General features: G+C 35.3%; 4 protein-coding genes across 5 annotated transcripts in view; 3 read left to right on the top strand and 1 right to left on the bottom strand.

Moving 5' to 3' along the window:
- Window positions 1-2,376, top strand: part of LOC133298134 (dihydroflavonol 4-reductase-like) — a 3,921-nt gene extending 1,545 nt beyond the window's left edge. Inside the window, exons 3-6 of the mRNA XM_061497372.1 lie at window positions 966-1,160; window positions 1,307-1,466; window positions 1,572-1,764; window positions 2,049-2,376. Coding sequence (XP_061353356.1) covers window positions 966-1,160; window positions 1,307-1,466; window positions 1,572-1,764; window positions 2,049-2,232 — 732 coding nt within the window. The 3' untranslated portion in view covers window positions 2,233-2,376. The remainder of the gene's footprint in view (window positions 1-965; window positions 1,161-1,306; window positions 1,467-1,571; window positions 1,765-2,048) is intronic.
- A 23,558-nt stretch (window positions 2,377-25,934) lies between these two features.
- LOC133298136 (dihydroflavonol 4-reductase-like) lies at window positions 25,935-44,898 on the top strand. The gene is made up of 6 exons (XM_061497374.1): window positions 25,935-26,070; window positions 26,226-26,392; window positions 43,505-43,699; window positions 43,847-44,006; window positions 44,113-44,305; window positions 44,562-44,898. The coding sequence occupies exons 1-6, from the start codon at window positions 25,953-25,955 to the stop codon at window positions 44,743-44,745; spliced, it is 1,017 nt and encodes a 338-aa protein (XP_061353358.1). The 5' UTR covers window positions 25,935-25,952; the 3' UTR covers window positions 44,746-44,898.
- Window positions 44,899-55,024: 10,126 nt separating this feature from the next.
- Window positions 55,025-58,024, top strand: LOC133298135 (dihydroflavonol 4-reductase-like). Its single transcript, XM_061497373.1, has 6 exons — window positions 55,025-55,155; window positions 55,450-55,619; window positions 56,478-56,672; window positions 56,871-57,030; window positions 57,481-57,673; window positions 57,794-58,024. The coding sequence occupies exons 1-6, from the start codon at window positions 55,038-55,040 to the stop codon at window positions 57,975-57,977; spliced, it is 1,020 nt and encodes a 339-aa protein (XP_061353357.1). The 5' UTR covers window positions 55,025-55,037; the 3' UTR covers window positions 57,978-58,024.
- Window positions 58,025-67,225: 9,201 nt separating this feature from the next.
- The window catches only part of LOC133298125 (auxilin-like protein 1), a 7,314-nt gene continuing 2,450 nt past the window's right edge, over window positions 67,226-72,089 (bottom strand). The window contains exons 2-7 of one of the 2 annotated variants that reach the window (XM_061497360.1): window positions 69,684-72,089; window positions 69,452-69,552; window positions 69,312-69,377; window positions 69,150-69,239; window positions 68,396-68,572; window positions 67,226-67,467 (exon numbers count right to left, since the gene is read on the bottom strand). The exon at window positions 69,684-72,089 is cut by the window's right edge and continues 782 nt beyond it. In XM_061497360.1, coding sequence (XP_061353344.1) covers window positions 67,432-67,467; window positions 68,396-68,572; window positions 69,150-69,239; window positions 69,312-69,377; window positions 69,452-69,552; window positions 69,684-72,089 — 2,876 coding nt within the window. In that variant the 3' untranslated portion in view covers window positions 67,226-67,431. The remainder of the gene's footprint in view (window positions 67,468-68,395; window positions 68,573-69,149; window positions 69,240-69,311; window positions 69,378-69,451; window positions 69,553-69,683) is intronic. The other variant, XM_061497361.1, reaches the window with a different exon arrangement.

The following is a 72,089-nucleotide window of genomic DNA, read 5'->3' as shown; positions in this document are numbered from 1 at the left end:
TACCATTGTCGCTAAAAGCATCTCCTAAATAAATATACTATGGCCCTTGTGGGATACATACCCGGTTCTCTTGACCAGTTCAGAAATTATTTTCTTTACATTGCTATTTCCTGCACGCATTCATTATATAACACAATCGGGTTATGCTTGAATCATTATAATTAAATGAGGTAATTACTTGGTGAAAGTGAGTAGCCCTTTTATGCGAGAATAAGTTGATGAGTTACAAGATTAATTTAATTAAAAAAACCACTGACAAAGACCACTGCCCCGCCAGGGAAAGGTACTATATTTACTCCTTAAGATTTAAAATGACTTTATGTATCAAATGAAAAAAAAAAAAAAAAAGTTGATAGTTGATCCACTAACACCAGAATAAATTTCTTTTGTTTCATTTTTTTATTTAAAAAATGTCAGAACAAACTAGGAATATCCTGGGACAACTTTTAATTTGTCCCCTAACAAGAACTACAGAAAAATAAAAAATATGCACTGCCACCAAAGTCTAAGGAGATTCTCTATCAAATCCTGGTTATTCGTATTCCATTTTCTTCTCCCTCATCTGGCTATCCCTATTTATTTATTTATTATTTCACACTCTGGTTGAACCTTTTGTTATGCAAAAGCATATGCTAACATGTGATGTCAACATTTTGTACTACAAAAGTTTAAAAGGACGAATAATATACGGATCCACTTATTAATTGTTAACAAATTTTATAATTTAATATTTACTAAAAAATGAGGGGATAAGATCGAATTTATTTGACTATTTGATCGGAAGCTCCGATATCATATAATATAACCCATTTAACCCAATAATTTAAGTTAATTAACAATGTCTTCTTAATAATTTTATATTAAGTTTCTCTAACAAGTTTATTATGAAAATCTTGAAATGATCATGCAATATTTATGGAGATTAAGTCTAGTATATATGGTTGGAAATTTGATTGGAAGTGCAGAATGAAGTGATCAAGCCAACGATAAACGGAGTACTAGACATCATGAAAGCATGCATGAAGGCCAAAACTGTCCGAAGGCTTGTATTCACATCCTCAGCGGGAACTCTCAATGTTACAGAGGAGCAAAAGCTTTTCATCGACGAGTCCTGTTGGAGTGACCTTGAGTTCTGCCGAAGAGTAAAGATGACTGGCTGGGTTAGGACTTTATTTCACTATTTATTTCTTCATTTTTTTCTTTAATTTTATAATTTCATATTCCAATTAATTCAGCAAATTACAATTAAAACAACAATTAACCAAGAGAATAAATAATCTCCTTAGACTTGGTTCCATTTTTGTAGATGTATTTCGTTTCTAAGACACTGGCGGAGCAAGAAGCATGGAAATTTGCCAAAGAGCATAACATTGACTTCGTCACAGTCATACCACCTCTTGTTGTGGGTCCATTTCTTATGCCAACAATGCCACCTAGCCTAATCACTGCTCTTTCACCCATCACCGGTACATTATATATAAATATATCAGGACCATATTATTATTCTTTTGTGAACTAATAAATTAAATTTTTTAATATATATGTTGAATGTTATACTCATAAATTTGCAGGAAATGAGGCACATTACTCGATCATAAAGCAAGGCCAATTCGTCCACTTAGATGATCTTTGTCTTGCTCATATATACCTGTTTGAACAGCCAATAGTGGAAGGGAGATACATATGCTCTGCATGCGAGGCTAATATCCATGACATTGCAAAATTGATTAACCAAAAATACCCAGAGTACAATGTCCCCACAAAGTAAATCTTCCGAGCTACTTTAAATATCGTTGACTGCATTGCATGCACAGTATTACAGCAATTAACCAAATTTAATGGCTTAGATGAGACGCAAATTTAAATTTAGTAACTAAGTTGAGAGAAAAAAGCTTATGGGAAAGGAAATTTTAAATCGTGAATAAAAATTAGTTTCACACTTAAAATGTGTAACATAATGCTGAAAAGGAAAGTATATTACAGTAACGACATGGATATATATTAGATAAAACTCTATGTTGTGTTAATTGTACATATTGGATTTTTAGGTTCAAGAATATTCCAGATCAATTGGAGCTTGTCAGATTTTCGTCCAAGAAGATCAAAGACTTGGGATTTCAATTTAAATACAGCTTGGAGGATATGTATACTGGAGCAGTTGACACGTGCAGGAAAAAAGGGCTTCTTCCTAGTACTGCAGAAACTCCCGAGAATGGCACCATCAAGAAATAAATATGCTTCCATGTCTGTATGTTCAATAATTACCAGGTTGTCTTTGTGTTTAAACATACCTGTTTTAAGAATTCGTAGCGAGAATGTCCCCGGTTTTTGGGACCAGGTTGTCTTTCAATAAGTTAACAACTATCTTCTAATTCAGTGGGATTATGATCTCTGATTATGCTCATTTCCAAACAAATGATGTCTGTTATGCATGTTTATACGTATAAATTAAGGAATTGATGTTTTTCATATTGTATGAGATAAATTTATCTTCCTTCTCCTACAGTGGCAGACTCATGAATTTTATTAAGAGGGAGCGAAAAATAAAAATACCTCTTCATAAATAAAAGTACTTCAAATACAATACAGACCTAATATGCAAAAAATTGAAAGAAATATATTATAGAAATTAAGATCACTTCAGTTGACTCTTACTCTACGTGTTTTCATATTGTTAAACTCATCTATAATTGAATCAGTGCTAAAACTCAAAACAATTTCTTTTTCAATGTATGTAATCAAAGAATCATTAAGAAATTGGTCTTCCATTCTATTTCGAAACCTGGTTTTGATTATCTTCATAGCTGAGAAAGATCTTTCAGTAGTTGCTGTAAAAACTGAAAGAGTGAGTACAAGTCTAATCATTCTATCAATAAGAGGATAAATGATGGACTTTCCAGTTCTTGCTAGCCCTTGACATAATTCTGATGTAGTTGATTTTTTTGGAAAAACAATGTGACATGTGTCAACACTTGATGAGTGACGCCTAAATTAGACGAGATTGCCTCTTGAGTGACGCCCAATTTAGGCGTGATTGGTGATGCCCAAATTGGGCGTGATATTGTGCAATAAATATGTAATTATTTCCAAAACTGTCGTAAATTCATAATTTTTTATTTAAAAAACAATATATCAATTTTTTTGCCGTTTTTTCACATCAATAATGGAATAGGAATAGAAATAAAAAAAGGTTGAGTGTTACATGATATGGAGAGGAATTTTATATTATAAAAAATAAAATTTAATAATATTACTCAAATTTTATTTTATATATATATATATAAAAATTTCTTTAAATTTTGGGGGGCGGCGGTGTCCCACCCTAGCCCCCCTATGCCTGCCCCTTATCTCCTACATATACATAAAAGTATGAGGGAGCAGCCATTTGAGATGAATAGAGAAAAATAAAAAATATGAACCCCACATATTTTTATATGTATATAGGAGATAATTTTATCTCTTATAAAATGGAAAACATTAATGATATAAATTAAAGTTGTTCCCATTTTGGGTTGATTTTTTTTCTCCCACTTATTAATCTCTTTCGTTATCTATATTATTTAGTAAGACGAAACTCAATGATATCATTAAATATATATTAAATTCAAAGAAAAAGAAATAAAAAATTAAAAAGAAGAGACAAAGTGAGTACATTAGAACAAAAAAAAATGTTTACCAAAATGATAAGATAAGAGCAAAAATAATCATATAGTAATAAAATAATAATTTATTAAAAATAATAATTGTTTGGAATTATTAAATTAAAATTATAAAATACCATAAAATTTTAAAAGAGAATTAATAAAGTGCAAGAGTTAGTAAAAAGTAATTACAAAACAAAACAATAACATAATAACAAGGATTTATGCAATCAAGAAAGGTATAGGTATAACTAAGGATTCAATTTTCCCCAATCTCCCCTTTATGTTTTAAATTAAAATCTTATTTAATCATCATTTTTATATCGCCAATCAATTCCCCTAATTTAGTTAAATCTCAATTAATTGGTATTTTAACCCTTTACTCCTTTAAGAAAATCCTAATTCCTTAGTGCTTCTCAAAATGATTTAAGCATTAAAAATAAGAATCATAAAGTTTACATATGTATCCTAGATTTATACAAATCAAAGATGAATTTACCAACTCGATTCATATACCAATGTTCCTATAGTTACACATGAACCATAGATCAAATTTGTGGTGGCCGGTGATGATGTTGTTGTGGTTGGTTATGGAAGAATAAGAGGGGGAGGGCTATGTGGAGTCCGGTGATGGGGTTTTGGTCAGAGTGATGTGGATCGAAGGTGGATTGTGGGAAATGTTGAGCAAAAAAAGGCTTTGGATATGGTGGATCTGAGATCCTTGATGGTGGCTGGGTTTTGTGGTAGTTTTATGGTTTTGGTTGAAGAAGATGGTGGGAGAGAGGAGGTGGTGACCGGTGGCTCTGGTTGTGGGCTGGTGAAGGTGGGTTCGGTCAAGGATGTGGGTGTGAGGAGGATGGGGGCTCGGTGGACTTGGTAAGGTCTTGAAGGAGATGAGTTATGCTTTGTTGTGGCGTATCATATGCCAAATCAGGGTGTGATAGTAGTATCTTACTCACACACACACGGAAATCCCTTCCAAGTGGTGTTTCATACGCCACTTTGGCGTACGAGCCCCGAGCGTCTTTTCTTTCTCTCATGTTTACAGAGTTTGGCGTATCATACGCAAAGTTGGCTTATGAGGTGCCAACGAGAATTAATTTTGCTCACAGAAACTACTCTCAAGTGGCGTATGATACGCCAAATTGGCGTATGGGACGCCAATTTTTCACTCATTCACAACTACTTTAAAATACACCATCTCATAATCAAATTTTAAAAAATAAAATAAAAGAAATTTTTTTTTCAAAAATAAAATAAAAAATAAATAAAAATAAAAATAACCAACAAAATAAAAATAATATAAAATAAATAAAATAAAAATTGAAAAACTTATTAGGTTGCCTCTCAATTAGCGCTTGTTTTACGTCACGAGTCTGACGTACCCCTTGTGATTATGGTGGTCGAAAGCACGCTACCATTGATGACCCAGTCTTTTTGGTCCAGTATTATGTCCTTCCATGATCGTATGCATGTGGATGAGGAGGAGAGTTCTCAAGAACTTTAAACTTAGTTTTCACACGTTTTTCCTTACTTTTGGGCTTTTCCATCTTAACCTTTGGCTTGCGTTCTTCATGCCGCTGATGGACTTCCTTCTTGTTTCCTTCCTCAACCTTTTTCCTTGCAATGTAGTTAATTTGATCTTTAGGTTGAGATGCAGGCAATGGAGCTTCATTTGTAAGTACCTTGAATGTTGCTTGCTTTCCATCCACGCGCAATATCAACTCACCCTTAGGTACATCGATTAGCGCTCCTGAGGTTGCTAGGAATGGCATCCCAAAGATCATAGGCACACTGACATCTTCATCAATGTCAAGAATAACAAAATCAATAAGAATTAGAAATTTGTTTACCTTGACGTGCACATCTTCCACAATACCATGTGCTTGCTTTGTTGAGCGGTCAACCAGTTAAACATTCATCCTCGTTGGTTTTACTTCATCAATTCCCAGCTACTTCATCAGGGTGAGGGGCATCACATTTATGTTGGCACCAAGATCGCATAAGACTTTCTCTATAGTCATCTTGCCGATGATGCATGGAATACTGAAGCTCCCTAGATCCTTCAACTATGGAGGCAAGTTTTTCTGTATGATTGCACTGCACCCCTCTGTTAGTGTAACATGTTCATCCTCTGTGAGCTTCCGCTTCTTAGATAATGTCTCCTTCAAGAACTTGGCATACGAAGGAATTTTCTCCAAAGCTTTTACAAAAGGAATGTTAATTTGCAATTTCTTAAAATATCTAAAAATTTAAACAATTGCTTCCTTTGCTCATGTTGCTTGCTCCTCATAGGATAAGGAGGTTTCTCAAAACGTGAGAAATTTCATTGCTTCTTTTGAACTACAGGAGGTTGCTCCTTTGCTTCTTCTTTGTCTTCTTGTGTGTGCTCATTCTTGCTTGTAGGAGCTTCCACTTTTTCTAGATCTCGCTTTTAGCAGTGATGGCATTGCAGTGCTCCCTTGGGTTGATTATGGTGCCACTGGGGAATATTCCTGGATTTCTCTCAGCTAGCTGCCTAGACAATTAGCCTATCTAATTCTCCAAGTTCCGAATGGAAGCATCTTGATTCTTATGATAGGCTCTTGTCTCATTTATGAAAGCATCAGTGGTCTGGATATGGTCAATGGCGGTTTTAGAAAGTTGCAGCATTGCTTTCTCCAATTCAGACGGCTCCTTATGTGGAATGGAAGGAGGTTATAAGTAATTGTTGGATTTATAATCCAAACCTCCCCCTTGAACTCTCCTTTGGAAGTTATTCCCTGGAGCGTTGTTCTGGTTCCTCTGGAAGTTCTGCGGTGGTCTTGGATCATACCAGACTCCATTAACTTGGAGTGCATCGAATCCTACCAATGTGGGGCACTCGATGGTCTCATGCTCTCCTTTGCAATACTCACAGTTAACTGAATTAACTTGAGCTGTGGAAATTTTCATCTTGTCCAACTTAGCATTCAAATTAGCGAGCTGTTGAGATATAATCTTCTGTTCAGCTAAAGCCGCATCATCATTCCCCAATTGCAGAAGTCCCCTCCTTGGTTGAACTGCCATTGATGTGTTCTCGTTTCTTGCCATGTAGTCAATCAGCTCTAAAGTTTGAGTTGTTGTCTTCTTCCTATGGTTCCACCATCTGCACCATTGACGACATTCTGGAGTCTAGTGTCATTCCATTGTAAAAGACTCTAACTTTCTTTCCGTTTGGCAAATCGTACTGGGGGCACTTTTTGATCAGTTCTTGGAATCTGGTCTAAGCTGCGCATAGAGTCTCTCCTGGCTGTTGAGTGAAGTTGGTAATTTCATTATCCAACTTGATGTATTTCTCCATGGAAAAGTGCTCTGCGAAGAACTTGGACGCCAGTTCATCCCATGTTCTTATACTATTGGGGGCTTGTCTATCCAACCATCTGGGAGTTTTCCCTGTTACAGCAAAATGGAATAACCTCAGTCTAATGGCATCACCTGATAACCTGTGTTTCTTAGTAGTATCACAGATTCTTAGAAATCTGTCCATGAAATCATGGGGGTCTTCATAATCTTTCCCGCCAAACTGAGTTTTCTCCACCAATCCTATCAGTGACAGATGGATTCAAAGTTGTTGGCATCGATTTGAAGACTGACGATGCTTGAATTTGGCCTCGTGAAAAGAGGAGCAAGGATTGACTCTGTCAATTCATTCTCCGGTGGCGGCGGATTACGAGCTACCATCTCGGGTTCTGCTTTTGGCTCTGAACTCGAGGACTCCTCTTGCTTCCTTAGCTTGGTTAGTTTTCGATTCTTCTTTGCAGTCTTTTCGATTTCTGGATCAAACTGTAAAGTTTCTCGGTCTACTTTACCTCGCATAAAACAGAGAAATCAAATAAGTAACAAAATAAAAATAAAAATTCCAATCTCAAAGATCGAAAGTTAAAATTAATATTGGCGTAGTTAATCCCCGGCAACGGCGCCAAAAACTTGTTGCAAAATCGGCAAGTAAACCGTTCAATTCAAGTAATAAAGTGATAAGTAAGATATCGTTCCCTCGAGGATTAATGCACCACTTACTAATTTAACTATTCCCTTTGAGTTTGATTGTGAAAATATTTGTGATCGTAATTTAAAAACAGAAATTTAAAAACACTAAAATTCTAAAGCATTCAAGAATATCAAGAACGTCAAGAAAATATGAGAGTGATTAAAAATTGTAAAAGAGTTGCAGTCAGGATGCACTTCACCTCCGATCCTCCTTTATATTCCTAAATTGTATTTTGTAATTAACTAATTTATTAGCTCAGACAATTTATAATTAACCTAATTAGAATCCTAGTGCCCTAGTAATTCCTCTTGAATTAAGTATTACACAAATGAATTAAAAGTCTGCAATATATGTAAGCCTATGTCTAGGTCATGCACAAATTGTTATTCTACCCTTGTCTGAATTAAAACCCTAATATGTCTATTGTGAGCTCTAACCCTAAAAACCTTATAATAGAGCGATCAATTCTATCAAGGATATGGAAGAACCAACACAGGTAGAATAAAGCTACATAAATTACATTAATCATAAAAAGAATTTAAAACATATAAAGGATTCACATTGGATCCGTCATCCTAACTACAAAAAGAAAACTAGCCAGACATATCTGGCTTTAACAAATCAAAATAGTAAAAAGAATTCATAAGAAAGAAAAGAAAAAGATGAAGAAGAAAGATCAATGGTCTTCAATCTTCAAGTTCTCTGAAATCCTGATCTCCAGCGTGAGTCTCCTCCTCTGAATATTGGTTTCTCTATCGAATTGTTTCTTTTAATTTTCAAGAGATTCCTTTTTATAGGGATGAAAACCATATCTTTTAATTTTCCATCATATCTTCAATGAAATCTTTACTAAAATCTCTAATCATATCTTTGATCCAATCTTTCAAATCTTTCCCTTTAATGGAAAGCTTTCCTTAAAAATATTCAAAGGAAGATTTGATAAGATCTTCAACGATTCAGAAATCTAAAGCAACTCTACTTGACCTCGCCAATTTATCTCTTTATTGAGCTAAAATTTACTGCAAAATATAAAAAATCTTATGAGAATATTATTGAAAATAAAATAACAATTTAATTATAATTCTCATAACTTTTAATTACCTTTAACACAATTTCATGCTCATATTGACCCTTAATACATAGTAAATTGGAGACTCATCATGCTACTCGCCACTCGATGCACCTGAAAATAATTTCCCACACGGGGCGAGATACAATCTCAGTAAATTCATGGTCCTTCGAGGCTTCTCTAACCCTTGAACTCACTTTTAGGATATGCAGGCATCAAAATAGCTTTATGCAATATATATTGAAGGACCTCCTACATGCTAGAGGATTATGCTAAGTATTTTGATGATGTTAAGACTTAGTGAAGATCTCAAATTAAAGCTATGAAGACTATAGGTTAGATTTTTGTAACACACTCTTACATCACAAAATGTATTATTCTAAGCTCTATTGCTTTACATGCATTTTAGATTAGAAATAATAGTTAATTAATTGAATCAATTTTAATATTAATGAAATAAATAGTTTTTAAAATAAAAACCATTTTATATTAAAAAATCAATTTGCTTAAAAAAAATAAAAATAAAAAGTAGCTTTATGGAAATTAAAAAGAAAAGCATTACATATGTATTTCAAAACTATTGTTGTGGCCTAGTCTTCTTAGGTTCCTTGAAATTTCAAGAGTACCTAACCCTAGCCCAAGGATTGGTCAAATCCACCTTCCACAACAACACCAACGATATTCCTATAATATTATCACACAAACAAGTTATCAATTTTCATCATCAAACAACCAAAACCCCAAACCTTATTCATAATCTTGAGAAATACCCATTGAAAACCAAGAGATGTGGTTCCTAAGCTTCAAGAACAAGAAAACCTCTTTCAAACTCCACCTTTCTGACATGTGCGAAAATGAGATTTTTAGAGAAAGAGGGAAAATGGGTTTTCTTTCCTTTAAAGGGTTTATGGTGGTCTAGTGAGGGAATGACGAGGGAAGAGTAGAGAAGATCATGGTTTTCAAGAGGAGCAAATAAAGCTTCCTCTTTCCTTTATCAATGGTGGAATCATGGGTCTTTCATAGGGTGAGGGAGAGAGTGACTAAGAGACGGGAGAAAGAATGAGAGGAAAAAGAGTTCCTTGAGGGTTTTAAAAATAACCCAGGGGGAAATTACCGTTTTGTCCCTTCTTAGTACTCCTTAGTACAACTCTGCCACCCACTCACATAACCCCCAGCTTAACATTAAACATAATTATTGAACTAATGGGTCATTACGAATGTATCACACACAATTAAAATTTATTTTGGGTCTCCCACACTTTGTAGAAGTTGCACTTTAACCCATTACTTATAGGGTTTTATAAGAGTTATGTTGTAGGAAAAGTGATTGTGTAATGTTATAGAGATTCGTTTTGCGTGCCGTAATTTCTTTTTTTTCTTTTTTCTTCAAAAAGTGTGGGCTCCACAAAATGTTGTGTGTGTAGGAAAGTTTATTGTGTCATGTTAAATGACAAATGCAAACCCCTTACTTATATTGTTCACACTTTTACCCTAAAAAGTATCTTGGTTTTAGATTAGGCTTTTCACCTAATTAATCCTCTAATTACACACTAATCTCATATTAATGTAATTTAATTATTAGGGTTATTATAATAAAGTACTTGCAGGTATTAGAGCGCGTTATAGCAGTGTGGATTCTCATATATTTGTGCACTAAAGTGCGCTCTTCTAGGGAAATTTAGTGTCAACTCTTCTTGGCAAAAAAATCAAGCATCCATTAGCCCTTTAAAACATGATAAACTATGAGTTTATCTAATCATTCCCAAATTTAGTATATTGTCCGCAATCAAGTTAAAATAAAATCCAGGGAAACGAGACAAGTTCATGTACAGAATGAATTTTTCAGTAGGTCAATCAATCAATATCTTAATTAATGGAGTAGTCAGGTTTAGTTTTTAAAATTATGAGGCACCAAATCAAGTAAGCATTCATACCACACATCATATAATTGTAAGAAGAGTTCTCACTAAAGAAAGTTGGAAGATTTAATCAAAGCACTCCCTCTCTAGGATTTTCAACTCACACACACTCAAGGGTCTAAGGTATAATGTTTAACTCATAATTCACTGAATCAACACTGCCATAAGTTGCTTCTCAAGTCGGCAAACCAAGTGCGCCTTGTTTTTAGGAGTCTTCTTTTGAATTATGGACTCCAACTTTGTCCAATACTCATGGACATTGGTGAATTATGACAAACGCTCAAAAAGGCTTTTGTTAATGTATTTTGATATCATGGCCACCACCTTTATGTTCAATATCTCCCATTCTTTTTCATTCCTCCCTTCTAGCCTCTCAGGACTCAAGATAGGCTCACAAAGAACTTTAAAATATACATGATTCGATCTACAATAAGTAAATTTATCTGTTGTTAGTTTGAGCATATTTCCATCGGGTGAAATATTATTTGTCTCCGTCTCATTTCTTCAAAACCCTTTGAATTTGAGCTCTTCAATCAACATGGAAGCAAGAACAAATCGTCCAGTTGAGCACTAGCTCGGCACTTGGAGGTCGGTCTTGTTTCTATAGATAAAAAAATGCAAAAATAGATATGGATAGAGAATCACACATGTTTTAATGTCGAAAACCTCTCCTAATGCTAAGTAGCAAAAACCATGTGACCTAATCCAGAAAATCTTCCACCATAATAATAATGAGATCACAAAGATTCAAATTTCCCTATTAACACTAGAAGTATACTCTCAAACTTCACCTGCGATGGTGATGATCAAGGTTTTTGTCTAAAGATATCATTCACTCAATCTTCTCTTCAGAGCAATTATCTCACAAGTCTAACCTTTTACAAGGGTTTTCATTTCTTTGTTTAGAGGTGAAGTGAGATTCTTCACCTTCTTTTAGAATCTTCTTCAATGATGGGCTAGGTAGCATTTATTGGGGTGATTATTCAGACATTGAGCCATGCAAAAATAAATGCAGTGCATGCTCAACCACCAAGCATTAAGGAGAAATACACCCCAACATTACCATGGGTGAAAGCCTCACATTAGTCACTAGTCATCACTCATTGAAGCTAAATGTTAAGAAAGTAATTTTTTTCTATAAATTTTTGTAAAAAATGATAATTTAACATAATCTTAATTATAATAAAAAATTATTTGTTTACTCTAAACTTAAAAAGAAAAAAACATATGTTAATCAATTTTTATATATATAGGTAAAATCATATCTAAAGCTGTTGTACGTGCAGTAATGTCAGGTGTATGATTATGATTTTTCTCAATTAATGCTTTCACCTTTTGTATAGTGATGATTGCCCACAATTAAATGCTTTAACATATATAAATATATATGGAAAATTTATCACTGCTGCACGTAAAACGGCTGCAAAAAAATCAAACCTATATATATATAGGTAAAATTATTTCTTCAGCCACTTGACGTTCAGTAATGACAAATGTATGGTTATGATTTTTCACATTTAATTCTGTCACCTATATATATTGTATATAATTATTGTTTGACGTCAAGCTACTGGAGAAATAAACACCTCATATATGTATATGTATGTATATATATATATATATATATATATATATATGACAAGATCTTTTGACATCAATTTTTAACTGTTGATTTCTATAATCTAACATTTATAATGTATTGGGTCACACTTATTAATTAATTATTAATTTCCAATACATTATAACCGTCAAATTGACAAAAATCAACTATTAAGATTTGGTGTCGGGTTGCGAAAGCCATCAAACATCAGACTTTGGGCATCAACGAGTAGTGAGTGACTGTCGACATGTCCGATTTTAGTTTCATACAGGTGTCAAAGGATCATGCCCATATATATATATATATATATATATATAAGGTAGGATATTTTTACACCAGTGTAAGAGTTAGAAGTCTTACACTCAATCTTGGCCATTGATCCACTTGTATCCAATGGCTCACATTGCTAAAAAAATTAGAGCCCTTGGATATAAGTGGGATCAACGAAAAAGATTGAGAGTATAACTTACACTGGTGTAAAATGATCATGACCCTATATATATATATATATATATATATATAGCAAGTATTTTCTCTTAACCCATTTTTAATGATAAATCTATTTTTTCTCTTGAACCCTATTAATATAATTTTTACTTTTTTTATTATTTTCAAAATGAATAAGTACCGATAAGAAAAAATCTTTTTGAAAGCCCATATATATTGCCATTGATTTTAATTAACAATTATTATCTTTATCTTTTCTCTTATTATTTTCAATTAAGAGTGATTTTAATTGCGAATTATCTATCATTAAAAATTATGAATGACAGTGGTGACAGAATGCTCTTTGATATATATCTTACATCCATATTCTAACATGGAAAAGAAATAATAGAGCAACTTGTGAGCCCCTAAACTAATGGTTAATCAACTAACTAATGCCAAAATTCCTTTATTGTGTTGGGCGAAGAGGTGACACATACCTAAAAGCCCGACCATAACAACGAGTTAGATATAAAAGTATTCTTATTGAAAGTTTTTTATTTATTTATGATAAACAAATTAAAAGATGGAAATGTTGCTTACCAAAAAAAAGATGGAAATGTTAAAATTAGGTAGAAATGGATCATCTCATGTGTAATTTAACATGATCATATCATGTGGGAGGATCTTAACATTAATAATTAAATCAACGGTGATGATTGTGCAACTTCCTATCCTTATATTTTTTTCTCTCTCCTCCCTTATCACCATTAACTCACCCATGTATGGTTATGATTGCCCTACATGACATGGTCATGTTAATTAGCACATGAGAGGATCCACTCCCAAATTCAGTATTAAGAATATGCTAAAAATATTAGCAATTAAGTGATTTAACTTTAACAAAGAATTAATGAATATTCAACTAAACATAGCAAAACAAGTTTAAAAATATAAATATGTTATAAAATATGGATGACGTTACCATTGGCACTAATGATTAGAGCTAGCAAAATAGGCCGAGCCCGCTGGGCCGGGCCGGCCCGCCCCGCACGCCAAACGGGGCAGGGCGGGCTGATTTTCTCAAACCTGCTGCCCGTCAAGCCCGCCCTGCCAAGCCCGCCTGGGCTAATTTTTTTTTATTAAATTTTTAGTGTAAAATGTCACGGGCTTGGCGGGCAACCCGCCCCGCCCGCCCAAACAGGGCGGGGCGGGCCAACCCGCTTTTTGATGGACTTTTGGCGGGCATCATGCTTTGCCATCTCTACTAATGATGCAATTATAAATGACATTACCGCACTAATGATGCAGTTATGGATGGCGTTACCATTGGTATTAACGGTACAATTATCTCTCATCCATGATTTTGTAACCACTACACTAATGGAGCATCAATTCCTCATTCTTGGTTGTATCTCTATACATACATGCTTGTATTGGAAAGTATTCACTTGAATGTGGATAAGAACTCTACCTATTTTGTCTCCTCGGTTCTTTGTCTTCATATCTATCCATTTTTTCCTTTATTTTATAACACGTTATCAGCATGATATCCTCTACTGTATCAACAAGATCAAAAACTGCAAAAGCGCATAATCCTAAATAAATCAAACCAATCGGTGGAACCCACCCATCTCAGCATGAGCCACCGCTGAAAACCAGCATCAACATACCAAACACAATGTTCAACCTCTCTGCACCCCTGCTGATCACCTCTTCTTTCGTATTACTACAAATACAAAGATTGTTATTTTGTTTGGTGTTTAAGTTTTAAGAAAAATCACTCTCTTTAGTTTTTTCTTTCTTTCCCTTTCTCATAACCGTAATACCCATTTTGCTAATATTGGGTTTCCATTGAAACTCTTTTGTATGTTGATTTTTATTTTTATTTTTTTCCATTTAGTTTGGATTTTACTCCTCTCTTTTTTTGTGTGCCTGTGATTAGTTCTCCTCCTGGCTCCGCCATTGGTGTCTGGTTTCGGATCGGATCTCTGTGTCGTTGCAACACCGCCACCACTGTTATCCAGCCCGTATCGTCGGCGCTCCGATATCGATTACCGTTGGCACCTATGTAGCATCGACACGACACACGACATATGACACGATACGAAACGACACTCTGACACATCAATCCTAAAAAATATAGATTTCAACATGTTGGGACACGTTTTAATAATAAATAATAATTTTAATTTAGGAAAAAATATTTCTCCAGTGAGCTCAAAACGACATCGTTTTGGTTACAAGAATAAAAAATTATAATAATAAAGACTCATATAACTCTACAATATATTAGAATTACAAAAGCACCTTGATTTTTGTCCCAAAATGACGTCATTTTGGGCTCACCGGAGATGACTTATCCTCATTGATTGGAGAAATCATTTACCTTTAAATTTATATAGTGTATATTTCATTTAATATTCAATAATTTAATAAAAAAAATGATATTAAATTAATAATACCACCAACATGTTATCTTTCAACTTTCCTTTTCAAACCAAAACCACATAAGAAAAATTCGTTCAAAGTCGGAATCCAAGATGTTACATAAAGGGAGAAAAAAAAAACAAAAATTTGATGTGACCAATGGCAACAACAACAAAAAATTCACTGATACCCAATACCAAGAATCGTAGCAATGTTCTTCACAAAAGGCAAAAACATAAACTAAAAGAAAATGAACTAAATTTAAAATTATTTACTGAATACACTGTGAACAAAAATAACATCAAGAACACAATCAAACATTACAAAGGTGGAAGCTTTAATAAAAAAAACAAAAACTGGGATGAGAGAGAGATCATATCAGAGAGAATGAGATACAACTAGAGCGTAATAGGAATGACAACGATGGTGTTGAGATGATCTATTATCTACTTAAGGGGAAAAAAAGAAAAAATTTGATATGATTAAGTGGAAGCATTATTAATATATTTTAATTTTAAAAAAAAAATTAAAAAAATATAATATCTTTACAAAAATGTCATTTGATCGTGTCGGAGCGTGTTGAAATTTATCAGACACTGTCAAATTCGCGTGTCAAAATGTTCAACGTGTTGAAAATATTGACCATATGTCGAACATCATGTCAGAACATGTCGGACACGACACTCCCTATTTTTTGGAGTGTCACTACTAGAAAATGGTTTTTTTTCGACAGAAAAATTCCGTCGAAAATGGTTAAAATTCCGTCGAAAATGATATTTTCGACGGAATTTTCGACGGAAATGAAGCCATCGAATATATCTTCGTGGGTAACGATTTTTTCGACGGAATTACAGATTACGTCGAAAAATTTCGACGGAAATTTTGATGGAATAATTTCTGTGGGAAGTTTCAACGGAAAAATAATTTCGTCAAAAATTTTCGACGGAAAATGAATGAAATTCCGTCGAAAAATTGTTGTAATGATTTTCGACGGAAAACTGATTCCGTCAAAAAATTTCGACGGAAAATGAATGAAATTCCGTCAAAAATTGTTGTAATGGTTTTCGACGGAAAACTGATTCCGTCAAAAATTTTCGACGAAAAACCAATGAAATTCTGTCGAAAATTTTTGTAATGATTTTCAACGAAAAACTGATTCCGTCGAAATTTTCTGGTAATAATTTCCGACAGAAAATAAATTCCGTCGAAAAATCTTGAAATATTTTTCGACAGAATATAAATTCTGTCGAAAATACTCGACGAAAAATGAATGAAATTCCGTCGAAAACTTTTGTCTCAATTATCGATGGAATTGCTTTTCAGTCGAATTTTTTTTATTTCTCTCTACAATTTAATACCAATTTATGTTTTACACTTAATAAACAAATATAATGAAAGTAAATAACATATCAAAATCATCCATGTCATATAATTTCGAAAGAGTCTTATATGTATAAATGTCCAAGACATATACTAATCAAAAGGGAGATAATATACAATAGTCCATCTCATATGCATCCAAACAAGATACAAAAGTCATGCTGGTGGATGACTTGCATGATTGTGGTCATCACGTAGGTCCTTAGACAGGGGTTGAGTCTCGTCATCATCCTCAATATCTAATAATGCCTCAAGAAGCCTCCGCATAAGCTTCTCTATTTTTTTCATTCGTCTATGCATCATAGCCATGAGACATTCCTCTTGTTGTGCAACTGTACCTTGAAACTGCGTAATCAATGTGCACATCCTGTCACGCTCCTGCTGGGACACTCCAAGTTGTAGCCTAGTAGAGAACCAATATTGCTTATATGCTCCTGTGTACCTAACCCTTGACTATAATAAGCTCCTGGAAGCCTCCCTGTATTCATACAAAGGGTATTAGTATTACCGTGCTTTAAAAATAAAATATTATCATAATCTCCTTGTATTTACTAATAGCAAAGAAATTAATTAGACAATAAATATTTCAATTGACATATGTCAACACTGGCGGACCCAGCCATGGGCAAATGTCCGCAAGTGCCCACATAAAATTTTGGATTTTTTTTTTTTTTTTTTTAGCTTTGTAGGTATTTATTTGTATGTTGATTCAATATTTATATTAGGAGTAAATATCATTTTAAGTTTCTAATAAAAAACATGGTCCCCACTTTAGTCTCTTATCAAAAATTAGTCTCGAGGTCCCTACGAAATTCAAAGTGAATCAATTTAGTTAAAATCGTGGTTCCTCACTAATTCAAAAAAGACCTACATTAGTTACTCAAAAAGACTAAAATGAGTTCACTTTAAATTTCATAAGGACTAGGTAACTATTTTTTTTTATAATAGACTAAAGTGAGTACCGAATTTTTTGTTGGAGACCAAAAATGATATTTATTCTTATATTAGTTAGCAACGTACGGAGATGATTAAAATAACGTAGCAACGCTCTCTTCCTCCCCTACCATGTACCCATTCTCACGCTCTCTTCATCTCCTTTGTTTCCTTTCTAGACAAGGCCTTCAGTGTGATTTTGCTTGTCTTCTGTACAAATAGTGTTGACTTTTTTATTCACCACTATAAAATAGAATAGAATGATGATGTATGGATGTACTTAAGTATATTTTCATATTTGTTTTGGAGGATTGGTAAGATTTAAGAGAAAAAATGATGGGTCAAAATATTGCCTGCAGCTTGTTATGGAAGCAACTAGATTATGAGCGAGTTTAAGCGTTAACTTAAACTTTTTTTACAAAAAAAATTTGGGAGCACCCGCCACTAAATGTGCGGACATAAACAAATTTTTCTGGGTCTGCCACTATATGTCAACACTTAATTCCATGTGTAAATAATTTGTCTTCACCAGAATCATATAATATGGAGTCAGAAATTACAGAATTACTACCCAAAAACAAAAAGAAAAACTTATCAAAAAACAGGGTTCAAAGCTTACCAAAACTTAACCCAATTATGGAAAGTCTTCCACTTCTGGATCTCTGGCTCCAGCCACAAAATAATCTACAAATAGAATAGTATTAAAACATGAATTTCAATTCAATATCCAGGTGGAACTTCTATCATGAACACTATTGTGGAGAGTAGGCTACATAGAGCCAAATGGAAAGGGTTCAGAGTACTGGTTATCATAGTGGGATCAAAACACCCATGATAAAATTTTAAACTACTGTATTTACAATATAAAGAATCAAAGATGAAATTATAAAAATTTACAAAAAAATAAAAAAACCCTTTTTTATAATAATAATCTGTTAGGTTATATATATATATATATACAATGCTACGTTACGTAACTTCATATAATCTAACGTAAAAGTTAAGTTTATATAATATAATATTATATAAAGATAAGTTTATATAATATAATATTATATAAAGTTAAGTTTATATAATACATAATATAACGTAAAGTTAAGTTTATATAATATAACGTAACTTTATATAAAGTTACGTAACTTTATATAATATAAAGTTAAGTTACGTTAGTTATAATATATATATATATATATATATATATATACTTCCCTATATTTAACATTTCCCATTGCATTTCAGCCCCATCAAACGGTTATAATTCCTAGGATACACTCAATGATATTATATATGTTCTTTAAGGCCTATTACTATGAGCAGCTATTATAAATAAATGAATTAATTGTGAACTCCAGTATGTTTTTTACATTTTAGTGGGTGATAGATCTAAAACTCATGCATTGTAGCAACCACCATGGAGATTATAAGGTTTCTGCTGAAAGCATTGAAGCAAAAAATTAAAATTGAGCATACAAAACTCTAACATATGCGGGGTAAGAAAAATAAGCAAAGAAACAAAAAACTTCAGAATGATCTTTGCATACCCTTGACAATATAGAAATACCATATAAAAAAAAAAAGTCAAGCATGTGAAGCTGTGGAGCTGAAATCCAAAATCCAAAATCCAAAAATCCTAAACGTTACAATTTGTGGAGCTGAAATCAAAAATATTCACAATTAAACATCTAAACCCACAAAAAAAGAAATCCTAATAGAACATCTAAACCCAAAAGAAATAACACAACCATCAAGTTCTCAATTGCAGATGTGGATAGACCAACGCATGCAACTATCGTGAAAGGATTCCATAAGTATACAAGTGCAGCAAAATCTCTTGAAGGAAGAACCTCTAGAAATGGAAACAATAAAGATGCTATAAAAAGGGACAAACAAGAAGTCATGAACTTGCATAGAAAGACCTATAGCCGACAAGGGAACTTTTGACATTAACTTATATTATCATAACTTAACCAGCAGAACAATATTGCAATATCATGTTTTCTTCTAAGCAATTCAATAAAATATATTTTTCTGGTGTGCAGGATATACCAATATAATTTTTTTTCATCATCCAAACACCACGATGCCATAAATCTCCACCATGCATTTATTAACAATAACAGACAGACATGTAATTTTATCCACCAGTTTCAACACTAATGATATAATTACAAACTAATCCTTTCAATTAATAAATATATTCTGAACCTAGTATTTAACTAATTAATGATGCATGTGAAGAGAATGGTCAAGGGGACCTTAACCGAGGAGGATGGGGTGAACCAAAATGTCATCTTGCATGTTTTTCAAATGCCAAGTGGCGACCATGCACCTAGACAAGAAGGTGACTTAAGAAACACTTGGTGGTCATGCAATCCTTGCCTTGTAGATGAATGGATGTCTGGTTTACATATTCAGCATACAAGGACTTGGGCATTCAATTAACATATAGATATTAAACAAAGTGGGGGGAATGTGGGGCCATGGACGACTTCTAGAAGACAAGATGTATTACACAGTTATATTCATATAATCTTTCATGTGGTTGGCAGATATAATATCCAGCAATTAGATACAATGCGCAAAACAGAGCACTCAGATAAGTTGCACTATATAACATAGGTTGCAAAATTAGATCTCAATATCAAGGGAAAGTACCTGTTTGGTAATGTCATCTGTTTTTTCTTCCTTGAACCTTATGATAACCTCTTGGCCTGCTGCATTAGAGAGCTTCTTCTCCAACTTGGGGATAACCTCATCAATGGGTCTCGTTAAATTCTCACGAGAATGCCTTCGTCTTCAAATATTCGAACATCCAAAAACGTGTCAAACCCGAAGCAACTATTTAACTGTATCACCTCAAATTAGTAACATAATTACACCTTTATTTAAAGACAAACAGTAGTATAATTTAATTTACAAATTCATATATATATTACCTTGTTAAGATCAAGAGCCCTAAAAGTTAAGTTTCTTCAGCATTCAGGAGCCTTTCCATTTCCTTAGTCAAAGTATTACGCAATAAGGTGTCAAAAAGAGCCAGAATGGGGTTATCGGTGGATTCCTTGCCAAGGTCCTTAAGCTTCCTATCAGCCCTCTTCTTCTCTAGTTTTATTGCAGCTTCAATAGAACGAGCGATTCGAAGTGGTTAAAAGCCCTAATTGCTGTTGGCGCAAGAGGTAAATGGCGCGCAATTCATATTCCTTCATCGAATCGACCTTGTTGGAGGAGGAGAAGGTGGAGGGGCCGTGGAAACATCGATGATGAAGAAGAAAAGGAGCACGACGAAGAGAGCGATAATGGTGACAATGTACATCTTCTGAAGCTTGAAATCGAACCGCCCGAATCGCAAGCTGGAATCTTCGATGTGGAATGCGGGGGCAGAGGGGTGGTGGGAGGAGGAAGAGGAATCAGACGCTTCCAATCGTTCTGGCAACCGTTGAGACACCAAGTAACACACAGCACCGGAAGGCCCCTAATTCTAGACAGCGCCGCCGCCTCTGGCTCTGGCAATTGGCACCGGATCCTGGCACCTTCCAGGAAGATGCAGCGGACAAGACTGAAAGAAGAATAAGAGAGATAAAGAGAGTTGATTCATATGTCCTACTCCACATTGCTACGGCCGACGAGGAAGAAAATAAATTTAAGGGGAAAGTGAAAATTTAAAACAGGGCAGCTTATGAGGGAAATAAAAATTTAGCGAAAAGAGAAGCGGGAAATGGCACTTATTATTATTAAATATTATTTTCGACGGAATTTAAATTCCGTCGAAAAATTTCATATATATAATTTCTTTACGATTTATTTATTAAAATCGTTTTCGACGAAATTCATTTTTTGTTGAAAAATTTCATAAATATAATTTCTTTTGGAATTATTTATATAAAATAGCTTTCAACGGAATTCATTTTCTGTCAAAAATTTTCGACGGAATCTGAATTCCGTCGAAAAATTCATAATCCTAATTTACTTTTGATTTATTTTTTTAAAATAGTTTTCGACGGAATCTTAATTCCGTCGAAAAATTTCATAAATATAATTTCTTTAGGATTTATTTATTTAAAATCGTTTTCGACAGAATTCATTTTCCGTCGAAATTTTTTGACGGAATCTTAATTACGTCGAAAATATCATAAACCTAATTTCTTTTTGATTTAATTATTTAAAATATTTTTCGACGGAATCTGAATTCCGTCCAAAAATTCCATAAATATAATTTCTTTTGGATATATTTATTTAAAATCGTTTTCGAAGGAATTCATTTTCCGTCCAATATTTTCGACGGAATATGAATTCCGTCAAAAAATTTCATAAATATAATTTCTTTTGGATTTATTTATTTAAAATCATTTTTGACGGAATTCATTTTTCATCAAAAAATTTCGACGGAATCTGAATTTCGTCAAAAAATTGATAAACCTAATTTCTTTTTGATTTATTTATTTAAAATAGTTTTCGACGGAATCTTAATTCCGTCAAAAATTTCATAAATATAATTTCTTTAGGATTTATTTATTTAAAATTGTTTTCGACCGAATTCATTTTCCGTCAAAACTTTTCGACGGAATCTTAATTCCGTCAAAAATATCATAAACCTAATTTATTTTTGATTTATTTATTTAAAATAGTTTTCGACGGAATCTGAATTTCGTCGAAAAATTCCATAAATATAATTTCTTTTGGATTTATTTATTTAAAATCGTTTTCGACAGAATTCATTTTCCATCGAAAATTTTCGACGGAATCTGAATTCCGTCAAAAAATTCATAAACCTAATTTCTTTTAGATTTAACCTAATTTATTTTTGATTTATTTATTTAAAATTATTTTCGACGGAATCTGATTTCCATCGAAAATTCTTACATATAATTTCTTTTTGATTTATTTATTTAGAATCATTTTCGATGGAATCTGAATTCCGTCGAAAAATTCATAAACCTAATTTCTTTTTGATTTATTTATTTAAAATTATTTTCGACGAAATTCATTTTCCGTCGAAATTTTTCGATGGAATCTGATTTCCGTCGAAAAATTAATAAACCTAATTTATTTTTGATTTATTTATTTAAAATTATTTTCGACGAAATCTGATTTCCATCGAAAATTATTATAGATAATTTCTTTTTGATTTATTTATTTAGAATCGTTTTCGACGGAATCTGAATTCCGTCGAAAAATTCATAAACCTAATTTCTTTTTGATTTATTTATTTAAAATTATTTTCGACGAAATTCATTTTCGTCGAAAATTTTCGATGGAATCTGATTTCCGTCGAAAAATTCATAAATATAATTTTTTTTTAGATTTATTTTTTACAATGTTATTCGACGGAATTCATTTTCCGTGGAAAATTTTGGACGGAATCTGATTTCCGTCGAAAATTTGGACTTTTCTAGTAGTGTGTCCGTACTTCATAAGTTGACACTAATCGACACTTAATATACTATAAAAGGTAATGTGGATATCGGTTTTTCTTTTGGGCCGGTTCATGGTATGCTAGTTTATTTTACTAGCAACTCATTGGGTTTGTGTGCAATTAAATAATTATTTATTCTTATAGTGAGTTGAGATGTTCTGATTGCTTAATAACATGTGGTATTGTGAAGATTGCATATCATGTTATCATTTGACTATGTGATATTTAATGACTGCATTTCGTTTAAATAATCAAGTCTACGGTAGAGAATCTTGGGATACACCACCCCAAAAGCTAACTCTAAGGATGGGAGTGTCCAAGACCTTATAAACTCCACATTAGTTGCACATACAACCAATGTGGAACTATATATCTCAACACGCCCCCTCACACGAGAGCCCATTGGGCTTGAAGAGTGGACAATGCAACAGGCTCAGTCTACCTGTGCTAAGAAACGCCACAAGAGAAAGTGGGGGGCGGCGAGGGTCTGATACCATGTAAAGAACCTTGGGATACACCACCCCAAAAGCTAGCTCAAAGGGTGAGAGTGCCCAAGACCTTATAATGGCCACATTAGTTGCCCACACAACCAATGTGGGACTATATATCTCAACACACCCCCTCACGCAAGAGCCCTTTAGGCTGGAAGCGTGGAAATTGCACAGACCCAATTTTTGGTTTACCTTTTTGTGCTTTTTATTTTAATTCCACTTTAAAGTGGGGGGCCGTGAGGATCGAACTCGTGAATTTATGGTCACTCAAGCTCTGATACCATGTAAAGAAAATTGGGATACACCACCTCAAAAACTAGCTCTAAGAGTGAGAGTGTCTAAGACCTTATAAACTCCACATTAGTTGCACATACAACCAATGTGGAGTGGTGACCTCAAGGTTCTTAACATCAACTATTTGTCTTTGACTTGTATTTTTCTTAGGAAATTTCAGAATCCTCTTTAATTTGCAATTGTCCAAAGCAAATGAAGGAAAAATTTTATTAATGGTAATGTGTCTTCTTACGGGGCCACTGCACTTTCTTTAGAAAAATTGGTTTGGTTTTTTCTTTGGTAATTGTTAGACATATAGAACCATTGAGAAACAAAGATATTGGACTTTCAAGTTCACATGCTTTTTGGACTTTCTCTGCATGTTTTCATTATTATATCATTTATGTACCATGTTCACATTGGACTTTCTAAGCATGTTTTCGGATAAAATTATTCATGTTTTCTAAATGTACCGTGTCAATATATTCATTGATGTGGCCATCGATAGTATAGTTGCACTCATTGACTTTATCAATGAATTACATGCCATTGTCTAAAAATAATAATAATAATAACATTAGGTATTTGACAAATATATTTTTTCTTACTCCTGAAGTAGTAATGATAGTTTAAAAATATTATTATTGATATTTGAGAAATTATATATATTCTTACTCCTAAATTAGTAGTGATTGTTTAAAAATGTTATGTAAAGTTAAGCCTAGTCGCTGCTTTCTTGATAGATTATTTTCATCGGGGGGAGCAAATTAATTGTGACTATCCCTGAAGGATGGAGCCTTGAAGGTTTATTATTATTGTACTATTTTCCTTTGCTAAGTTTTTTCCCAGCGAATATTTCTTAGCCAAAGATTTTTAATGAGGCAGTTTGTGTAATGCTTTGGTAGCACATGTCACTTTTTTTCCTTCGCTAGTTTTTTTTCCCATTGAAATTTTCTAGCAATGTTTTAACGAGGCATGAATATTAACGTAGCGATGTCCATAGAAAATGCTATAAATGAACATAACTATAATTTATTATGGGAGAAGATTATGAGATTGCTATTATGAAAAATTATAACTGTTCCTCCACTGCCTTAGCTCTGGTAATGGCTATACAGCTTAACTGAGAGGGAGTTATACGTATTGTACTTTTTTCCCTTTACCAAGTTTTTATCTCATTGAATTTTTCTTAGAAAGATTTTTAATAAGAAAATTTAATTTAGCGTATAATAAAAGATTGTATATTGTATTCTTTTTTCTTCGCTAAGCTTTTATCCCACTGAATTTTTCTTAGCAAGATTCTAATAAGGCATATCCATAGTGTATAGTCATATCCAAAGGGAGTGTTGCAAAATATGGATGATGTTATCGTTGCACTAATGATGCAATTATGGATGGCATTACTCTTGACATTAATGATATAATTATCTTTCATTCATGATTTTGTAACCACTACACTAATGAAGCATCAATTCCTTATTCTTAGTTGTATCTCTATATATATATACATGCTTGTATTGAAAAATGAATAGTTGATTGTGGATAAGAACTCTACCCCGTTTGTCTCCTCTTTTCTTTGTCTTCATATCTATCCATCTTTCCCATTATTTTATAACAAAATAAGCTATATATCGGAGAGGATTGTCTTCTCTTCAAGAAAGGTAGAAAATTAAAACATAGCAAAACAAGTTTCAATATATGAATAAAATATCTGGGATACATATCTTGAAAAATTTTAGAAGTGACATCTGTTACTAAAATTTTCTGGTTTGATTTATGGGATAGGATATTGTGACACCTAAGTTATGTTACACCCATGTGACACCCAGTCAATCTCACCGTTAGATCGCTTATGTTGATCCAACGGTTATATTTATTTCCATCTTTGTATGGTCATGATTTTCCAAATTTAATATTTTATATTTATTTCTACCTTTGTATGGTTATGATTTCTCATATTTAATGATTTCACTTTAAATTTGGAAAATCATGACCATACAAAGATGGAAATAAATATAACCGTTGGATCAACATAAGCGATCTAACGGTGAGATTGACTGGGTGTCACATGGGTATAACATAACTTGGGTGTCACAATATCCTATCCCTTGATTTATTCCATAATAAGTTTTTTTAAGTTAAATTTTTGAAATAGTTGTCACTACAATTAACATCCACGTTCAACGGAATTTCTAGACTGTTAGGTAAATTTTAGCTTCTCCTCACTCCTGCTATAGTACGAAAGTCTATATAAAAGCTGTATTGAAAAAAAAAAAAAAAAAACTATATAAAAGCACCCTCTCCATGTATTGTTTTCCATTCTACTCTAAAGTCAAGCCCAATAAGAAAAAATAAAAACAGAGGGAATATGAGTTCAGCATCCGAAACCGTTTGTGTTACAGGGGCTGAGGGTTTCATCGGATCATGGCTAGTCATGAGACTCATCGAGCATGGCTTTAAGGTTCGAGCCACCGTACGCGACCCAGGTCCCATTTTTGCATCATTTTTAATGTCATGCCTAAATTCACCTTTTTAATCAGCTAATATATATATATATATATATATATATATATATATATATATATATATATATATATATATATATAATGAAATTAAGCATTATATTGCACGTACCCTGCAGCCTACTTGAAGGTGAAGCATTTGCTGGAACTGCCGGGTGCAAATACCAACCTGTCTCTGTGGAAGGCTGACCTTGCTGAAGAGGGAAGCTTTGACGAAGCCATAAAAGGGTGCATCGGAGTTTTCCATCTGGCTTCACCAATGGATTTCGAGTCCAAGGACCCTGAGGTATGCTCATTAATTCACACTTTGTTTTTTTCGTCATCCATCGAATTGATACTTGATTTCTAAACACGTACACCAACAATGTTTTAAGAGTATTTAGATAACAATCTTAAATTTTTTTTTTTTTTTTTTTTTCTGTTCAAATTTCTTGATAACCGAACAGTGCAATCCGTGTAAAATTCCACCCACAAGCCATTGACCTGTTTTTTGTGTGAGGACTCGCTCGGCCTATGAGAATATGAAATCATAGTAGTTAATAGCAGTGCGTGCTGGATGCGGGCTACGGTGGCCCACCCTTAGAGAATAGAATAAATTATTAAAAAGTCTTTATCCACTAGGTTAAGTTTTTTTTGAGTTGGATTGGTTCTTTATATAATATTAGAGTATACTCTCGTGTTTGATTCTTTCCGTCCTCAGTCTCTTTATATAATATTAGAGTATCCTCTCGTGTTTGATTATTTCCATCCCCAGTCTCTTGTGAAACTTTCTCAGCACAGATAGGTCGTGTTCGATTCTCTCCGCCTCCATTTTTTTGTGTGAAACTTTCTTATCACAGATAGATAAATCTGTGCATTATCCACCCTTCAGCCTAATGAGCTCTATTGTGAAAGAGTGTGTTAGACAATAATATAAATCATTAAAAAGTCCTCCTCCACTAACTTAAACATTTAGTTAGATTGGTTCTTTGTGCTATTGTGCCCAAGCCTGGATGTAGGTTACGATAGCGCGCAAGGACTATAGAGAAGATGTTAGATAATAATATAAACTATTAAAAAATTCTCATCTATTAATTTAAACATTTGAATTAGATTGATTCTTTACTGTTATATCCGGAGCCGCGCTGGATGTAGTTTACGGTAGCGGAATAACGGACTCTGCGCCACTCGGGAAAGGAATTGTGTCCGCTTTTGTAGTCAAATTGCGGAAAATAGCTTACAAGGACGAATAGCTGGATGCGGGTTTTTAGCTGTTTTATTTAACCCAAACCCACTCTATCTTCCTGTCTCATGAAGTTGCCTGCCTCTTTCCACTCTATCTTTGCGTGAAGCTGCACCATAGCTCTGTGCTGTATCTTTCTCTCTGTGTTATATCTTGCTCTTTGCTATGGATTCCTCTCTCTATTTTTCTGGCCAATTATATTTTGTTATTTCCTCTCTCTGTCTCTGGCATGTTTTTAATTTTTTACTTTTTTTCTGGTCTTTTCTTATTATTTTTTTCTGGTCTCTGGCCAATTATATTTTGTTATTTCCTCTCTCTGTTTCTGGCATTTATTAATTTTTTTCTGGTCTTTTCTTATTAATTTTTTCTGGTCTTTTCTAATTATTTTTTTCTATCATCTTTTTTAATTTTTTACCACTTGTGCCAAACAAATCAAATGGAGCCACCCACTCCAACTTATGAGCAATTCCAATGGGCACATCTTTAGTCAGGTCAATATTTTTGTTTAGGTAAATATCTTTTTTAGTTCTCAGCAAATTTTATGACGTCTGCCTAGCAAATAAAAAGGTTATTCGTGATTTCTAAGAAATTTAAAATGGACTCATTTAGTTGAAATTATGATCTCTCACAAATTCAAAAAAAACTCATATTAGTCGCTCAAAAAGACTAAAATGGATCCATTTTGAATTTTTTAAAGATCACAAATAATCTTTTTATTTACTAAGAATTAAAGCGACCATCGACCAAAAAAATATTTTTTTTTATATTTTGGCTGTACCAAAGTCAAACTGGATTCAACTATCACTTTCATCGTGCTATCAACACTATTGCATATACCACTTTTGTCACTCTTGGGATAAAAAAAATGTCTCCCACTAGTGCTGTTAGCACGCTTAAAATATTGTGTCCAAGTATGTTAAATTTACTATAGGTTATAATATACTTTTTTTAAAAATAGCTGTTATATAATTGCTATATTCTTTATTATATTTAAGAAAATGGCGTATTATCATTTTTATTGTGAATGACTGTTTTTATTTTTTAATATATATATATATATATATAATAATAATAAATAGTAATATAATAATAAATCATTTTCTTAAATATAATAAAGAATATAGCAGTTATACTGCCATCATATTACTATTTTTTTATTATGAATGGATAATATATGAGTTCGCTTTTTTTCAGTTACTGTATATTAATTATCTGCAGTAAGTCCAAATGATATCGTTTTGGGCGGAAATCATGATATTTTTGTAATTTTAATTTATTTCAAGATTATAATAATCTTTATATTTATAATTTTTTAAGATTTTAATACCAAAACGACTTTGTTTTGGAAATAAATGCATCTGTATTAACTGTAGAAATATTTTTTTCCATAATATATATATATATAGAGAGATTCTATTATTCCGCAACTACAATCCGCTATAACCCTATAGCATTTTTTAGGGTTAGTCACGCCAGATCACAATCCACTATTGATAACTGTGTATGAAATTAAGTAGTGGCATTTTTTTTTATACCAATCCTAATTACCTTATGAAGACGAGTCAAGACGAGCCCAGAATCAAGTTAATTCATGGGCATCCTCCGCAAGATTTACTCTTTAAATGGTGGCAAACTAACCCAGCATTTCATGAATACATAGAGGAGATATTTTAATTGAATGAAATGGAATTGTCCATTTAATAACTTCTAATTGAAGTATTTAAATGTGGTTGTTTTTTGGTCGTCTTAAAAGCGCGTATTGACTGTTATGTCAGTTGCAAAGTGCAAACTTCACGGCATGATGGAGCCCTCTGCTATCGAAATTATTTATTATTTCTTTCTTTTTTTTTTAGAAAGAGGGGGCGCTAGGAAAAAAAGTTTTTGATGTTATTTTATATAACTTTGTCTAATGTTCATTAAAACGACGTCGTTTTGAGGTTGAAAAATTAAAAAATTAGAATGATAATGACTATTATTTTCCTGAAATAAATCAAAATTACTAAAATACCATGATTTCTATCCTAAAACGATGTCATTTCAATAAACATTAGATAAAGTTATCTAAAGTAACTATAGAAAAACAAACATTTATTCTTTTTGTTATATCAACCATCGTTAGTCTTTGAAGTGAGTTGTCTTTAGTATTTTTGTAAGTTTTAATTTTTTGAACCGATCATGAAATTAAATTTTTGAAGTTAATCATCCCTCCTCAAAGAAGTATTAGTGGGAAGTCTCTCCCCACTGTACTCAACCCATATTGTCAACTGAATTATACCCGGTTCAAAAATATTTTTTTTATGGAATTTATTTTTCTTATGTTGTATAAGAAAACAAATTTTTTCTACACATATCATAAAAAATATGTCATTTTTTTTTTAAATAAGTGGATCTCACACTTAATATATCTACGACATAAAATTAGAATTTTTCTATAATATAAGATTTTTTTTTCCTTTTTATATTGCTATTTCTTGCGCGCGTTCATTTTATAACCCAATCAGGTTATGCTTGAATCATTATAATTAAATGAGGTAATTCCTTGGTGAATGTGAGTACTGAGTACCCCTTTTATGCGGGAATAAGTTGATAAGTTGGATAGCTGTTTGTTAAAGACTTAAACTCAACGGTTGTGATAGTTACAAGATTAATTTAATTAAAAAAAACCACCCACAAACGCGAGGGAATCTGAGTCATGTTGCTATTTCGGGCACGCATTCATTATATAACACAATCAGGTTATGCTTGAATCATTACGATTGACAGTAGCGGAGCCACTCCTTTGCCAACAGGTGCTTGGCACCTGCTTGGTTTTAAAAAAATTTATTTATTATATGTAAATTATAATTAATTATAATTAACAAAGATTAAATTTATAATTTAGCACCACCTAAATAAATATAATTATATTTATGTTTTTCAATAAAAAAATAAAATCCAATACCTAAATTCTTTTACCTAACCCATAAATTAAAATCATTTTCAAAGTCTTAATTTGTGACTTACAATTGTAATCAGATTTCTCTCTCTTGCTCCTTTTTTCATCTGAGTTGTTGCATAACTTGCTAGCCCTGCGAGACTTCGATTGAAATAGCAATGGCTTACGAAATGAAAAGATGGAAGAATCAAACAAAAATATATTTTGTAAATAGAAAAGTATAATGAAGAAGAATCTCTTTGGCTCTAAATGTTGTCAGTATGCTTTAATTTATAGTTAATATCTCAATTATAAAGTGAAATTTATAGAAAAATATTATATTTGTTTGTTTTCATATCCTTATAATAATGCTTGGTTCATTACTTATGATGCTATGGGAGGAAAGTGAAATTCTTATGTTTCAAATGCTTACCCAAAAAGTTAATGTCTTTTTATATGTTTGCTTTGATATATAATCATTTAGAAAAATATTTCTGCACTTAATGCATATAAGTTATCTGCATTTACTCTCAAAATAACGTCGATTTGGAATTGAAAAATTATAATTATAAAGACTATAATAATCCTAGAATAAATTAAAATTACAAAAACACCATGATTTTCGTCCCAAAACGATGTCATATTGGACTTACAGCAGATAACTTATCTACAATGACTGCAGAAAAAGCGAACTCATAATCATTAACGATTGTTCATTTGAATTTTCAATGTTCTCTGATATTATTTAATACATAATTTAAATAACTATGCTAGAATTCATAATAATTTTTTTTGATTAATTTGTATAATTACGATAAATATCTTGATAATTTAATATGTTAAAATTTTTTGGTACCACCTAAACTTTTGATCTGGCTCGGCCACTGACGATTGAATGAGGTAATTACTGATTACCAAACAAAAAAAAGGTAATTACTTGGTTAATGTCAGTACAGTTAGGGGTGTTCATCAACCGAACCAAACCGATTCAAACCGCAATAACCGAATCGAAAAACCGATAACCGAATAACTCGAAAACCGAAAAATCAAAAATCGAAAAAAAACCGCAAATTTTAATTGGATTGGATCGGTTTTCGGATTGAGTGATGAAAACCGATCCAATCCAAACCGATCCAATATATTAATTCTCCTCTACCTACTTGGGCATTTCCCCAATCATATCCCACAAATTTTTAAACTCAAGACCCATTAACCCATCAACTAAATCCAAGAAAAAATCTAGTCACATCTTATCAACAAAGTTTTATCTGTGTAGAGCTTCATATCTCATTGCCGAAAAAATTATATATATATTATTGTTTACTAATACTTTTGTATTTCAAAAGAAAAAAATTCACAAAGACAATATATAGAAATGATGTTATTTGCACAATAATTATGAAACAAATTTAGGAATTTCAAAAAACCGAAAACCGATCCAATCCAAACCGAAAAAAATTGGATCGGATCGGATCAGATTTGAAAAAAATCCAAACCGGATGGATGATTACATGATCAAACCGAAGAAATTGGATAAGATGATTTTTGTTCCCAAAACCGATCCAATCCAGACCGCGAACACCCCGAAATACAGTACCCCTTTTATGCGGGAATAGGTTGACGAGTTTGTTAGCTGTTTTCGAAAGTCAACTGTTGTGTGAGAGTTACAAGATTAATTTAATTAAAATAGGTTTAATGTTTATTATATAGGATAAATTTTTTTCCTATATTAGATACCAATATGAGACCACGTGAGGAAAAAAAACATAAATCCCATAAAAAAAAGTCACTGTCAAAGACCACTGGCACGCGAGGGAAAGGTACTATTATTTTACAAAACGTCATTTTGGTATAATGGTTTTTTTAATATATTTTTCTAAATTTTTTTATTAAATTTGTTTTTTTTTTTTGTAAATAAGGGAACGTAATTAAATTTGTTTTTTTACCCATTTGGTTTTGGTAGAACTCTTTAGTATATTATTTTATTATGTATTAATCAATTATTGGCATATAATTGGCAAATTAATTTATTTAATCATGTTTTGGTTTTTATTGAAGAGAGACACTGTGTTTTTTATTATTAATAATCACAATTGTTTTTTATTTTAGTTAAGAAGACACAATATATCACCATCTAAGAGGAGAAAAGATAACTATTTCAATATTATTAATCAACTTAAAATTTTTAGGTATTCTCGTTATCTACTTTGATAGTGTTATACCTTAATAATAAACATTAAAAAAACAGTTAAAGAGAGATACAATGACAGTTCACATCTTTATAGATACCAGCTAGTTCAATTAGTAAAATCTTTTGTAAATTTATAATTTGTTATGGACTCAACTAATAGGGCCATATCTCAAAAATATACAACAGGTAAGTAATATAATAAACAATGGATATAAGAGATAAGGATCTTATCATATCATTGAGATATGACCTCGTAACAATTCCAGAACAACTAGGATACTAGCCCAACCAAATAACCCATCATAAATACGAGTTAAAGTCACTAGGTACACAATTTATGGCATATTATACTTTCAGTTGTCATTGTGTACACACCCCACGCTTTGGCAATGTTGTCTCCCCTTTGTGCAAAGCGATCCATTATCCTATGTCGTATCCCTTTCATAAATACTTGTGAGAATACAGATCCCATATTAACTCACCACTCTCCAGGTGGACCTTTCTGATTCGCTAGGATCAAGATTGATGTTGTCTATGGGGATCGTTAGAATTCAACTCTCACGGCCCCGCGATTGGGAATGCAGTGATAAAATAAAAAATGAAGAAGATGATAGTTTGCTCGAGAGGAGTCTCAAGAGAATAACAAAAAGAATATTAGCAGCATAAATCTATTCCCAATAAATTCCTGCCTCAGCTTTGTCTGGGGGATCTACCGCCTCCGGGGTGTTAGGGAGGATAGGTTCGTCCTTCACAAAATAATTGGCATCCATCTCGTCGGTAACGAGTCCCAGGTTAGGAATATGTGCCTAATCAATAACATTAGTGAATGACTCCTCAACCAACTTGGTAAACAAGAATGGACTTCATCAAAATTAGCTTGGAGTTCCTCAAGTTGATCATCTTTCTCCATTAGCGCGGCCTCACCGACGGCCGTGGAGGACTTAAAGTCTTCCTCTGCTTTCAAAAGCTTGTTCTTAAGGACCTAAACATTGACCTCTAGATTTGCCTTCTCCTTGCCCAGGGAGGTCAAAGATTTGGAGAGCTCATACACACTCAAGGAAAATGCCGCATTGGAGGAACTTGAAGACTCATAGACCAGGTGGAGTTTTTGAAATGACCGAACCAAGGAAGCCTCCTTAAAAGTCTCCTCCTTCATTCGGTTAAGAGCAGACAGCATGTCATCCTTGAGTGGAGCACTCTTAACCAACGGAGAAGGAGCCTCGATCACTGCACAAAGCTCGTCAGAATCTCCCTCCACCTATAGCTCTCTCGATTCAAGAAAAATGGTGTCCCCGAATATTGGGTTAGGTGTAGGAGATGGGGGAGCGGCCACCTGAGAAATCACGGCCTGAGCAAAAAGACTGATCCCTGAAATCTGAAATCTCCATTTTTTCTGGTTACCCTCGGGGGATTCTGCCACAGGAGACTTCCCTTTGCACGAGTCTTTCATCATAAATTTTATTTAAAAAGGGCCTGTTATATAGGCTGCAAAATGAAGGCAGGGAGTTAGGGAAAAAATGGCCCTGAGGTAACATACCAATTCAGCATCTAAATCGGTCCCAAACTTCTCTACGTGTCGGCCCAAATCAAAGTCAGCATAGTCTTCTACGTACTTCATCAAGGTGTTGAAAGCTAGTCGCTCTTTGTTAGTGAGCAATGATTCAGGGGTCCAGTATCTTTTTATTTTCTTAAAGTAATGTCTCCAAGATCAATAAAGGGGAAACTCGATCTATAACACCCCATCTTCGTTCTCCCTAATCACAAACCAAGGACGAAAGCCCAGATGAATAGACATCATGTAGAATTGATTTTTGAACTTCTGAAAAGACTCCTTAAATATGCGAAATACTTTCAGTGATGCAACACCACGAATAGTGACCCAACCCTTCTTTTCTTCGGACTCAGCCATGACGAGGGCCTTTGGGTGTCACTCTTTTTATCTTCACTGCAAAAGGACGAGGGGATAATGTGACTGAGCTCCCCTCGTCTACGTTGGTGTCCAGATGACCTTGATGAAATCAACATAGAAGCTCGGTTGATAGCCGAATACCTGACTTCAGCACGGCCTATAGACTCATCGCTTCCACGACTGAGGTCATCCAGAACCCTCCCTCGGATTGGAGACTCAGCATGACCTTGTCCATATCGAGGTAAGGCGGACCTCCTCTTATCGTTCCTGCTACAATAACCTCGAAGAAGCAGTTATATCAATGCCAAACAACTAGAACTTTGCCCTGGGAGCAAGGTAAAGATAAGGGTGTCCTCCTCCACAACACCTCAGCCGCTACCATCACGGCTAGGCTTCTCAGAGGCATTTTCCCCCTCGTTGATCTCCACCAAGAAACCTCGCTCGCAAAGAGATCCAAAAACCAATAGAAGGGGAAGGGGCTACTGAAAAATATAACTCTTAAACCTTAAACGCTATCTTAATATACCCAGGCCAACCAAATAGACTGCGAACAAAAAGATGGAAACCATATGAAAAGAAAGAGGCGTCCTATTTAAGCTTGATTCGAGGGCGTCTTCAGAAAGAAAAAACACAAGGAACCCAGATGCAAATGTTTTACCTTCAAATCCAAAAAGCAAGTGAAGCAAATCCAAGAAGATACAACAATAGGAACCCAAAAATGATGAGGAAGTTGTCAAGAAGATAAAGAATGAAGGGAGGAAAACTAGCCAAGAAATTTCAAAAATCAAAACAACAGGGTTGGAAAAATGGGCTTAGCCCGACGAGCCAACCCACCTCGCTCGCCAAACGGGGTGGGACAGGATGAGTTTTTCAACCTGCCCAACCCGCCTAGCCCAACCCGCCTAGCCCTCCCCGTCGCTTTGCCACCTCTGCACATAAGTGAGCAAGAATTGAGCCAAAATCACCTTTAAACGTGAATACAAAAGGTTTGGGGCATAATTAAGAATTTACATAAAGGGAAAGTTGTGATATGGAGATGTGAACAATCCATCATTACACACGAAATGCAAGGATGACATTCTTCTCTCAATGCACATCGGGTTAATCAGAACGTGACACATGGAAAGGCGTAATGCCAAGGCAGCTAATGGAAGGCAAAGGGTCAGCCAAATGTGACGACCTTCCCAAAATGAATTTCAGAGTCAGGTCACATAGATTAAACTGGACTTAGCAGTAGAAGAGGTGGTCAACATAACACACATGGTCAAATTGTAGGAATCTGATGCCATTAAAGCCAGCCTCAACATTTGATTCAAAATATCTAGGTTGACCTATGCGCCCAATAAACACAAGTCCGGCCTTTTTCGCCCACTAAGGTCGTCCCCAATACGAATTGGACAGCAAACCTAAGCACCAAAACATACCTAGCTAAAGACGGGCCTCTAACCCAGACCCGGCATTATCAGAACTAGTTATAAGCTAATAACTCAGCATCCCAAAATGTTCGAATTGCAGAGTTGTGGGCAACTATTATGGACCCAACTAATAGGGTTATATCTCAACAATCTTCAACAGATAAGTAAGATAACAAATAATGGATAAGAGAGATAAAGATCTTATCATATCATTGAAATAAGATCTCATAACAATCCAATACCAACTAGAATACTAGCCCAACCAGGTAACCCATTATAAATAAGGGTTAAAGTCACTAGGTACACATTTTTTGGCCTATTTTACTTTTAGCTATTATTGTACTCACACCCCACGCTCTAGCAATGTTGTCTCCCCTTTGTGCACAATGATACGTTATCCCTTGCAATTTCTCATTCATAGATACTTGCGAAAATACTAATCCCATATTAACTCACCACCCTCCAAATGAATGTACCTGAAATATAATTGATTACTACAATATAAGATCAAATTTCTCTATTACTCTACCCTTCTTTTGTATGTGTGAACAAAAACATATTTATTCCTTAAAATTTAAAATAATTTTATGTATCAAATGAAAAAGAAGTTGACTATTGATCCAGTTACACCAGAATAAAAAAAATTGTTTCATTTTTTATTTTGAAAAAGGTCAGAAAAAATAAGATTGAAAATATTTGTCATGCGACAACTTTTTGTCCTCTAACAAAAAGTACAGAAAATTCAAAAATATCCTCAGCCACCAAAGCCAAGTATTTCCATTTCCATTTAAGGAGATTCTCTCTCAAATCTCCTATGCCACGTCACACCAATAAAACACTTGAGATCACCCTACCTAACTTAGCAAGGTTATTGATGAGTTGTTGTGGACGGACTTCTCCCAATTTCAAAGTATATTATATCACGCGCTTTTCTTTTCACTTTTACATTTTCTTCTTCTATATACTTTTTTGTTGTTGTTTCATACTCTGGTTGAAACTTTTGTTATCCATAAGCATATGCTAACAAGTGATGTCCACTTTTAGTAATCCAAAGTTTAAAGTCCAAATAATCTATTTTTCGTCACAAAGCTCTAATATCATATAATACAATTGGTCGATTGCAATATAGATTAAAAATATCTAACAAAAAGTTAGTATTTGTATTTTGGAAGAGACACCATAAAGAATAACAAATCAATATGCATAATAACAATTATGTATAGCTGAAAGTGTGGAGTGTATGCACAGCTAAGAGAACACGGAGTTCATAGTGTGTACTTGAAAGACTTATCCTTTATTTATAGAAGAGGTTACTTGTAGGTGTAAAGTCCTAATATTTATGAATTTATTGGAGAATAGAATATGTGATCTTATCACTTATACTTTAGGTATAGGATATGAGATCATATCTTTATCTATTCAGCTCGTAACTTATCTTTAATGTTGCTTCTAGAAACTGAGCTCATTGGATAAGTTCAGAATAATAACAAATTCAACTCAACAACTTAGTTAAGTAGTTATGTCTATGTTAATAATTTATTTTTTTTGGATATTAGGAAAAAAAAAACAACAGACTACCTAAGGACTGTTGAGGACTCTAAACCTTCGAACAGATCCTTCTCTACCAACAACCTACAATTCAGAGGAACATTAGGAATAATAACTACAACCTAAGAGTTTCGGTCCACCTTAGAAGCCAGCCAATTAGCTACTTCATTCCCTTCCCTATTTATATGAGTAAACATGACCCTCCATGGTTTTGCAATCAACACTTGGATTCTTTTAACCAACGAACAAAGAGGAAGATCATCAGCACTCCCTTCCTGAATCAATTGAAGTGCTTCTGTTGAATCTCCTTCCAAGTGAATCTATCTAAACCCATGATCCCAAGCAACTTGGAGACCCACTAAAGCTCCCCATAACTCCGCCTTCAGAGCATTGCCTTGCTCCATCTTCTTCATATATCCCAACAACCATTTCCCATCACTATTTCGTAAGACTCCTCCACAGCCACTTTGGGTTCCATTCAGAGTACAAGCACCATCAAAGTTTACTTTAATCCGACCTTTTAAAAGAGGATTCCACTGGACAATAATATCTTCCCTCTGCTTTGAACAAATAGTATCCTCATCTCGAGTTGCCTCAGCATGGATTACATTTTGAATATAAATCCTAATCTTATGACAAATAGATTCAGGATTACACACTTCTTTTTTAAACACAAAATTATTTCTTGATTGCCATAGCATCCAGCATCTGACTCCAAAGGTAAGTCTCCATGTCTGGTCCTGATTACTATCCTTCCCTTTCTTCAGATTAATATGAATCCAATCCAAAAAATTGCCAGAGAAAAATAAGTTATACCTGGACTTAGCAATTAGGCAACTCCAAATCTGTTTAGCCCAGTAGTAGTCGCTCATCACATGGTTGCAGTCTTTACATGGGTAAAGACATCTAGGACAGTGAGCCTCACCCCCATATGTCTACGACATCTTTGCTCATTAGTTAATATGTTAATCCCTAAAAGAAGCCAAATGAAATGTTTAATCCTCTCTGGTCCCCTCCAATACCAGGCCAAGTCCCAACACTGGTTCTGGTTCTGCATATAAGACAAAACATTTTTAATAAACATATATGCTAATTTCACAGAAAAAGCCCCATTGCTAGAATATCTCCAGATGACCCTATCAGCTCCATCTTCCTTCTTGGGTGGCTCAACCCTGGCTATAGCTTCATAAACATCTTCAGGGAGAAACATATTGAACTTGTCTCAATCCCAATCACCATCTTGAGTCACATAGTAGGCCACTTTGCATAGGCTAACATCTTCAGGAACAGGTATGATAGTTTTCTCATTAAGCTTCCCAAGACCAGGAACCCAGTTATCACTCCAGAATCTAGTTTGTCTACCATTTCCAAGCAAAATCTTAGTCCCTGCCAAGATATGATTCCATGATGAACAAATGCCCCTCCAGATATTACTAGCATTAACATGATTCGAAATTTGAGGCAAGAACCCATCCTCTAGCTTGTATTTGTTTCTCAAGACTCTGGCCCACAAAGCATCCTTATTAGCCAAAAGTCCATATCCCACCTTCATGACAAAAGCTTGATTAAAAATTCTTAAGTCCCTCAACCTAACACCACCATATTGTTTGGCAGAACACATTTTATCCCATTTAACAAGATGGACACTTTTTCTTTCCTTAGAAGAGAACCCCAAAAGAATCCATGAGTAAGCTTCTATATATCATCACGAATAGTTTTTGGCAACTAGGTAGTTTGCATAGCATAGGTAGGCATAGCAAACATCACTGATTTGGCTAACGTTACCCTCCCAGTTAAAGATAAAGAATTTGCATTCCAAGCATTCAACCTATTTTTTACACGATCCAGAACATGCCCAAAAGTTGCTCTATTAACTCTAGAATGATTCAGCATCCCTCCCAAGTATTTCCCCAAATTTGAAGTGATTTCAATGCCTAAGCATTCACTTATCTCCTGAGCTCTACCAAAACTAACATTCTTAGAAAAGAAAACACGAGTTTTATCCATACTGATTCTCTGACCAGAACTCATTGCAAAAACTTTAAGGATCTGGCTGATGACATGAGCCTGGTGAATTGAAGCTTCAACACATAAAATGATGTCATAAGCAAAAAATAAATGGGATATATGAGGGCCCTTTTCCCCCAGAGAAATTGGTTTCCAAGCTTTCACCTCAGTGGCTACCTGGATTAATCAGGCAAGTCTTTCCACACATAGGATAAAAAGATGGGGGGATAGGGGATCCCTTTGCCTGATTCCACAAGAAGGTTTAAAGAACCTAGTAGGCTGCCCATTCCAAAGCATGTTGAGCTTACTGGTCCCTACACACTTATCAATTAAAGAAATCAGACCATTCGGCAACCCCATATCTTAGAGAGTCTTATGAATGAACTCTCAGCTAAACTGATCATAAGCTTTATCCCAATCAACTTTAATTATCATCCATTCCTGTTTGCCTTTTTTCCTTCTCATCGAATGAATAACCTCCTGAGCCACTAGAATATTGTCAGCACTATGTCTTCCTTTCACAAACGCACATTAGTTAGGGGTAACCCAATTAGGCATCCAGTTTCTTAATCTCTCAGCAACCACCTTAGTAACAATTTTATAAGTAACATTACACAGGCTGATGGGTCTAAACTCTTTCATACATTCAGGGTTATCTTTCTTTGGAATCAAACAAAGATGCGTTTTGTTGATTAACTGCACCTTCATTGGATCATCAAAGATACTCTTGACTATATCACAAACTGACTTGCCAACTATGTGCCATTGAGTTTGATAAAAGGCTGCATTCAAACCATCTGGGCCTGGAGCCTTAAATCTGCCCATTTTAAACACAATTCTTCTAATCTCTTCAACATCTGGGGACCTAGCTAACTTATCCATCTCTAGACCCTCCACCTTTAAGAAAGCTCCTTTAACAGGGAATTCCTCATGACCATCACCATTAGCTAGAAAAAGCTTTTCAAAATAACTCATTGTTGTCTCCACCATCTCTTTCATATCAGTTGTCTATTCTCCTAGCTCATTCTTAATAGCAACCACCTTGTTAAATCTTCTTCTGGCAACAGTAGATGAGTGAAAAAAACTTAGAGTTTCTATCACCAAATTTTAGCCAATTGACTCTTGATCTTTGGAACCAAGTTAGCTCCTCCTTTAGCAAAATCTTTTGCAAGTCTTTCCACAGATCTCTCTGCAACCTCTCGAGCTCCCTATCATATCGAGATTCTAGCTGCAGATCCAGTCCTTGAATTCTAGCATAAATACGATGTTTCTGTCTCATTTCATCTCTGAAAATATCATGATGCCATTTGGTTGCCTCCACCTCAAATTCTTTCCTAGCATCCATCTAGTCCACATCTTTCTCCCAACATTTTTTTACAATATTCCCAAAATCATAATTTGTAAGCCATGCTGCTAAGAAATTAAACTGTTTCACACCCTTTTTTCCTTGAAAATATTGACAACAACTCAAAAGGATTGGCCTATGGTCAAAATTGAAATAAGGTAAATGTCCTAACACTTTGTTGGGCCAGGCTAAATTCCACTCCTCATTAACAACAACTCTATTAATCCTTTCTTGTAAACTTCCCCTTTTCCTGGTAAACTCGGACCCTTAAACCCAATGTCTTCCACTCCGCAGACTTCAAGCCACTCCTGCATATCCTGGATACTTCTCCAACATACATCTTTACCTCCAACCTTCTCAGACAAACTCACCAGAGAATTAAATTCCCCAAGTATAACCCAATGAGAATTGACTGAACCAGCCAACTCCTCCAAATCCTCCCCAAGGCTAACTCTTTCAGTCCTCCTAGGACTCCCATATACAAAAGTACCTAACTCAACCCTCTTATCTTCAGGATAATGGATACTAGTATGGACATATTGTTGATGAGACTGAATGATCTCCACATAAATATCTCTGTCATCCCACAGAACCTAAATCCCTCCAGAAAAACCCACAGCTTCTTGTTTAAAGAATTTAGGAAATCCCAGCTTCTGTATGATGGTTCCCCCTCTGTCACCCTGAGTTTTGGTCTCCAATAAGGCCAACACTTAAATATTAAACCTGTATTTAATGACTCTAATCAGAGCAGGAAACTCTTTTTTCCCTACCCCTTTACAATTCCAAGAACAAAGATTCATAAAAAAAACTGTACAAAATAAAAGTACCTCAACCACAAAGGGCTGATCCATCAATTATTATTATGATTTCTGGCTCCTCCCAAGGCTAAATTCGCATGATCAAGCTCCATCCCATTCTTAGCATAGTGTCCAGTCCTCAACAGGTTCAGAGTTCCCTCTTCCATGCTTTTACCATTGGCATGGATAGGAAAATCTTGTGTAGGCTGTAATACTCCACCTTCTGGACCTTTGCTTCTAATGACCATCTTCTGAGATCCTACAAGTAATGAATTGGGAGACTAGTTCTCTGAAATTTGGTTTTTATTCGCTACCCCTTTGGAATTGGATTTAATTCTATGCATCCCAATAGGTCCTACACCTGATCCTTTGGACACACCAGCATTTCCTCCTTTCTTTTGTTTCTCCATCCCTGAACTCTGGCTACTCGTGGATGGTTCTTTTATCCTTCTCTCCTTCCCACCTCCACCATCTATCTTACTCACCATCCCTTCCTTCTTTTCAACTGACTTTGTACCAACATCAGAGACTACTCCTTTTATTGGACTATCTGTATTCATCATTTCTCCAACACTAGTATTTTCCACCACATTAGGAATGTGATCTTCAACAAGTTTGGGAGAACTGTTTTTATTAACAACTTGTTTAACTGGAGAAACTCTCATCTTGCGCCCTCTGCCTGGTTTCTGAACAACCATCCAAGTGCCAAACGACTCCTCTTCCTTCTGCTGCACGTCTTCTTTCACATTTTCATTCCCACCCTGATTCTCCTTATTAGGACCATCATCTCCAGAGGTATGTTTATGAACCTTAGCACTAGGACATGAGTCCTTCCTATGGTCATACATGCCACAAGCAAAACATATAATATGGAGCCCCTCATACCCCACATGCAGAACTCTCCCCCCAATTTTAAATTTTGACAGGAAGCTCTTCCTAAGGTCTATTTCAACACAAATACGAGCAAACCTAGCTCTCTCCGTGATATCCCCATCTCCAACTTCATTCCTCCTTAGAGAATTTTTATCAATCATGAGAGTCTCCCAAAAATGCTACCAATCTTTCAAAGATTATGAGTAGTATAAAATTCCAAAGGCAAACCTGGAATTCTAATCCAGACAACAAGTCTCTTCAATTGCTCATCATATGGGTCGAAGAATGGTCTCTACCTCTACACTGTTAGGTAACGATTTGCAAGTATCCATGGTCCTTCATTAAGAACATGGTTATAGTCACTATCATCCTGAAATATGAATACCAAATATCCATTATCCATGTCAATAATCTCATAGAATCCCATCAAATTTCACATTTTCACCAACCTAACCATCAGGAACCGAGCTCTCATTCTCTTCCCCCAGAAGCTTAATGATGAGAGCTTTCCTCCATAGTTTGCAATCCTCTTTATGCTGGCTTTTCAAAAACTTGTACGAAGGACAAAAGGGATCCTCCATTACATCTTCAGCACCTTCCTCTAACATATCCTCCTCTTCTTCCTCCCTTCATTGTCTAGACATCCAGTCCTCATCCTCGCTGTATGTCATTTCTTCAGCTCCATTGAGACGCAACAGCTTATCCTTATAAGAGACAACCTTACGTCCCTGTCCACTACTCTTCCCTGAGGAACCACCAGAAGGTGGATCAGCTTCACCATCAGTTTCCTTGCCAGGGGTCAGCGGTTTACTTGTCGTAGCTTCTTTTCCCCAATTAGAGATCCTGAAGAGCTTGGATCTCCTCCTTGCATGTGTTCATCCATTAATTCATCTTGGATTTCCAATCCTTTTGGCTTCTTGATGCTCCGATTCATATTATCTTCTTCTTCAGTCAACGTTGATCTTGTTTCTCCCATACCAGTTGAAGGTCCTAGCAGAGAAAAGAAATTTGGCGCGTAAGATCTATGCGCGCGAGTTTCTTAGAATGTTATTGATGCTTTTGGGTATAATTTTATGTTAGTTTTCTCTTACAATGTTGGTGTGAAAATCTTGAAATGGGAATGCAATATTGATGTAGATTGACTCTAGTATGGTTGGACATTTGATTGGAATTGCAGAATGAAGTGATCAAGCCTACAATAAACGGAGTACTAGACATCATGAAAGCATGCCTGAAGGTCAAAACTGTCCGAAGGCTTGTATTTACATCCTCAGCGGGAACTCTCAACGTTACAGAGCACCAAAAGCTTTTCATCGACGAGTCCTGTTGGAGTGACATTGAGCTCTGCCGAAGAGTAAAGATGACTGGCTGGGTTAGTACTTTATTTCATTATTTATTCCTCCATTTTTTTACTTTAATTTTTTAGTTTCATATTCTAATTAATTCAGCAAATCACAATTAAAACACCAATTAACCAAGAGAATAAATAATCTCCTTACAATTGGTTCCATTTTTATAGATGTATTTCGTTTCTAAGACACTGGCTGAGCAACAAGCATGGAAATTTGCCAAAGAGCATAACATGGACTTCGTCACAATCATACCATCTCTTGTTGTGGGTCCCTTTCTTGTGCCAACGATGCCACTCAGCCTAATCACTGCTCTTTCACCCATCACCGGTACATTATATATAAATATATCAGGACCATATTGTTATTTTTTTGTGAACTACTTAATTAATTTTTTTTAATATATATGCTGAATGTTATACTCATAAATTGGCAGGAAATGAGGCTCATTATTCCATCATAAAGCAAGGCCAATTCGTGCACGTAGATGATCTTTGTCTTGCTCATATATTCCTGTTTGAACAGCCAAAAGTAGAAGGGAGATACATATGCTCTCCATGCGAGGCTAATATTCATGACATTGCAAAATTGATTAACCAAAAATACCCAGAGTACAATGTCCCCACAAAGTAAATCTTCCGAGCTACTTTGAAGTATTACAGTAATAAACCAAATTTAATGGCTTAAATGGGACGCAAATTTAAATTTAGCAATTAAGCTGCGAGAAAAGACTTACGGGAAAGCCAATTTTAAATCGTGATTAAAAATTAGTTTCGCACTGAAAATGTGAAAAAAATGCTGAAAAATAAAGTATTACAGTAACATGTATAAATATTAGATAAAACTATATATATGTTGGACTAATTGTACACATTGGATTTTTAGGTTCAAGAATATTCCAGATCAATTGGAGCACGTCAGATTTTCGTCCAAGAAGATCAAAGACTTGGGATTTCTATTTAAATACAGCTTGGAGGATATGTACACTGGAGCAGTTGACACGTGCAGGAAAAAAGAGCTTCTTCCTATACTTGCAGAAACTCCAGTGACTGGCATCGTGAATAAATAAATATGCTTTCATATCTTTGTGTTTAATAATATCAGGTTGTCTTTGTGTTTAAGCATACCTGTTTTAAGAATTGGTAGTGAAAGTGTCCCAGGTTTATGAGACCAGGTTTCTTTCAAGAAGTTAACAACTATTTTCTAATTCAGTGGAATTATTTTGTCCGTTATGCATGTTTATGCGGACAAAAAAAATAATTTATTGTAATTTAGATAAAAAATTATGAATTATTGTTGTTTTAAAAATATTTATATGTGTATTACAGTGTGTCACGCCCTAATTGGGCGTCATAGGTCACACTCAAAGTAGGCGTCAATGCCACGTAGGTCATACCCCATTTAGGCATGAACAGTGACACCCAAACCAGGCGTGATACACTGCAATATATAAATACTTCAAAAAATTTCCCTTTTATCATTTTGCTCTCCTCTAACTTCTCTCTAATACATTGTTACTCTCCCTTCCGCGAAAAATTGGTTAGCGAAGCTCTGTCCGAAAAGTAAGGTTTTAATATTTGCTTCCTATATGTTTAAATTACAATAATAGATTAGGAATATGTTAGTGATTTAAGAATTTATTAGTGTCTTAGAAAACTGTTAGTGACATAGAAATATCAAGTGACGTAGAAATTTTGTAGTGACTTAGGAATTAATATTATTGACCTATGAATTAATTAGTGGCTTAGGAATTTGGTAGTTGCCTGAAATTTTTTGTATGCTTCATAAAATTGATAGTGACTTAGGTAATGAGTAGTGACCTAGAACAAGTAATTGAAATTATCATATATTATATTTCATTTGGACAATAATCTTGTACAGGGTGTGTACATAATTTTTAAATATATATTAATTTTAAATATTGTAATTAGTTGTAAACTAAATTATTTTTAATGTTGTATTACACATGTATATATAGTTTGAATATAAATTAATGGTAACAATAAATTTAATATTTTTTATAGTATTTTATCATGGCTGATTCATCATAATCCGAGAGATCTACATCCGATCATACGCCAGAGCCTATTGATCCAAGTATGAATATCATACTTGGGCCGTATAGGTGGGAGGTCCTCCGAAAGAGGACGCAGAGAGCACATATTTCACAGTGCATGAGGAATACTGAGCATGTTCGTCAGCTGAAGACCCGACGCAGTAAGATGCAGGGGGCCCACCTCCCAACGATATTTTGGATGTGGTCGCTGATTACCTCACCCAGATTGCCATAACCTTGTGGTGACCTGAATGATAGATTAGCTACCTTGGAGAGCTAACTTTTGACGAATTCTCTAACGCAGTTCATCAATTGTTGAGTTACGCTTGATACATGTTGCCCTTTTTTCACCTTCAAAAATTACACCATGTCGGCCTTTCACCTTCCTACCATTGTAATATAACACAACATGAACAGAAACAGAATATGAACTCATTTTTAAATGGAATAACAAATAAAATGAGAGACAATGAATAAACTAATAATTTTGTATGTAAAAGTAAGGATTCATGATGCAGAAGAGTTGTGAAGAGTGTGTAGAGGATAAGGGTTTGAATAGATATATCTGCACCATTCACACTCCAGGTGGACTTCAAACCTGCACTGCACACGCCCAATTTGGACGTCACTGGTCACGCCTAAATAAGACATGACCCACGTGGCATTGACGCCTCCACGGGGCATGACCTGAGACGCCCAATCAGGACGTGACACATTACAATACACGCGTAAATATTTTGAAAACAACAATAAAATCATAATTTTTTATTTAAATTACAATTAATTAATTTTTTTGCATGTTTATACGTATAAATCAAAACTGTTCCCATTTTGAGTTGATTTACCTTCCATTATATATATATATATATATATATATATATATATATATATATATATTACTTTTTAAGACATTTAATAATATCATTAAATATATATTAAGTTCAAAGAAAAAGAAATAACAAAATTAAAAAGAAGAGACAAAGTGTGAGTAGATAAGAACAAAAATAATCATCTAGTAATAATTTAGAATTTTTAAAATAAAATTATAAAATAAATAAATTGAAAAAGAGAATTAATATAGTGTAACAGTTAGTAAAAATATATATAAATCAAATAATGCTGATAATTACCTACAGAAAAATTAACTTTGAAAACTAAAAATATTAAGATGTAATGTTAGTAAGAGAAAATATCAATTAAGTAATAATGATAAAAACAGTAAAAATAAATTTATATTTTGATAAAACTAGTTATAATCAAATATAAAATAACCTACTTTGTAAAATAAATAGTTAATTTTGTTATAAAACAAGGATATAAAATATACAGAAAGAGACGAATACAATTGAAATATGGATTCTAAAAATTTAGTTCTTTAGAAATTAACTATAATCTTTGTTTCTTATTCTGGTCCTGATAAGATATATCTCTTTATATAATACTAAAATAATAAGAGGTTGTGCGAGCGAACACACATATAAATATATATATATATATATATATATATATATATATATATATATAGATAGATATAATGGGTAGTGTACTCATGGTGGTACATAGATGTCTCTTATGGAGGGTGAAGTATGTTGATATAGGGGTGTCCATAGTAGCAATGGTAGAGACCAAGACACTAGTGAAGCTTCCCATGTTGCCTGGGGGCTTGAGCTGGTCCTCTATGAGCTGTCCTAAGCCATGTCTTTGTCTTTTGACAAGACATGCTGCTCCTGTCAGTGTATAGGCGCAGCTGTGCAGGAAGGGGAATCCCCCAGTGGTGAGACTCTATGGCTTGCCATGGGTGCCCTCTAGAAGGTTCTAGATGTGGGCTTGAGGTGTGGATCCGAAAAATAAGCCCCTTAGCTTGATAGCTTTGCGAAGCAAGGGTGCCAAGATGTATGGCAGCATAGGCTAGTTACCCGTAGTGTGCCGTGTTTTGAGCGGGATACAATGTAACCAATCAGTATTACGTCGGTCTTCATGTCTTGTTTATTTGTTGTCATCGATTATGAATTGTCTGGTTGGCGATGCCTGAGAGCTTCAAGAGAATCTTCTATTATGACTTGCAATTGTGTTGAACTTTTGTTGTCTTCAAATATGCGCCTTGTTATTGAGGGAGGTCTTCAAATGTTGTTGAATCATATATAATTTAATTGTAAGAGTAAGCTGGCGAGCTCATGTTGAATCAAGTATCCTAGAGATGTCAACAACTGGAATAAGAATGTCTTGATGACCTGATAAAATAAAGTCGACAGGATTGCAGATCCGAGCTTCGTGAGAAAATAAAGTAGTACATGAGATCTTACAAAATAGAGGGCGATGGAGATTCTCATGATATATATACTTCCTGATTTAGAAATTTCCCTTCTTCAGCAATAAAACTCGTTGGTGATACGAGTGTATAACGCCCATGTGAAATCAAGCAGCCTGGAGATTTTAACAGCTGAAATAAAGATGTCTTGACCTTATAATAATAATGATATAATGTTGTAGATGAAAACTTCTGGCGAAGATAATTGCTCCAAGAGATAGAGGTGATGAAGATCCTGATGATAAATATATATGCTCCTTTCTTCAGAAATAAATCTCGCTAGTGACAAATAATGTAGTAGATGAAAGTTTCTCAAGGAGAGGATGTGTTCCAAGAGAGAAAAAGACTGGGAGTCTTCACAGGTGATAAATATGTATATTCCTTTCTTTAACAAATAAGCTCGGCGATATGAATGTATAATAAATAATGCCTAGTGACTTGGGTCTTTGATGTCCAGTTTCTCCAATTTAAATCCTGCAACAACTAGTATAGTAGTGTATAAATGACGATAAAATGTGCCTAGATGGGACGTTGGCCAGACGCCGGCCATCTAGGACTTTTGCCGAGGGGTAGCGCATCTCGGACTTTGTTTACCGGGGGTGAGAGTCGTCTCGCCTTCATAGTATACCGGGGGTGAAAACCATCCCGGCCTTCATAATTACCGGGGGTGAGAACCGTCCCGACCTTCATAGTGTACCGGGGGTGAGAACCGTTCCGACCTTCATAATTACCGGGAGTGAAAACCGTCCCGGCCTTCATAATTGTTTAAGCAACTCATATGAAATTTATAATCATATGAAATTATAATGGTGTGATTGGAGAGAAACATATATATGCTAATGAAGAGATGTTATTGCTGAAAATAAATCCGACCATGTCAGCGTCGTTGGACACTTGGCATGTAGATGCTAGTTTGATAACTTTTGGTTTGTTGAAGAATGTCGAACTTCCTGTTATAAAATAACTTCAGCCGATTGAATACACCGATCGGTCTTCATAATTAGAAGTTTCACCGCCTTGAGTCATTGCTTTACACTGAACTTTGCTTTTGATCATTTATTTGAAGTCAATCTTCACGCGGCCCCTAATAAGCCTGACTTCACGTTGTTCATTTGCAAAATTGTTTTTGTCTTCGCATGGTTTTCGAGGCTAGACTTTAACATGGTTTCAGTTAGCCAAATCACACCAATGTCAAGAAGTTTGGCTATGCACGTACTCTGAGGCGACAATTCAAATGGCTTCATTATGCCTAATAACTTAAGACTTGCTTGTGGCTATTGTTGATTAGATAATACAAAGATGAAAAGTTGGTCTTCCAGTTGAAGGGGATGAAGGGTTGGTCTTCCTGTTAGGCGGGATGAAGTGCTGGTTTCCCTGTTGAGCGGGATGGAAAGTTGGTCTCTCTGTTGAGCGTGATGGAAAGCTGGTCTCCCTGTTGGGCGGAATGAAATGCCGATCTCCCTGTTGAGCGGGATGAAATGCTGGTCTCCCCGTTGGGCGTGATGGAAAGCTAGTCTTCCAGTCGAGCAGGATGAAATTCTGGTCTCCCTGTTGGGCGGGAAGAAATGATGGTCTCTCTGTTGGGCGTGATGAAAAGCTAGTCTCCCTGATGGACGAGATGAAATTTCGGTTTCCCTGTTGGGCGAAATGAAAGGCTGGTCTCCCAATTGGGCGTGATGGAATTCTAGTCTCATAGTTGGGCGGGATGAAATGTTAGTCTCCCTGTTGGACGGGATGAAATGATGGTCTCTCTGTTGGGCGTGATGAAAAGCTAGTCTCCCTGATAGACGAGATGAAATTTCGGTTTCCCTGTTGGGCGAAATGAAGGGCTGGTCTCCCAGTTGAGCATGATGGAATTCTAGTCTCACAGTTGGGCGGGATGAAATGCTAGTCTCCCTGTTGGGCGGGATGAAGAACTGGCTTCCATGTTGGGAGGGCGGAAGGGCTGGCTTCCAGTTGGACGACCTCATGTTGGCAAACAAGTTCTGAAAAGTAACTGAGGAGAGAAAAAAAAAAGCAACTTTACTGCTATAACTATGTTCTCCCGAGAGAACATAGTTAAAAACAGTAACGGTAGATAACCTTATCTAAATTGGCTGCAGAAATATTTATATAGGGAAATATTACTCTTATTTTACATGAGGTAATTATTTCATTTTCTCTCACTTCAAAAATCGTGTCCTTTTCTTTTTCTTTTTCTTTTTTGCTTTTAAATAACGGATCTTAAGGATCTTACTTGGATTCTCTCTGTAACATGAGAGAACTACTCTCATATTACATGAGAGTAATATTACCGATATATATATATATATATATATATATATATATATATATATATATAGTCCCGCGGTGATGAATGGAAATTTGGTCTATCAAATTACTTTGCATTGAACGATCTTCAAGGCGGGATATTGAAATGGCACCAGCTCACCACTATACATTCTTTGAGAGGAGAGAGAAGAAAAAGAAAAAAAGGAACTATAGAATAAAATTCCGTAAATTTGCTTTAACCACTAGCTCCTAGACTAATAGATGAATAGGCATAGGGCGGTGTTATAAATCTCTGTTGAAAGTTGGCTTCAGACAATTAATGATTATCTTTGGCTTCTCACTAAACGGGTGGGTCCCGCAATGAATCATGTTTACTTGGCCATTACTTGAATATGTGATGGCGTCATTTCAATCTTGTAGATGCAGTGTTATGTCTTATCATAGGTGTAAAAAGTGAACAAATTGTCTCTATTTGGTGTTGTCGACATCTTCAATTTTTACCGTAAATTCAATGCAGTCTCTGACTTTTGACTTCCAACCCGAACCGCGCCTATGCCGGTCTCCGACATCAACCTCATCACGCTGGGGTCGAGCTCTTCTCCAAAACATGAACTTGGTGATTTAGCTGAGATCTCCCCCATCCCGGTTATCAACACGGAACTCGGATTCGCAGTCTCCTCCATGCCGGTCTTTATCAAGCACCTCGGCTTCTCAATCTCCTTTCCGATTTTCAACTCTGTCTCCAAATACTCAGGTTCCGCGAAGTCTTCTACCTCGACAATGGACTCGTCGTTCCCGTCCTTCTCCGCTTCGATCTCGGCTCCTTCGTTCTCCTCATCTTCTATCTCAGCTCCTTCGTTCTCCTCCTCGTCTATCTCGGCTCCTTCGTTCTCCTTCCCGTCTATCTCGGCTCCCTTGTTCTCCTCCTCTTCTATCTCGGCTCCTTCGGCCGCAGTCATCTCCATCGTCTTCTTCTCCGAGTCGTCTCTTACGCGTTCTGACACGTCAATCTCCTCCGCGGATGCGTTGCCGTTGGCAACCTCGGATTCCGCCATCTCGGTCTCTTCTTCATCCGCATCATTCTCATCATCTTCATCTTCATCATTGAAGATTTCATCTTCTTCATTAATCAGATCAAAACGTCCAGGCAAGTATTTTGTTATGAAGGCCATTAGAAAATCCTTCCACATATTATTAAAGTCGCGGGAGTTCCATGTACGGAACCATTTGATTGCGCTTCCTCTGAGTCTTCTCATGGCTACCTGCCATTTGTCTTCCGTCCAGGTTTTTTCTTTCCGAAAATGTTCCTTCAAACAAAGAAGCCAATCTAATGCTTCATCTTTATCTCCATGGAAGAGTGGCACTTCCATCTCGTGCCCAAGCTCTGATACCAATTTGTTAGGAGAAGAGTAAAACAAAGGATTTTTACTAAGGCAGAAGTCGTGAGGACTTGTGGAGAAAGAGAACAAACTTCTGTGAAATATTTTACTAAACTTCGTTGCTTCTCAATTCTATATTTCTCAAACAATATACTAGACTATTTATAGGCGCTACAGTTTGCCTTTCTAAAACTGCAACACTAAATAGTCATAAACCACAATTAAAACCAAACTTAATAACAAAACATAACGACTGACTCTTAACCTTTCAAAACTCCTAAACTTAATGCTAAACTTATGACTCATAAACTATCCATAACTGACAAATTTAAAACCATTAAAGTAACATTTAACGTTTACTTAACATGGTACAATGAAGCTGCTGCTCCTTCCATCTTAACTCCCGCCAGTTTGCACCTTCAAGGTTTCAGGTGTTCGTTGAATCTGGAAATACATCTATGTGCGAAAGATCAATTATTGGGATCTTGGCCACTAAAAACGAAACTTCCATCTTGACAGTTTTAAGGGCTGAACAATGATCAAGTGGATCTTCATAATGAGCTTCGTTGCGAGGTTCATGATTATTACTGTTGAGATATTATAGTCCTATGTTGGTTGTATGTACAATCAATACGGAGTTTATAAGGTCTTGGGCACTCCCACCCTTTGAGCTAACTTTTGGGGTAGTGTATCCCAAGGTTCTTTACATGATATCAGAGTCTGGTTCGATCCAGGGACCTGTGGGTTATGGGCCCACCACGTTCCCACATACAACCAATTTGGGACTATAATATCTCAACAATTACCTTGCGAACGACTCGATCTAGTTGATAACAGCTTCCTTAGTCGCGTCTCCATCGCTGTAAATCGAGCCTCAATTCTTGCATCAATGGATTCTATAAGCTGATTGATGCATTGATGAAGCACCAGATAATGAAATTGAGTTTCAGATAATGAAAGCACCAGATGATACAAGTTACACTTATATTTTACGTAAACATCATAATATTATTCTCATACCATGTCTATCAGTAAAAGTACCTTATATACAGTTCCTCCTACACGTTATTCCTTACACTTTCAGTAACTAATATCTGTAACAAACTATACAATTCCCTTATTACTACCAGTATTTCACGCATAAACTAGTAACCTTCTAACTAACAAAGCTACTTCTTCTTAGCTTTTGCAGCATGTGACACATAATCCTTGGCCCAAGCAGGGCCTGACTTTGTTCTCCTTGATCTACCGTGCTAGCCCAACGTATCATATAACCACATAGGCATCTAATACTACCTAATAACATCTAATAAAGTTAGTTATCAACAGTGGTGGAGCCGGGATCAAATTTGAGTCCGGGTCAAAAAATTATATGTGAAATTATTTTTCTTAATTTTAATTAATTCATATCATAATATATTTAAATTGGGAAAGAATCTGTTTATAAATTTTTTTTAAATTTTTTTGCAAATTATACTAGATACTCCCGGAAGTACGTAATGTAACTTTTTTGGGAATACATAGTGTAGTTTGAAAGAGTTTGTAAATAAAAAGTTTGTAAATATAATCCTCCTCAATTAAATTATATTAAATACAGAGCACCTGAGCAAGAAGTGCCAAGAAGAATTATAATTTGGAGAAAGATCCGTTTACAAAATTTTTTTACAAATTACACTAAGTATGACCGGTCATACACTCTTGATTGAAGTATGACCGGTCAAACATAGTATAATTTGTAAGAGCTTGTAAACAAAAAGTTTGTAAATATAATATTTTCCTTATAATTTTATTATTATTTTTTTAATTTTATTAAAAAAAAATTTGTACAAGTAGAAATTGAATACATAACCTAATACAACTTACCCAAATCTCTTACCAAAAATATTTTAAGTTTTAGATAGGTGAAAATTATAAATTATAACCCGAGCCAAATTATAATTTTAACCCGGACTAAATTATAATTAATTATGTAATTATATATAATAAGTATACTTTATTAAAATTTAGCCCGGATCGAGGCCACACCCACAAGGTATATGGCTCCGCCACTGGTTATCAACCATGTAAAACATGTGTATTTTATACTGAAACTTGTAGTTTTCAATATATCCTTGGGAAATTCCCACTCTCGTTGTCACAAGCATTGTAATTTTTTGATTTTGTTAATAAAATCAAATATAACCCGAAGTCTTAAAGAATTATCCATATTGCAAACCAGAAACCTTTTACTTTCGGGGTGGCAAAGCGAATATACAGTTGAGTTGACTCACTTTTCGCAGTGACTAAAAGTTAACGAAACATGAGACAATAAGAAAACAAAAACAAAAATCGAAGAGTCATTCTCCTTTTACCAAATTTTTAACACTATTACATACTCAAAATTCAAACTTAAAATCACCGATAGAACTAGAACAATCATGTATACCAGTTGATTCACATTTTTAATGGAGTTGTACTTTTTCTTTAAATGAAATGATATGCAGCCATATGCAATCAAGTAGGTTGGTCAATGTTAATTGGAATTTAATTTCGATGTAGGTAAGAGTAAATTTTATTATTATTTATGTTAAGAAAGGCTTAACTATCATAATTATAATATAAAAAATAATAAATTTTTTTAATAAAGTACTAAAATTTAACTGATTAATAATATAAAAATTTTAAATTCAAATTACATTAAATTAAAGCCAAATGTAATTTGAAGTTGCATTGACATTGTTGCTAACTTGCTAAAAGCCAAAGATAGGAAGTTAGGAACAAACAATGAATTATTGGGAGATGACCGAGTAGCTAGTCAGCCACCAGTCACCAGCTCTTCAGCTAACTCTTTATAACTGGCTGGTGATCACGTGTTGAATGAAGATGCCATAACACGTACCAAAGCCCAAGTGAGACATCGAGTTACGTGGCCAAACCCAAAGATGTGTCATGCGCATTGCCCTTTAAGGATAATCTAAAGTACATTCTAAATCGAATTAAATGATACAAGTTATAATTATTTAGATATTTAAAAATAACAATGAATGATATGAAGGAAATTCATCTCACATCCAAATATATTATAACTTTACTCTATTAAATATCATTTTGCATTATGTGTCAATTATCATGTCATTTTGATGACCATAAAATATTCCAACATACCCTAAATTAAGCTAACCCCCACTCTCCCTCAGTTCATGCTCAACAGAATTTCTAGATTGGTAGGTAAAGCTTCCCTCACTTATTCCTTGGCAGACACACTCCTCTTATAAAGTACAATAGCCTATATAAAAGCACCCAGTACACATCTTGTCTTCCGTTCCATTTTCCATCCAAGTCGAATAAAAAAAAGAGAGAGAGAGAATATGGGTTCAGCATCCGAAACCGTTTGCGTTACAGGGGCTGCTGGTTTCATTGGATCATGGCTTGTCATGAGACTCATCGAACATGGCTATAAGGTTCGAGCCACCGTACGCGACCCAGGTCCCATTTTTTCCATCATTTTTTATGTCATGCCCAAATTCACCTCTTTCACAAACTACGGGATTATATTTTCGTATGTAACAGGAGATATAATATCTCATGTTCCACTCATAATTTTATGTGAGTCTCATTGTACAAAAAAAGAAGAAAAAAAAATTGAAGTGGAACTCAAATTTTTTTTTAGTGTATAGGAGAAATTTATTGTCTCCTATCACATGAGGTTAATATTTCACATAAACTAATTAACAAAAATAATATAATTAAAACTAAGCATTATATGCACGTACCCTGCAGCTAACATGAAGAAGGTGAAGCATTTGCTAGAACTGCCAGGTGCAAATACCAACCTGACTCTCTGGAAGGCTGACCTAGCGGTAGAGGGAAGCTTTGACGAAGCCATTAAAGGTTGCACAGGAGTTTTCCATGTGGCTACACCCATGGATTTTGAGTCGAAGGACCCTGAGGTATGTTCATGATCCATCAAATTCACACTTGATTTCTAAATACATAACACCAAGTTTTTTAATGACATTGTTAAACTGCTATATATCTCCCATCATCCCCGGGTACTAAATTGTCAAAATGATGCTATATGACCCTACCCTAATGTTAATAAATAAATATAAAAAGCTTAATGCAATGAATGACTGTCACATTTTCTCAAGAAAAACATCAAATACTTTAGTATATTTTCAGTATATTACATACTAATAAACTATATATTAATACGTATAATTGGTAAATTAATTAGTAAATAGTTTTATTCTTTGCTCATATTTTGGCTCTTGTTGAAGACAGACACTCAATTTATGTTTATTTATTCACCAAAATCATAACTTTCTAAATTGACACACAATATGATAAAATGCCAATAACATCGCTTAATACCCCTTTCGTGTCGGCGACTTCTTGTTGACGTGTTGCAAAATGCAATGATTGGTTACAGAGATATATCTAATGTTTTCAAATCTAACTTTCCGCGATAGCAACCACTAGTCTAGCTAGTCCTTTTCTTTTTCTTTATTATATATCTTATTGGGGGAAGTTTTGCCAAGTTTCTGAAATTTTCTCATGATCGTCAATTATCTGAAATTTCATTTTCCTTTGAACGAAATACAATATGATAAAATTTGTTTTACTTAATTTGTTCTATTTAATATTTCATTTTTTCCATCAATTTAAAAGCATTAAATAAAACTAACATATTATTAGATATTTAAACATCAAGGGATAACGTTATATAAATAATTAGTGAAAATTAGTTTTGAAATTTGTAACATTGAGGGACTCTGATATGGTTAGAAATTTGAATGGAAATGCAGAACGAAGTGATCAAGCCTACAATAAACGGATTACTAGACATAATGAAAGCATGCGAGAAGGCTAAAACTGTGAGAAGAATAGTATTCACTTCCTCAGCGGGAACTGTGGACGTTACAGAGCACTCAAAAACTGTGATCGATGAGACCTGTTGGAGTGACGTTGACTTCTGTAGAAGGGTGAAGATGACTGGCTGGGTTAGTTAGTACTAGCTTTTTCTTAACTGTTTTATTTAAAACTTTTATAAAAAAATTTAAAAAATTTAAAAATATATATTATATACTCTTTGTTTTAAGAAAATATAATTATGGGTATTCAATATATATATATATATATATATATATATATATATATATATATATATATATATATATATTATGGCTCCATTTTTGTAGATGTATTTCGTTTCAAAGACGTTAGCGGAGCAAGAAGCGTGGAAATTTGCCAAAGAGCATAACATAGACTTCATCTCAGTAATTCCACCTCTCGTCGTTGGTCCCTTTCTTATGCCAACAATGCCACCTAGCCTAATCACTGCTCTTTCACTCATCACAGGTGCATTATACATACATTGACAACATTGAAAATTCTAAATTTATAATAGGAATTAATATGACATAAAATTGATATTTTTATCCAAAAATTATTGATCTAGTGACGACCCAACTAAATAATAGTATTTAACATGACCAAAAAAGTAACGAATTTGATTTTTTAGAGTCACAATTTGTGAGGAAAGTGAAGGGATTCAAATCCAAAATTGAATTAGTAAAACCTTTAAGAATTCAAACACCAGATCATATCTAAATAAAAATTGACATTATTATATTGATTCTTATATCAATTGATGATTTTTTACTGCTGCTTCTTATCTAACTATTATTTCAAAACTTTTCTGGCGATACAAAAGAACACTCATTAAACTTATCATTGCTGGTGTTATTATTCTTGTAACAACTAATTCAAGATATTTAATGTCACGAGTTGTACTTACGAATTTGGCAGGGAATGAGGCCCATTACTCGATCATAAAGCAAGGCCAATTTGTCCACTTAGATGACCTTTGTCTTGGTCATATATTCCTATTTGAACATCCAAAAGCTGAAGGGAGATACATATGCTCTGCATATGAGACCACCATTCATGACATTGCAAGAATGATTAACCAAAAATACCCAGAGTACAATGTCCCCACAAAGTAAACCTTTCTAAATATCTCATTTTATTGACTTTATGTATAGTCACAATAATATGTGCATAGATAATAGATAAAAATGTATGCTATGCTAATTGTGCACAATATTGGATTTTTAATTAGGTTCAAGGATATTCCAGATCAATTGGAAATTGTTAAATTTTCTTCCAAGAAGATCATAGACTTGGGGTTCAAATTTCAGTACAGCTTAGAGGACATGTACACAGGAGCCGTTGAAACCTGCATAGAAAAAGGGCTTCTTCCTAAACCTGAAGAAACTCCAGTTAGTGGCATCACGCAGAAATAAATATGGTTTCGTGTTTTTGGGCCCCTGAAGATGTCTTTGGATCTTGCTTTTCTTCTTCTGTTCTAGACTAAGGTTTGGGCTTTGAGAATTGGCAATTGTAATGCCCGTGGCTTACGAGGCCAGGTTGTCTTTTCAAATGTTAATGCTTTCTTAATATTGATATTCTCTGTTGCTAGTAATGTTTGTGTGTATCACCACATAAATACATAAAGCTACCTGTTTCCATTGCGCGTAGATTGTTTTTGTGTCACTTATTTATTCACTTCCCTTAGCTTAATGTTGGATGGATAGGCTCTTTTAAAGATGTTTGATGGTTTTTTTTATCTTTATTTTTTAAGTGTTGTTATGGACTCATAACAGAAGCTCATATTATATAAAGTTCAATAATGGGTAATAGAAAGATGAAACTAATATATAAAAAGGAAAGTATAAATCTATGATATTAATCCTAATACGACAACAATTAACCTAGACAGGGGCTTTCAGAGGAGGCACCAAAGGTCCAGAATTTCACTACCCAAGATAAATCCTATAAATAAGAGGTAAAACCTACAGGTATGGACACATATTCTCTCTCTATTGTTATGTTATCATTCTGCATACACATCACCCCTTTTGGCTAATGCCTTTATTAATGTTAGTGCACGGTGATCTGCTATACTCAAAGATATCTAATCCATAGATATTTGACTAGACATCTCTATCTCTAGGACAGAACATTGGCTCCGTCTGTGGGGAAATGGTAAATTTCTATTCCCATGACCAAATATGGTGAATACTAGAAGTAACAGCCAATTGCCGCCGCCTGCAAATTCAGTTTTGATGGAGGTGGATCAACCTCCCAATGAGCCAGATAGTGGTGTTGCACCTGATTATGACGTTGTGCGCGTCAGCGATGCCATCTCGGTTACGGCCTCCACCTCGGTACTAGCTCCAGGTCAACTAGCACCTCAACAACCTCTAGCTGTGGATGCAAATACTCACACTGTGTAAACCGCCCTTAATGCAATTTTACGACAGATGGGAGAGATGGAAAACTGTAATAATCTCCAAAGATAGGAACATGCTCGAAGGATGCAAGAGATGGAAGAGTGGTTGCTGCAATGGAGGAATCTGAAGCGTTCTGAAGGCCAAGTCCGAGGTGAAGAACATAGAAAAAAAGAAAGGAATAGAGAAGTTCACCACAGTGGAAATGCCGATAATTATGCTGAAAACGAGGTCAGAAATGCCAATGAAGTTAACAATCAACTCCGAGTTAGAGGCAATGACGGCCGAAGTATAGTTGACCATGGTCGAATTGTGAATGGTGGTCAAGATCAAAATTATGAAAGAGCCCAAAATATGGAGCAGAACCGAGATATTCAAGTTCAGGGTCATAGTGAAGCTAGCGCATATAAAAGAAAGTATCGTAGAGGGCAGTATAATAATAGTCCTTTCATGGATGAAATCGTGAATGCGCCATTCCCAAAGGAGTTTGACTCGGCACATCTGCCGAAATATGACAGAAGCCAGGATCCTCAGGTCCACATAGATACTTTTGATACGGACATGTACATAAGGGGAATTGATGAGCCAATTATTTCTCGGATATTTGCAACTATTCTGATGGGAGCGGCGCAAACATGGTTTTCAACTCTGCCGACAAATTCAATTGGATCGTTTGAAGAATTTGGAAATAAATTTTTGCTGAATTTCGCTACAAGCAAGAAGCGCCTAAATTAAAAGTTCGAACTTGGAAAGATTAGACAACAACCAGGCGAGACGCTCCAGAAATACTTGGACCGTGTTAAGGATGCAACCCTGCAAGTTCTAGGGTTACAAGAAAATGTTCATGTGCACTTGATTGTAGCTGGGTTGGATGGTTCATCTCGACTAGCTAAATCAATCTACAAGAACCCGGTTAGAACCTTGGAAGAGTTCAGAGCCCGGTCAAAGAAATATTTGGAGCCGCAACAAAAGGAGATAGCAATTATTCCAAACAAAGACAACAGAGGTCGAAGTCCAAGAAGGAAGAGTCCAGCCCAAAAGGAGAAGGAACGACCTAGAAATAAGAGGCAAGCTAATTTTCGAGGTAGAAATTCGAATGACGGATTCCAGATAGGAAGATACTAGAAGTATACCCCATTGAATGTACATCGCTCCCAGATTTGGCGGGAGGAAGCATTGACCGAGATTAAAAAGGTTAAGCGGTCACGGCATATCTTTAACAAAGCTGGGTTGGATCACTCCAGATATTGTGCGTTTCATGACGGACGCCAGCACATTACAGATCGGTGTTGGGACCTTAGATATGAAATTGAAAAATACATCAAGGAAGGCAAATTACACCAGTACTCGATTAAAACACAAAGATGGAAGAACAATAAAAGAAAACAAAAGGGGCCGCAGTAAGAACAAAAGCCTAGTGAAAGAAAAGAAGAAGAAAGTCGACAAAAGGAAGAATACAGAGTCTAATGATGACGAATTTCCTGAAGCTAAGTTTGATTGCAACGTCATCAGTGGAGCTCTAGGTTGTGGTGGAGATACAGTAGGTGCTAGAAGAAAATATCTTAGAGAAGTGCTATCGGTTAGGGATCAACCAAAATTCAAAGAAAATCCCAGCAAGCCGGATCCCCCACTTTTCTACTTCACTAAAGATGATTTAAAGGACGTGGTGACAGGTCACAAGGATGGTTTGGTCATCATGGGTACCCTGGTAAATTGTCGGGTCAAGAAGATGTTGTACTCACGGCAAGTATACCGGTCAAACAAATAATAAAGTGATGAGAAAGTATCGTTCCCACGAGGATTAGGGAATCCAAACACTATTCTTACTAGTCTCCTTAATTTGAACAAATCAAAAATAATTTGGAAAATGTGATGATTAAACTGACGGAAAACAATTATAAAAGAAACAATTAATAACTTCTCAATAACAAACACAAAAACAGAATGCAAAACGATTAAAGGATGGATTAAAAATCGATAATTGAAATTGTAGCTAGGTCAACTTCACCTTCGATTCATCTTGATAATCTAATTCAATTTAATAATATTGTATCCCAATTGATTCGAACAATTCATCATGTAATAATTAATTGGTTAAATGTTAATGTCTTAGTTCTTTAACCTTTTAACCCAATTGGAATACTAATGTGTTAGAATTCTTTTTGGATTAAGCTTTAAGCATGATGAATTATAAAAGTTCGCAATTCCTACATGTCTATGTCTAGATCACGTAAGAATTAGTGTTCTACCCCAGTCATGGCTAAGATCCCAATATGTTTATTATGAACCCTAATCCTCTTTATTCGTATATGATTGATTAAATCATAAAAGAATTTAAACATATAATTCGAGGTAAACACAAACAATTTGAGATAGTTTATTAATGAAAAGAATTAACCAAACAAAGATTCACATCGGATCCATATCTCTAACTATAAAAAAAAATTAGCCAAACATAGCTGGCTTAAACAAAATAAATAAATAAAAGAAAACATAAGAAGTCATGAACGAGAAAGCAAGAAGGTTGATCTTCATGGTTGTTTTGATCTCCTTCGATCTTCGTCTCTCAATTCACTCGGAGTCTCTGGTCTTACCATTCTTTAAGTCTCCTGCGTCTTTCTTTCTTCCCAAAACCTTGCTTTTATAATTGAAGAGTTAGTATCTTTTTAAATCTCACATAAATCTTAATTCAAATCCTTGATTAAATATTCATTAAAATCACATCCTTGATACGATATCATAGCACTTGAATCATCCATGTTAGAAGCATCACTGCCATGCTACTAGTGTGGGAAAGAATTGATGTTTGGTGTGTCTAGCATGGAGATGGAGCTTCTGGCGTGAGCAAACAGAGACCTCAACAGTCACGGTGCTAAAGGTGCCATGCCCACACTATTATCTTCATGTTGACGCTACTAGCTTGGAAGTAACGCTTGAAGCTTGGAGAAAGTAGACACTTAGAGCATGAAGTTCACGATGGTGGCTTGGGATCCATGCTAGACTCTTGGAATCCACGCTAGTAGCGCCATTGCTATGCTACTAGCGTGGAAATGTTGGTAATTTGGCGCTACAAGCTTGGAGAGGGGCTAGCCTCTTTCTTTTTATTTTTCCTCTTACTTGCTTCATTGTAATCTCCCCAAATGTCCCAAAATCCATATAAACATGATAATTTCTTGTGAGAATTTTACAAAAAATAAAATAGCCATTTAATTCTCAGTTATCATGTGTATTTACTTAATTTTTGCTCAATTAGGTACTGATTTTGTCACTTAATACATAATATTTTAGAGACACATCAGAAGATATTCGTAGATCCTGGCAGCTGTGCAGATATCATTTTCTGGGATGCTTTTAAGAGGATGAACCTGGATGAGGAAGACTTGAAACCATGAAATATGACTTTGGTTGCCTTTAACGGAGAAAACACCCCACCAAAGAGATAAATAGATCTCAGGTTGACCCCGGGAACAAAGAAAGCGTTCAAGTCGGAGAAAGTAAGGTTCATCGTGGCCGACTTTCCATCCCTATATAACATAATCTTGGGGAGGCCAATCATTCACAAGTGGGACATGCTTGTGTCCACCAAACATCAAAAATTGAATATGGAGAGCAATAAGAATGAAGTAGTCACTATCCAAGGAGATCAAAAGGAGTCACGGTAGTGTTATTTCGAAGCTGTTAAAGATAACGAAGGTGGACCATGTTCCCACCCCAGATCCGTCCTGAAGATAGATCAGGAAGAAAAGAACTCACTCAGCGGCAGGGAAAACTAGCGAATATGGTCGAGTTAGATATGAGAAAAGAAGTTTTGATCCCAAGACCAGAACTAGATGGAGAGTTAGAAGATTTTATCCTGGGAAATGAGCCTGGGCAATCCGATGTTAGAAGAGTTTTATTCTTTCTAATTGTTGATGGCATTGCTTTAAGAGTATAATTGTCTGAACATATTCCGCTACAAACATCAGATTGCCTATGTTGGAGATGGAAATAATGTTGTCCATTCATGGTTGGAGATGGCATCTTTAATTCCTATTCACTTTGTTTGTGCGAGTCCAAAGGGTTTTGAACCTGATGAGAAAACAGTTGAGAAGGGACGGCAAGCTGGAATCAGCAAGATTGAGATAACTAATGATCCCAAAGAAGCTGTTAAAGGAGCTAATGTTGTTTATACAGATGTCTGGGCCAGCATGGGGCAAAAGGAAGAAGCTGAACGCCGCCGCTGTTGGGTTAAATTTTAATGAGATAAAAATAGAAAATAGAAAATAGAAAATAGAAATGTGAAGAGTTCTCTGGTGAAGAGTCATGTCTTTAGGTTTGTGTTAGTGGACATTAATGAGTTTGAAGTTATGTCAGTTAGAATATTAATGAGTCAGTTATGTCAGTTATAAAGTAATGAGGGTGTTATGTGTGGAGTTATGTTGGTCAGTTTTATAGCTTATAAATAGCCTTTGATAGTTTGTATGAAATGTAGATCAAGAGATCAAGAGAAAAAGAAAAAGAGAAAGAAAGCAAGAATAGAAAAGAAAAGTTTTATTTGTAGATACTTCTGTGTGGTTGTCTCTTGCATCTGTGTGGATATTCAATTCTAACAAATTGGTATCAGAGCTTGGGCTGTGGAGGAAAAGAACGAGATGGAAGTGCCACTCTTTTATGGAGATAAAGATGAAGCATTGGTCTTCTTACTCTGTCTAAAAGAATATTTTCGGAGAGAAAAAACCTTTGAAGAGGACAAATGGCATGAAGCTTTGCGTAGATTCAGAGGAAGCGCAATCAAATGGTTCCGTACATGGGACTGCCGCGATTTTAATAACATGTGGAATAATTTTCAAATAGCCTTTATAGCGAAATATCTACCTGGACGGTTTGATCTGATTGATGAAGAAGAAGATGAAATCATCAATGATGATGATGAAGATGAGGAGAATCTTGCGGATGAAGAAGAGACCGAGATGGCGGAATCCGAGGTTGCCAACGACAACGCATCCGCGGAGGAGATTGACGTGTCGGAGCGCGTAAGAGACGACTCGGAGAAGAAGACGATATAGATGACTGCGGCCAAGGGAGCCGAGATAGAAGAGGAGGAGAACGAAGGAGCCGAGATAGAAGATGAGGAGAACGAAGGAGCCGAGATCGAAGCAGAGAAGGACGGGAATGACGAGTCCATTGTCGAGGTAGAAGACTTCGTGGAACCTGAGTGTCTGGAGACAGAGTCGAAAATCGGAAAGGAGATTGAGAAGCCGAGGTGCTTGATGAAGACCGGCATGGAGGAGACCGCGAATCCGAGTTCATGTTCTGGAGAAGAGCTCGACCCCGGCGTGATGAGGTTGATGTCGGAGACCGGCATAGGCGCGATTCGGGTTGGAAGTCAGAAGTCGGAGACTGCATTGAATTCATGGTGGAAGTGGAAGATGTCGACTCCACCGAAAAGAGACCATTTCCCTGGAGGACGGTTGTCTGAGATTCTATCGATGAGGCGCGTGGAAGCTGGAGTTGTTGAAGAAGAACCCGGCGATGAAGAAAATGAGAGCGGAAAAATGGAAGATGTGATTGTGGATAGGGAACCCGGCGATGAGGAGCCTAGAGTTACTTTTATGGCGGAATCATTTTGGCTCAAGTGTAAACCAGAAGAAGATCGTGGGGCGGAATCGAAGGAGCCGAGATAGAAGATGAGGAGAACGAAGGAGCCGAGATCGAAGCAGAGAAGGACGGGAATGACGAGTCCATTGTCGAGGTAGAAGACTTCGTGGAACCTGAGTGTCTGGAGACAGAGTCGAAAATCGGAAAGGAGATTGAGAAGCCGAGGTGCTTGATGAAGACCGGCATGGAGGAGACCGCGAATCCGAGTTCATGTTCTGGAGAAGAGCTCGACCCCGGCGTGATGAGGTTGATGTCGGAGACCGGCATAGGCGCGGTTCGGGTTGGAAGTCAGAAGTCGGAGACTGCATTGAATTCATGGTGGAAGTGGAAGATGTCGACTCCACCGAAAAGAGACCATTTCCCTGGAGGACGGTTGTCTGAGATTCTATCGATGAGGCGCGTGGAAGCTGGACTTGTTGAAGAAGAACCCGGCGATGAAGAAACTGAGAGCGGAAAAATGGAAGATGTGATTGTGGATAGGGAACCCGGCGATGAGGAGCCTAGAGTTACTTTTATGGCGAAATCATTTTGGCTCAAGTGTAAACCAGAAGAAGATCGTGGGGCGGAATCAGAAAATGATGCGTTGAGTTATTTGCTTGATGATGGGAATCAATGGTCCTCAATGAGTGATGGGGTTACTGTGGTTGAAGAGGCCCAACATGCTATTAATGTAGCACATGTTGAATCTGAAATTATTAAAATTGGCATAGGTGTTGTAAAACTAATGGGACGTTATAGTGATACAGATACTGATCAGTATGATGACTTGTGTGATGATCATACGTGTAAGAATGAATGTGGAAGTATATCGGAGGATGAGGTCGACGGAGAAAAATTCAAGACTTTCTATCTTCCACCAATGAAGGAACGGCCGGACAAAAAAAAAAAAATTGAAGAAAGGAGTGCAACATGGAAGCAGTGCAGCAGCGCGAAAAAAATCAACCGGTGGAAAATTCAAAAGAGAAGAATTAAAATTTAAGGGGGAGTTTTGTTGGGTTAAATTTTAATGAGATAAAAATAGAAAATAGAAAATAGAAATGTGAAGAGTTCTCTGGTGAAGAGTCATGTCTTTAGGTTTGTGTTAGTGGACATTAATGAGTTTGAAGTTATGTCAGTTAGAATATTAATGAGTCAGTTATGTCAGTTATAAAGTAATGAGGGTGTTATGTGTGGAGTTATGTTGGTCAGTTTTATAGCTTATAAATAGCCTTTGATAGTTTGTATGAAATGTAGATCAAGAGATCAAGAGAAAAATAAAAAGAGAAAGAAAGCAAGAATAGAAAAGAAAAGTTTTATTTGTAGATACTTCTGTGCGGTTGTCTCTTGCATCTGTGTGGATATTCAATTCCAACAGCCGCTCAATGTTTAAAGGGTTTCATACATAATATGTGATATTTTAGCCTGTAAAGATAAGGATTTTAGGGTTCAGTGTATCAATAAGGATGACAAATTTTGATAGAACTGGATGGTCTCTTTTAGCTCAAATGTTGTGAGCGAGGTGGAGGTAGTAGAAATAGGTCAATTAAAAGACAATGTGTTCTAGTGACGTAAGGACTGAGGTGTGTTATGTTTGAACTGTGGTTGCAAATGATTCGAACTTCTGCTTCCACATGCTAGCAAAAATATGAAGCAGCCTTTCATTGATAATATTTGTAGAATCAAAATATTTAGTTAGAATTTCAAATACTATACTGTCTTGTCATAATCTCAGTATTTAGGAACCAGCTCTGTCGACTTTTGCATACTTATAACGACGTAAAGAGCAACCAGCTCTGTCAACTTGATCAATGAACAGTAGCAAAACAATCAATAGGTAGGGGTTGAGTGGATTGATCGAGTTTGTGAAAAACTGGATGTGACGTGGATTTCTTTATCACTTTCACCTAGTCCGCATTTATTTTGGTATTGTGGCTGTGGTGCATAAATGCAGTGGTGTGCTTGAATTGGTTACTTGGCTAGTAGAGGTTACATGAAATAACAATCGCATTTTGCAGGTGGACCAAAGTCTTATGGATATAACTGACTCAAAAGTGTTTTTCATGCATTGCTTACCAGCAGAAAGGGGGTCGGAGGTCCCCAACGAAGTTATTGAAGGTCCAAATTCAATTATCTTCCCGCAAGCTGAGAACCGATTACATGCACAGAATGCCATAATGCTCCATGTGCTTGGAAAGTAAACGCATGGTCGATGATCATCTTGGCAGAGTAAAAAAAAAAAAAACTCTCGGTTGATCAAGTCTGAAAGCTGGCATTTTGAGCTGGGTACATATAGTAGCAGCTGAATAAATGAAGAGTCGTATGTAACGCAAGTATTGTCATTTTTCATTTGTCATTTGTCAACTATCGGGATCATCTGTCAGACAAGTTTTGGCAACACATGTCTTGTGCTTGCAATTGAGTTTTAAAAAATGGATTGAACAAAATGGTACTTGGCTCATGAAATACATGTAGGACAGATAATTCGCGAGTTTATGACATGAATTGTGTTTTAATAAATTGCATAAGTTAACTAGTAATAGTCTCTTTGCATGTATAAGCCGTTAAAATATTTTTTTAATGTGAAATTATTCAACCACCAATTAAATCACTCAAAAATGAATTACTTTGCTAGTTAGCTATCTTCTGGGTAAATTATTCCTAGATTAAAGGCCCGATTTAAGCGGAACAAATTAAATAAAGAAAATGCGGAACAGTACAAGATGAGCTATATATTGAAAGTTCCACTGGCAGGCCAGCTAAAACATGAGCTTAATTTTCATTGAACAATACACTTGAAAGAATCGTCACCACCGTGCGCATTGCGATCTGGCAGCGCAACACTGATTGCTGTTTACCGTTCTTCCATGTTGAATCTGTTCCAAGCTTCCTGGCAAATAAAAAAACATACGAAATTTGATATTTAGGCTTTGTTTGATTACTGTTTTTAAAAATATTTTTAGTTTTCAGAAAGAAAGAAAAATTAAAAACTATAATTATTTTTTGTTTTTAGAATCAAATTTAGAGTAGGTTGTTTTTGTTTTCTGTTTCGGTTTTTAATTTTCAAAACAAAACAAAAAAAAAAACACAAAAAATAATTATTTCCTTAATTATTCTACAAAACAATTTTAAAAACAAAAAAACAGAACACAATCAAACAGCCTTTTATTTCTTCAGCTAGGAGAAACATGTTTCATGTAATCTGAATAATGGTACAGAAAGAGAGATAACGTTTCAAAAACCGGCCGTCTGCTCCCTAACATCGATACCGTCTGGCCTCGTAATATGGGAAACACAACAAAAAAATACTTTCTTTTAATATTATAACTGGCATGTTGTTGTCAACATGTAAGTTTTAAAGGAATGATAGTTACAATACAAAAAATGGATTTTGACCAAGAATATAACTTTTTTATTAAATATGAATATAATATGAAAAATAAATTTGACTTTAAAAATTTTGAATTTTATATACCTAGTAACGGTTTATATACATATATGGATATGGATGGAATTGCTCTTTATTTTTTCAAAAATGTCGCTTCCAAACACAAGAATGTTTTGTTAGGAACACGAGACAATTTAAATCCCAAATACAACTACATATATAACTATTTAAGTTTAATCAAAAAAAGTTTAAGGGAACCCACATAGATATTGGTGTATATTGTAACTGTAGGTTGAAACCATTATATCAAATACGGAGAATATTAGTAAAAAAGTGATTTTCCATTGTTGGAGAAAGATTGGAGTAAAGATCAAGAACTAATTTTCATTAAAAACTAATTTTCATGTTTAATGATGGATGAGGGCCGAACCTTTAGAAGATCAAAAACCTTCTCACAAATGTACTTTTGTTGAGTGCTTGCCCCCCGCTGCTGCAGCTTGTCAGGATGCACAAGAAGAGTAGCTTTACGATAAGCTTTCTTTACTGCAGTGTTGGTTACTATATCTGTTAAAGGAATCGGTTGCCAACCACTATCGGGCCCAAGGATCTGCAAAATACAAGCTTTCAGTGGAGTAAAAAAAAAAATTCCTAAGCAAAATACGAGCAATGCCAATGATAAACTAAAAGGCATGGTACTAAAATAAGTAACTATGGAAGTTCAAGCAAAGCAAACATTTGGTTGTATTTAATGAAAGTGACTTTTGTACAATACAAAAACATAATATTAATGCTTATCAATCCATTCACATGTACATTCTCAATATTTCTGTACCGGTCCAATTTCAGTCAAAACAAGTATTCAAATAATTTACATGTAAAAATGAACGCTTCCTCATTGTCAGCCTAGGTAAAGGTATTCCTCCCCCACTTCAATTCCCCCCGCCAGTTTACAGTGATTGGGTTCATGAAAAAAAAGAAGGGGACCCGGTGTACATGACTCCCCAACCTTCTGATCACAGAGAAACAATTTTATCACTACTGCTCGCTTTCTTAATTGGGTTCATGAACAGTAGGGGAAAATATATTCATGGCTCGTTCATATGCTATCGATCAAAAAATAACAATTTGAAGACATGCACCGAGCTAAAATTCTAAAGAGGTATATTTAGAATGTTTACACATACATATTGTAATGTTGAAAGCAATGCCCTCAAGTTTCCTGCCTTTCCACTTGACCACCTTTTGACATCAGCATCGAGAGCTTCTGCTAGCCTCTGAAGAAAATATGATTTTGTAAGACAAATTGTGAAACATGCGAACAGAAAATTTTGAGAGAAGATATTTACATTTTTGTCCTGTTGCTCCTTCTGCACAAGCAAATCATGCATATTCTTTTCTGCAAGAGCCTTTGCCTGCATAGCCCACAACAATGAATGAAGGAACCATTTGACATATTAACAAAACTGGGCAAAACCAGGAACCATACCACACGTTCCCCTATTCTCTGATGCCTCTCGGACCTAGCTTTACATCTCTGAGCAGAATCACCATCAGCTCCATTAAATACATCAGTAGAATCACGAACTTCTTCAATAAAATGCAATTTGTACAGAATCAACAAAAATTGAAACAGAAAATACTGTAATAAAGAATCTCTGAAATAAGAAAACGACAGTAAAGATGGATCAGCTATAGCAGAACTTTATAACATTACATACCACCATAGCTGAAAGATTTTGAGTGGAAGTTCTGCTTCATTCCATTATCTCTGGAAGCACCAAAGCCCTTCTCTGCAACAGACTTGTCAGATTTATTTCTGGCTTCAGAGGCAGCCTTCTCAGATAGTGCCCTTTCCAGGGCACGGGCTCGTGCCTCTGCAGTTGCTCTCTCTACAGCAGCACGTTCAGCTTTAAGTTTTGCTTCCATAGCAGCCTTCTCAGCCCGTGTCTTGTCATTTGCTTGACTATTGGTTTTTCCTAGCCTTTCTCGTCCATCAGAAATGTTTTTCTGACGTGCTTCAGCAGCAGCTCTCTCTAGAGTCGCCCTTTCTCTGGCATCAGCAAATGCCCTTTCACGAGCTTCACGAATTGCTCTTTCTACGGCTAATTTCTCCTTTTCTCTTTCTCTTTGCCTCTCTTTTGCTTCATCAATTTTTTTCAGGTGTTCCTTTTCCAGCTCTAACTTTTGTGAATTACCATTAGCCTCCTTCTCATCCATTGTCATGGAAACTTGATCGCTCTCCTTAAGATTGCTGTGAATTGATTTAACCTCATCTTCTTTGAAGGGGCTTGATTTCCATTCCGACGTACTAGGTATCTGAGATGCTTCTATATTGTGTTCATTGTCAAACAAATTTTCCTCATTGGAGGAGATAGATTGATTCTCATCTATCTCTTCATTTAATGCAACTCTAGCCTCCTTTGCATCCTTACAGATTTCTACAGCCTCAGGAGTTGTTTCTTCAACAAGCGTTGCCAGATTGCAGTCATTTTCTGCTTTTTCCAAGCACTGATCTTCATTTTGCCTAACCTTTATGTCAGTTTCACCAATATTTGTGGCAACACCTTCAAAGGAAACTGTTTCAAATGTATCTTGCATTTGATTAACTGCTTCACTGAGCTCAAGGGCATCTTGAATGAAGGCAGAAGTCTCAACTGCATGTTTCTCACTGAAATCATCAGCCTCTTGAACAGATTCCGGTTCTTCGTGATTCTCACATGAATAAACCTCCGGTGTTACTTCAAGAGCTTCATCATTTTCAATAATTGTATCAGCCACCTGAGATACCCTCAACTTCTCAGTTACATCAGGCTCATAGATAGAACAGGTGTTTGTTGTCTTGCCAGCTTCCTTTGCTTTTATCTCCTCGTAGTTAGGATCAGTTCGAGTTGCTCTAATTACTTCTGGTTCTTTGTTATCTTTCCTTTCCCTATCATTTTCTTCCATAAGAATTGTGGCTCCTTCAAGTTCATTCCCGCTTGCTTGGACATCTTGAATCCTCTCATTTTCATCAAATTCACAATCCTCTGTAATTCTTTCATAAATTTCTTCCTCATAGTGAATATGGTCCACAATATTTTCCCCCACGTAGACATTGCTTAACATATTTTCAGCGGCTTCTCTCTGACAGGAATGTTCTCTCTCTTGATTTACATACAGAAAACCAGATTCATTCTTTCTCTTTCTTTCCTCTACACACCCCAAGTTCTCTATTATTTTCTCCATATTTATGAAGTCTGACCGATGTGGACTGCACTGTCTCTCATTGTCTATTGGCTCCAGAAACTCTGTCAATTCACATTCTTCCAGCTTACTGGACACCTCAACTTTGTCCTCACTTCTTTTTTGCTCCTGAACAATGTTCTTCTCAACCTCTCCCAGTTCCTGAATAGGTCTCAAATTTTTTTTACATTCTTCCTGCTCAAAGGACCCTTCAACCTCTTCACCCTCTTCTTCTGGCTTAAAAGCAAAAAAAAATTCATTTTCTATTATTAACCCTTGCCCACCCAGGTTGCTTTCATAGTCTTCTAGTTCATGAAAAGACATAACCTTGTTCTCAACTTCCCCATCTTCATTAACCTTCAATCTCTTGTCTGTTGTTCTATTATCATGTGTCTCCTGAATCACTTTTGTTTCGTCTACAACTTGACAACCATGATTAGGTTCATGGACAAGTTCTTCAAATGCACGTGCCTCACTACCCCCGCAGACCTTTTCTTCATTATTCTCCTGTTCCCAATATTCCTTAACCACTTCTGTTGTATGATCAGATTCTTCTGGTTTTTCATAGACATTCCTACCTGTGGTTTTAATATACAGCATTTCCCTATTATTTTCTGCCTCTTTAAGCTCAAGAACTTTTCCTTTATGATCTGTTTTCTGTTTAACCTCTTCCTTATGTTCTACTTGAGTTGATTTCAATTTCTTCTGAGCTTCTTGTACAGCTTCTTTGGCAACACACATTTCTTTAGCCCCAAGATCTGATCTTACTTGCTCATTTCTCATCGTTGGCTTTCCTAACCCAGAAGAAACTTGTGGCAAAGCATCCATTTCTCCAAATGTTTGCCCTGTATTAATCTCTTCATGTTTCATTGTTTTATATGCCAGTTTAGTCTCCTTTTTTC

Source organism: Gastrolobium bilobum, unplaced genomic scaffold (assembly GCF_033153095.1).
Source record: "Gastrolobium bilobum isolate Gb01-03AN ecotype WA unplaced genomic scaffold, APGP_CSIRO_Gbil_v1 utg455, whole genome shotgun sequence".
Lineage (NCBI taxonomy): Eukaryota > Viridiplantae > Streptophyta > Magnoliopsida > Fabales > Fabaceae > Gastrolobium > Gastrolobium bilobum.
Note: the sequence above shows the minus strand (reverse complement) of the source record. Positions and strands in the feature narration are given on the sequence as shown.

Bases quoted from the DNA above. Each gene is read 5' to 3' on its own strand.
- LOC133298136 (XM_061497374.1), top strand. From the start codon at position 25,953: ATGAGTTCAGCATCCGAAACCGTTTGTGTTACAGGGGCTGAGGGTTTC. The intron at 26,071-26,225 runs GTCCCATTTTTG...CGTACCCTGCAG, and splicing joins AGCCACCGTACGCGACCCAG to CCTACTTGAAGGTGAAGCAT. The intron at 44,306-44,561 runs GTAAATCTTCCG...TTGGATTTTTAG, and splicing joins GAGTACAATGTCCCCACAAA to GTTCAAGAATATTCCAGATC.
- LOC133298135 (XM_061497373.1), top strand. From the start codon at position 55,038: ATGGGTTCAGCATCCGAAACCGTTTGCGTTACAGGGGCTGCTGGTTTC. The intron at 56,673-56,870 runs GTTAGTTAGTAC...CCATTTTTGTAG, and splicing joins GGGTGAAGATGACTGGCTGG to ATGTATTTCGTTTCAAAGAC. The intron at 57,674-57,793 runs GTAAACCTTTCT...ATTTTTAATTAG, and splicing joins GAGTACAATGTCCCCACAAA to GTTCAAGGATATTCCAGATC.